This window comes from Amblyomma maculatum, unplaced genomic scaffold (assembly GCF_055883805.1).
Source record: "Amblyomma maculatum isolate TAMU_Amacu unplaced genomic scaffold, ASM5588380v1 scaffold_41, whole genome shotgun sequence".
In the NCBI taxonomy this organism is placed as follows: domain Eukaryota; kingdom Metazoa; phylum Arthropoda; class Arachnida; order Ixodida; family Ixodidae; genus Amblyomma; species Amblyomma maculatum.
The window spans coordinates 12410-84498 of record NW_028146766.1 but is presented as its reverse complement, the minus strand read 5'-3'; positions in this window follow the sequence as shown (position 1 = coordinate 84498).

The window sequence follows — 72089 nt, the reverse complement described above, 5'->3', positions numbered from 1 at the left end:
GCGGCACTGTTAGACGCACGATGCTGAACTTCGTACTTTTCTTTGCACAGGCGCTCTGGAATGCAGTGGATCGGGCTGTGGCGACTTCCATGTGTCCGCGGGCCATCTGTCTTTTGTGACGTTGGTGACGCGACATCGGTAACCAAGTTTGCCTACGGGTCTGTTTGTGTCGCTTATATCGGTGCCATCAGATGGAAACCGCATGGAAGGACTATCGCCGTTACCTCGTTTGGACACATCGTTTGGCGCAGCGGCAACATCCGAGACTTCGTGGGAACGGCCTAAAACGACTGGACGGACAGCAGATCTCTTCAGTGGGCTCGGCGGCACCGTTAGACGCATGATGCTGAACTTCGTACTTTTCTTTGCACAGGTTAGTGACAAATGGTCATTCACAAGTTGCCTTAGAAGCGATTGTGCCTGCCTTGTCGTGCTGCCGAGCCCCCAGTGTATTTGTTGTTGCTACCATGAGTAATCGCGAGTACTTTGCATGCTGTTGAAGCTAAGTGGCGATGTGGAGGAGAACCCTGTGCCTGATGAACAGAAACTGGATCAAATTCTGAGCACTGTCACGGAAATTAAGCCTACCCAAACTGCTTTGCGAGGTGGATTTGAGGGTGTTCAGTTCAGGCTCTCTGAAATAGAAGCCACATTAGCGTCGCTAAAGCTATGTAATGAAAAAGTGCAGAAATGTGAGGAATCTGTAGTGGTGATGCATAAGGAATTGTTCCAAATCACTAAAAGATTGGATGCCCTGGAAAATAGAAGCCGTAGAAATAATATTGTGACCTATGGATTGAAAGAGGAAAATAACGAGAGTGCCTCCGAGCTTCAAGAAAAAGTAGAAAACAATCTCTTGAGAAGCAAATTGGAAGTCCAGGTCAGATCCATAAAACGCATCCATGGTGTTGGCAGGAAAGATGCTGGCAAAGAACGCCCTGTTGTCTTGCGCTTTTATGATTTCACTGAAAAGGTTAAGGTTTTTCAAAGTTGCCATAAGCTAAAGAACAGTGGAATATCAATATCTGAGAATTTCTCGGTTCCTGTGCGCGAAATACGCAGAAAATTATGGCAGTCTTTAAATTGAATCGTTACAATGGGGATAAAGTAAGTTTAGTTTTTGACAAGCTCAAAATAAACAATAATATGTACGCATGAGATCCCACAGAGGATAAAAGGGTACCAGTGAAGCAAACGAAAAACAGATTTTCGAAATCTCATGGTGGTCCCGCTGAATGACGTTTTCGCAATAATCCATTAATCAATCTGAGTTTCAATGCTAGGAGCATTGTTAATAAGGATGATAAATTAAAAGAATTATTCCTGCTTTACAGTTCAGACGTAATAATAATTACAGAAACGTGGTTGCACTCTTCCATACATGACTCGGAAATCGTCCCTGAGTCTTACACACTTCTTAGATCTGATAGGAACAGCCGTGGTGGTGGGGTTGCTATTGCCATTAAGCAGGACCTCTACTTCAAGGAAGAGGAAGGCATGGACGGCCATTAAAGTGTTTGGTGCATGATAACAACGGGTAATGATAAGCAGTAATCGGTGGTATTTTTAGGTGCCCGAACGCCACAGATGACTATCTTTTGAAATGGCATGACTATTTGAATTCTAAAATGAAAGAACGGACTAAAATCATATTATCTGGAGATTTCAATTTACCCGGAATTGATTGGACCACCTTAACTCCTGGAAGAAAGGAAGTGACCAATTGCGAACTGCTTTTAAACATAATGTTCAGTTTTTTGTTTACAGCAGCTGGTTACTATTGCCGGCACGCATTCGGGGCTATACTACCTCAGTGCTCAATCTTGTTATTGTATCTAGCATGTGAACCCCGGAACTTGTCATTGCGGAAAGTATATCAGACCATAAGTTACTCGCATTAACTTTTCCACAGATGAGACAGCAGAACACCGCAGTCCACCTTGAGCAGACACGTATTGTAACGAAAGGTTATAGTCGGGCTTATGACGTGAGCATCATCGACTTTATAGATTTAAAGTAGGATATTTATATTTTGGAAAACCGGTCAATTGTTAAAGACTTTTGGCTAAAGCTCAAGGAAACGATAATATCCTGGGAAGAAAAATTCATTCCATCCAAGACGAAAAGAAGACAACGTAAAACGCCATATATTACCCGCAATAATATTCACCTAAAGCGAAAACTCGTGAGAATGCGTAGAAGTAAGAAATCACTTGCGGAAATATGTGAACTCCCCGCCCCCCCCCCCCCCCCCCTGTTCATGAAAGAAATTAAAAGAGGCGAGTAAGGTTTTTTTCAAGCACAATGTCGAACTTTATGTCTACACAACCACAGAAATGTTGGCGCTATTCATCGAAATCTGATGACGCGATCTCAAAAATAGAAGTTGACGGATGTATCGTAAAGATCAGTGAGCGATTGCAAACTATTTAAATTCATACTTCCAATCTGTCTTCACACGTGCAACACCGGTGAATGCAACCCCTGCCCAACACACTAGCCACATGCCCGAAGTGGTGATAACACAAACAGGCGTCCTTAACTTACTCTTGCAAATAGATACGAAAAAGTGTCCTGGTCCTGATGGCATCTCAAGCGTATTCATTAGACGCTATGCTGAGTAGATTGCTCCTTTTCTGTGCGCAAAATGTACCGAGTCACTTAAAACAGGTACTGTTCCACAAGATTGGCTCCATTCAAAGGTGAATCCTATTCACAAGGGCGGCAGCAAATTGCTGGTGAACACATACCGACCTATATCATTAATCAGTTCTTGTTGCAAGGTAATGGAGCATATAATCCATAATGCTATCATAACATACTTAGAAGAAAACAACCTTCTATTCCCCAGACTACATGGCTTTCGAAATACATTGTCAACAGTTACTCAACTGTTTGAAATCACACTGACCTGACTACAGGCTGATACAATCCTCATAAATTTCGCTGAAGCTTTCGATCGTGTTCACCATAAAAATTAATTTTAAAACTGATAACGATAGGTATTGATCTGAAAATAGTAGCATTGATAGAAAGCCTATCTTTCCAACCGTAAACAGTTCGTGTCAATGAATGGTTTCGACTCAGATTACCTTGAAGTCCTCTCGGGGGTCCCGCAGGGCTCCGTTCTTGGGCCCCTGCTGTTTCTCATATATGTAAATGATATCTATTTGTGTGCCGAACATGGAGTGACAATGAGACTTTCTGCAGATGACTGCGTGATTTATACAGCCGTGAACAGCTCTGGTGACCAAATGAAACTTCAGTCTTCTTTAAAAAACATTTCTGACTGGTGTGCAGCATGGGACATGCAAATTAACATATCGAAAACGGCGCATTTAAACATAACAAGAAAAAAAATTCCTTTGTTTTACAACTACACATTATCTGGCTCCCCGATACCACACGTAGCCAAAGCAAAATACCTGGGGATCACTCTAACCCAAGACCTTAAATGGCATGCACACATCGAGAACATATGTAGCAACGCATTCAAGCAGCTTGGTTTTCTTCGCAGCAGACTAGCAATGGCTCCACCGCACGTGAAGTTAACAGCCTATAAAATATTAGTACGACCTATCCTTGATTATGCAAACATAATCTGGGATCCCCATCAAGCGTACCTGATCGAAAAGTTAGAAACAATTCAGTCGAAAGCACTACGATTCATATATTCAAAATACTCACGTCATGAAAGCGTAACAGCCATGCGCATCACTGCACAAATACAGATCTTGTTTTGTCGCCGGAAAACGACTGTAATGAAGTTACCCACCTACTTCTGCTTTATTGATAATGCGAAAGCGTTTGACTGCGTAGATCACAGCAGATTGTGGCAAGTTCTCCAAGAGATGGGAGTTCCAATTCACCTCATCTGTCTCCTCAGGAACCTGTATGAAGGGCAAGAGGCCACAGTCAGAACTGGGCATGGTCTTACTGATTGGTTTCCGATTAAGAAAGGAGTGAGACAAGGCTGCATACTGTCGCCCTGCCAATTTAACCTATATGCTGAGTGCATCACGAGGAAGGCCGGTCTGTACGAGTCTTCAGCTGGAGCGAAGATGCTGGAAAACGTATCAACAACCTCAGATATGCGGACGATACCACTTTAATGGCAGAAAGTGAAGTGGAACTCAAGAGACTTCTGATGCGCGTAAAAGAAGCGAGTGAGAAGTTTGGGCTTAAACCGAACAATAAAAAGACAAAGATCATGGCGTCTTGCCCTATCAAGTCCTAGAGCATCAAGGGGCAAGAAGTGGAATCTGTGACAGATTTTCTCTTCTTGAGCTCCAAGATTACCCCGGAAGGAGACTGCAGCCATGAAATTAGGAAACGCCTGCTTCTGGGAAAGAAAGCCATGGCTAGCCTTGACCGCCTAGTGAAGAGCAGAGACATTACACTGCCAACAAAGATCCGTATAACTCGTTTCAACAGCATGTTAAAACACCTGAGTCACACACTTTTTTCCATTCTTCCTCCTTACTCCATCAAAATGCAGGCGCTGAAACAGAAACCAAATGTGAGTGCTTATGCTAAGCGTTTTTCTGTATTTATATCAACTACATCAACACCCGGTGACGTAACTGAAAGGGGCAGGGAGACCGATAAAATTGCATAAACCTGTGCGAGTTAGTAGTCAGAAATTACAGCAATAGAGTCTGAAACAAGGTTCTAAATTTCCATAGTTCTAGACAGGCAACGAAAAACAATCCTGTAAATACAGGGGCGAAAATATGACACACCAATTTTCAAACATTGACTATAGCACGATGACAGCACTCTGGCTAACTAAAAATACGACAATAAAAAATACAACTGGTCCTTCCGGAGAGAGTTAGAGTGATAGATTATGCTATATATTGTCAAGTGGAAGCATAATGCAAGGCAAAGCAAAATGAGGCAGCTCGAGATGATTTCTTGTAGATACGCTTGCACTGTATGTGTATTTCAACAGTCCAAAATGAGTGTCCAGATTGCACACTGATTCGAGATTGCTGGAAAGCTGTCTAAGCAGTTTCCTAAAATTAAGAGGGTGTTTAAGACTTACCAATGCTTTGTAGAGTCAGTTTCATAGGAACTGTTGCACAAGAAAGGAATATAGACAGTCTAGCATGCAATGGGTTTTTAACCAAAGTATTTATGTACACGCATATGAAAATACGGATGTATGATAGGGTAAAACATACAATAGCTGGCAAGCACTTATTATTAGGAAGATTGTTTATGTAGGAGCTCACAGTTAAAACCGCTAGGAACCAAAGCAAAATGCGAAGTATGAGTGAAAATCCGTATAACGTTTCAGCATTGCATGTTTTGATTGGTGACAAGTGTAACTCGCCTACTCAATACTCGATGCAACCTTTCTACAGACATAAATAGCCACTTGCCTATAGAGCTTATTCACGTGACGTCATTTCTGCTTTACTGGCAACCATGGCACGAACAACCTAACATCAAAGAGAGAGAAAGAAAGAGAGAGAGGGCCCACGGCGAATCAGGGTACAGCGGTGGTGAAATCCGAGCTCTGGTTGGACAGCGTTCCAAACGGCGTCTCATGTGTCCGACAAATGAACGGCGCGCAGCAGGGAGGTCGCAGGGAGGGAGCAGGGAGGAGGAGGAGTTTCGAAAAGCCCAATGCTATGGCGTATCCTCAATACAGGGTTGCCACAACGGCCGCCTGCTAAACCTGATAGTGAATAGGGTCTATACACGACGTCCACATCTATGAAAAAATGCTTCATACTGCTTCCAAGTTTATTTGGAGTCGACGTTTTGGCAGGAGCACTGCCTTTCTCAAGACTGAGGGTACATGATTCTTGTTCGTCTTCTTATAGTGTTGGCAAGAGGAGATACAAACATAATATGGGCACATATAGGTGAACCAGCTGGGCACGCACAACACACACATACACACACAGGTGCGGAGAGCAGGCTAGTCCCAAAGGCTCATCCACCCAAGGCAACGGCTGCCGGGAGTCATCTGTATAGAATACAGGCAGCCGCTGAACAACCTCGGGAAAAAAAATCACAGGTGGGGGAACGTGTTTGCTGCAGATGGTGAGAAATCTTTTTCCGTTCTCACTAAAAGATGGTAGCGCCAAGCGTGAAGGAGGTATTTGGGGGAAGTGGTCAACTATCAATGGTCAAGGCCTTGTTTTTGAAGATTTGTTCTTTTTCTCTGCTGCGTCTGTTACCCTCCCTACCCTTGCTCCGACCCGCGGCCCGACAGGATGAAAAAAAAACGCGACAACCAGGTGGACATTGCTGGTTAGAAGAACGTGACATCTACGAGTAGAGTTCGAGCCTGCTTAGAGCGGTAAGCAACTCGCGACGAGAGATGAACATCAAAGAAAGAAAAGAAAAAAAATATGTGGGACAGTAGAATGCTGAAATACTTTGAGGTTTTCGCTAAAAGGTGCGAGCGCCAAGCATGAAGAAGGTTTTTACGAGAAGTGGGATGTGGAGGGTATCAAAGAAGCGGGGTAAAAAAAGGGGCGGAAAGGGGGAAAAAACCCCGAGGAAAACTGTCCTCACATGTACCGTACATTAGTGCCGTCCAGAACGACGTAATCAGAGCTTATAAGGACTAGAGACCAGGGAAGTAAAACCTTTCCAAAAAGGAACGTGACGCATTGAAGGCGCTTAGCAGACGGAAAGATGTGGTCATCAAACCGGCAGATAAAAGAGGCGGCATATTGGTCATGGACAATGACAAATATATTGCCGCGAAACTTCAAAACTGTATTTGTTGTTGTTTAACAGCCGCCGGCATTCAGACTTATCACTCTGATTCTGGACCGCGTATCAGTTCCGTAATCTTTGTTTGTTTGCGATATTTATCATCGTTCACGTTAAGCAATGGCCTCCTAGTGAAGAACTTCGCAGCCAACAATACCGCGCAGCTTCTTGTTGTGCCTAAAAACCTCCGGCAGGAAATTCTGCAGGCGTTGCACGATGAGCCCACAGCAGGCCACCTCGGATTTGCGCGCACGTTGCATCGAATCCAGGAGAAGTACTACTGGCCGCGACTGCCTGCCGAAGTTGCCCACTACGTGAAGACGTGTCGTGAGTGCCAACGACGCAAGACGCCGCCGATCAGACCAGCAGGACTACTAAACCCGATTCCGCCCCCAGTTCTTGCTTTGGTTCCTAGCGGTTTTAACTGTGAGCTCCTACATAAACAATCTTCCTAATAATAAGTGCTTGCTAGCTATTGTATGTTTTACCCTATCATACATCCGTATTTTCATATGCGTGTACATAAATACTTTGGTTAAAAACCCATTGCATGCTAGACTGTCTATATTCCATTCTTGTGCAACAGTTCCTATGAAACTGACTCTACAAAGCATTGGTAAGTCTTAAACACCCTCTTAATTTTAGGAAACTGCTTAGACAGCTTTCCAGCAATCTCGAATCAGTGTGCAATCTGGCCACTCATTTTGGACTGTTGAAATACACATACAGTGCAAGCGTATCTACAAGAAATCATCTCGAGCTGCCTCATTTTGCTTTGCCTTGCATTATGCTTCCACTTGACAATATATAGCATAATCTATCACTCTAACTCTCTCCGGAAGGACCAGTTGTATTTTTTATTGTCGTATTTTTAGTTAGCCAGAGTGCTGTCATCGTGCTATAGTCAATGTTTGAAAATTGGTGTGTCATATTTTCGCCCCTGTATTTACAGGATTGTTTTTCGTTGCCTGTCTAGAACTATGGAAATTTAGAACCTTGTTTCAGACTCTATTCCTGTAATTTCTGACTACTAACTCGCACAGGTTTATGCAATTTTATCGGTCTCCCTGCCCCTTTCAGTTACGTCACCGGGTGTTGATGTAGTTGATATAAATACAGAAAAACGCTTAGCATAAGCACTCACATTTGGTTTCTGTTTCAGCGCCTGCATTTTGATGGAGTAAGGAGGAAGAATGGAAAAAAGTGTGTGACTCAGGTGTTTTAACATGCTGTTGAAACGAGTTATACGGATCTTTGTTGGCAGTGTAATGTCTCTGCTCTTCACTAGGCGGTCAAGGCTAGCCATGGCTTTCTTTCCCAGAAGCAGGCGTTTCCTAATTTCATGGCTGCAGTCTCCTTCCGGGGTAATCTTGGAGCTCAAGAAGAGAAAATCTGTCACAGATTCCACTTCTTGCCCCTTGATGCTCTAGGACTTGATAGGGCAAGACGCCATGATCTTTGTCTTTTTATTGTTCGGTTTAAGCCCAAACTTCTCACTCGCTTCTTTTACGCGCATCAGAAGTCTCTTGAGTTCCACTTCACTTTCTGCCTTTAAAGTGGTATCGTCCGCATATCTGAGGTTGTTGATACGTTTTCCAGCATCTTCACTCCAGCTGAAGACTCGTACAGACCGGCCTTCCTCGTGATGCACTCAGCATATAGGTTAAATTGGCAGGGCGACAGTATGCAGCCTTGTCTCACTCCTTTCTTAATCGGAAACCAATCAGTAAGACCATGCCCAGTTCTGACTGTGGCCTCTTGCCCTCCATACAGGTTCCTGAGGAGACAGATGAGGTGAATTGGAACTCCCATCTCTTGGAGAACTTGCCACAATCTGCTGTGATCTACGCAGTCAAACGCTTTCGCATAATCAATAAAGCAGAAGTAGGTGGGTTTCTGGAAATCTCTTGCTTTTTCCACTTTTCTGCGAAGGTTGGCAATCTGGTCTCTAGTTCCTCTGCCCTTGTGACACCCAGCTTGCACGTCCGGAAGCTCCCGATCCACATACTGCTGCAGCCTACCTTGCAGGATTTTCAACATCACCTTGCTAGCATGCGAAATAAGCGCGATCGTGCGGTAGTTGGAACAACCTTTGGCACTTCCTTTTTTTGGGATGGGAATGTAAACTGACCTCCTCCAATCTTGTGGCCACTGCAGGGTTGTCCAAATTTGCTGCCATCATGAATACTTTAACAGCGTCGTCATGGTTAAGGTTTCGAAGCAACTCAGCTGGAATGCCATCAATGCCGCTAGCTTTGTTCTTAGCAAGGCTGGCTAAGGCCCATTCTACTTCACTATTCAGGATGCCCGGCTCGACTGTGCGGACTGTTGCTTACGCTGTGATGCCGACGTTGAGCCATTTATCGGAGTCCGGTAGTGTATATAGATGGTATACCGTCAACCTGACGAGACTGAGGCCTAGTTGAACTTGGGTCCAGTCTTTCACGGCTTGGACTGACTGAGATTGCTTTTGCCGCTTGTATTCACAGATTTCCCGCTTCGCGCCTAAGTTCAGCTCCATTCGTTTGCGCTTAACTCCAACTATGCCAAAAGTCAGACTAAAGTCGAGAGTTACAGGCTCCTGCTTCTTTGCACTCACTTTCCCTAGTTAAACTTCTTGATTTTCCATTCTTCTGATTCTCTTTCTTGCTTTGTACTGTTTTTGTAAGGAAGCGAGGGAGTCTAGTTGGCAGGCTACTATACAGAGGGCTATCAAACAGCCCTTTCCTGTGCCGTTTGTATGTGTTCCTATGAAACAAACACTGTAAGCTGAAGTACAGTTTAAAACGACGGCTAGCCGACTACGAAGAGCTCAAACCTTGTCAAGGCCGCATCGTTGACTCAAGGCGAAGCCGACATGCGGATCGCTGTGGTGCAAAATGTGGTAGTTCGGCAGCGCAACAGTGACGAAAACCAGGAGCATGAGAAGGACAGGCGTCCAGGACGGGACGCCCGGTCCTGTTTGCGTGGTCGTCGCGTTTCTTTTGTCGCTCTACTTCCTTAGTGTCTTTACCCTGACCGAAACGGCTTCATAGAACATGCTTTGTGTTCTGGGCTAGAAAAACTTCAGTTCCCACCCCCAATTTCGGCGCTTGTCTATCTTCTTATTGTTTCTTTCTTACGTTTTTACCGGCTTCTCTTCTGTTCACGTTCAGCAGAATTTATTGCAACCACATGTTGCTGTTTTCCCGACTGCGGCCACTAGTTGCGGCGCTGCCGCTGCACCCATAAATCTCCCGGTTGCCTCATTTTGGGGTCTTTCTCAGTCAGCTGACCTTCGGTTTGCTGTGTACAATCCCTGTCAACCACACAACCTTTCTCCTCCTCTTCCCTTCCTTTCCGCTCTTGCCCCCCCCCCCCCCCCGTCCCCCTTCCCTCCTAAAACGACGACACGCCCGATTTGGTTCTTTCCAACTCCACAGGACTCGTTCAGGCATCCTACCGTATCGGCTGTCGCATTGGTTCCCGGCATGCGCACCCTTCATAAACTTGCGTTCAGACTCCCCTACTTTTTTCAAACAATGTCCATATTAACGAGACAAAAATACATGGGCCGAATAGGCTGTGTGCATTCATCCCATCTACATTGTTCAGAGAGCGAGTTTCTATATTAACGTGACATAAAAACTTTGAAAAATCTTCGGCCCTAGAAAAATTGTCCATTATTCGGGTCCTCCATATAAACGGATGTCATATTAACGGGGCACAAGTTTTCCATAACAGCCACTCATGAAATGACTTGTGAAGACTAAATCCCCAACAAAACAAAAAAAAAGAGGAAAAGACAGGAAAACACCAATTAATCATAAAACTAAGCCAACGCCGAATAAACCTTCAGAAAATTTCTAAGAGGAATGCTGTTTATGTTATGAGGTCCAAACCTGCCACTCCTGGGGGTTAGTTTATAATTCTGTGATCCCGTGGCGTATTGCAAGAATTGGCGAAATTGCTTCTTTGAACACCACGCTTACATTAAAAAATTACAACTGTCGGAACTGCTAGGAAAAAGGGTTTCATTTCATTTCATTTCATTTTATTACCCTCAAGCGCATACGCATTACAGAGGGGAGTGGTACATCATATATGATAGAAAGCATAGAACACTAAATGAACAAAACATAACAAAGGCTAAACGAACAAGGGAATACAGAACAACGAAAACAATCTTACAATAAAGAAAGTTATACAAGCGGAATAAATTGAAAACAATCATAAGCGGTGAGAGAACAGCATTATACAGCGAAAAGAACAACAGCACTGGGAGCAAACAAGCATGAAAAACTAAAAACGGAAATAAGATAATAGTCAGGGGGGAAAAAAGTGTCACGGATCAGCTTCAAGATATTGCATCAGTGATGAGTGAAATGAATCGTGATCTTGGATTAATGCGATATCGGGCGGAAGGCGATTCCACTCTACTGACGTACGAGGTAGAAAGGAATGAAAAAGGGCATTAGTATTGCAAGTTATGACATTTACTTTGTAAGCATGATCAACGCGGGAGGAGCGATACGATGGCTGCGAAATGAAAGTATGCCTCAATTCGTTATGATGATAAATTTTGTGAAAAAGGCTAAGACGTGAAATTTTCCTTCTAAGCTCGAGAGATGGCAAAGATAACGTTAGTTTCATTGAAGTTATGCTGCTAGTGCGACTGTAATTGGAAAGAATGAAACGCGCTGAATTATTTTGAACCATCTCAAGTGAGGATTTCAAGTTCGTGAAACCGGGATCCCAGATTGCAGAAGCATATTCAATCTTTGAATGTACCAATGCTTTGTACATAGTCATTTTAGTCGAAACAGGTGCCTTCGAAAAGTTACGGCGCAAATACCCAAGCATGCGGTTACTGTTGTTAATAATGTAATCAATATGTTGCTTCCAGCTGAGGTCATTAGTAATATGCACACCCAAATATTTGTACGAAGTTACAGTATCTAAAGGAGTGTTATTCAATACATAGCAAGCAGGGGGGAAATTACTGCGCGACACTCGCATAGCTTTACATTTTTTAACATTTAGGTCCATACACCATGTGCTGCACCATTTAGTTATATTATTGAGGTCAGATTGTATAGCAGAAACATCGGCGGGTTCAGCAATCTCGCGATAAATAACACAGTCATCGGCAAATAAGTGAATAGGGGAAGTCACACAGTTAGGAAGGTCATTAATATAAACTAAAAAAAAAAAAGAGGGCCCAAAACGGACCCTTGTGGTACACCTGACGTAACAGGTGTTGACAGTGAATTATTGTTGTTAGCAAAGACATGCTGTGATCGACCGATGAGGAAAACTTCGACCCAGGTAAGAAGATGTCTGTCAATATTAAGACACTCGAGTTTAAGTAGTAAAAGATGATGGTTTATTTTGTCAAAGGCCTTAGAAAAATCCAAGAAGATACAATCAGCCAAGGAACGGTTGTCAATAAGGGTTAGCATGGAGTTTGTGAAACAAAGTAGCTGTGTCTCGCATGAGTATGATTTCCTGAAGCCATGTTGCGCTGGATTGAAAAAAAGGTTCGAGTCAAGAAAACTAGCTAGGTGTGAGCAAATGACATGTTCAAGAATTTTACATGGTATGCTAGTAAGAGATATGGGGCGATAATTAAGGGGAGATTGCTTGTTACCGGATTTATGAAGTGGAATCACCTTCGCCTGCTTCCAATGTACAGGAATAGCGCCAGTATCTAAAGATTGTTGAAATATTTTTGCCAAAAGGACAGAGGAGTACATGTTTGTTTCTTTAAGGAATCTTGCATTTATATTGTCAACACCTGAGGAACATGAAGGTTTTAGTGTTTCAATTAGCTTTGCAATCCCGTCGGCATCTATTGATATTGGATGCGTAATCGTATAGCCCGAAAACGAATGTGTAGGCAATTGAAGATTAGTTGCAGATGAAAAGTTCAGTGTGAACATATTGTTTAAAATCGATGCGCACTCCTTGCTAGGCACAGGTAAGTCGTTCTGGTCAAGTAAAGAAATCTCTGAGTTGCTCTGGGAGTTAGTTACGATGTTCCAAAATTTGCTAGGGTTATTAGTGAGCAAGGATGGTAGAGTGTATTTCAAAAAAGTAGATTTTGCAGAAGCGACAGCTTGAGAGTAGGTGTGAGATGCATTAGTGTATGCTTGCCAGCGTGACGCAGTCTGCTGCAGTTTTGCTGCCCGAAATAAGCGTTTTTTTCTGTTCGACAGTCGATTTAAGTACGGATTTTACCATGGCGAATGTCTATGTACTGTTAGTATTTTCTTGGGAATGTAAGCCTCACTTAGATATGAAATTTTATTGACGAACAGGTCCCAGTTCTCTTGGACAGAACGATGTTCAAAACCACTAAGATAGTTGTCAAGGAAGAGCGAAAGTTCTCTATTTATCTCTTCAAAGTTTGCCTTTTTGTAATCAAATATAATCTTGCGTTTTTTCGTAGCTGAAGACGCGGTAAAGTTAAGGTCGAAATGAAGTAAAGAATGATCACTGAGTCCCGGCATGAAAATTATTGGGCCTATCATATCAAGGTTAGTGGTGAGGATCAGGTCAAGAATGTTAGCAGAACTGCCGATAACACGCGTTGGGCCATCAACAACCTGATCAAAATTGAAAAGGGAGCACATATCGAGAAAAGCTTGACAATTCGAAGAATATGGTGTGCAGGTAGGCGGTGTCGATGTCCAGTTTATTGATGGATAATTGAAATCGCCTAGAAGAAATACCGGGGATGCTGGATAACGAAGGACGACGGTGTTACCCGGTCATGCAATTCATTCACGAATGTGATGTCTGCATTAGGTGGACGATAACAGTCGCCAATGATGTGTACTCTGTTGTTTAAAATGACGCCGCACCAGACAGATTCTATGTTGCATGAAACATTAATTCTGAACGATGATAGGTTTTTAGAAACTGCGAGCAGGGTTCCACCCCCTTGTCTTCCATCTCTGTCACAACGATAGACATTGAAAGGCTTGGTGTGAGTAAAAATTTCGCTGTCGCTTACACGAGCACTTAACCAAGTTTCAGTGAGCGCCACCAGGTCGGCATCGCACGAATTGATAGCTGCGCTGATATCATCTCTTTTGCCTAAAATGCTCCGGATATTAGTATAAAGGACTGATATAGGGCGCCGATGACCACTACCCCTGGCTAAGTATTATGAAACATTACGCGTGGGACTTGAATTCGAAATGTCTCCCATCGCGCATGCGCGAGCAGCATTGGATGTAGAGGGTCGAGCGCGTGCAGATGAATCATCGGATGGGCTGCTACGAGAAGGAGAATGATAACGCAGCCGGGGCAGCTCAATGAAACTGTCTTTTCTGGGGTCATAAACATATTGCCTTTTATTTACAGTTAGTTTGTCGTAGCGAAGCCTAAAGGATGGTGAACCAGGCAAAGATTTTGCGAAAGCAGTTAACCTTTTGCGAGCGAGCCTAGTTGCTGCGCAGTAGTCTTCAGAAACTGAAATGTCATTTGTTTTCAGCTCATCACGATGTGACATCATTTCTTCTTTCGCTTTAAAGTGCGAAAATTTTATCATCACCGGTCGGCATTTTTCTTGAACAAAAGGGCCACCAAGGCGGTGGGCTCGTTCTATTTTGTCTGGTTTAAATTCTGACCCAAAACTGGATGAAAGCAAACTAATAACGTTTTTTTCTGTGTCATTCCACGTTTCATTGCTATCGGGGACGCCATAAAATATTAAATTATTTCTGCGAGATCTGTCTTCCAGATGATTGATGTGGGAAAGAAGCTCATTATTCTGTTGCGTCAAGTCATTAATGGTGTCGTTTGTTAACAGAAGTTCTCCTTCGAGACTACTAACCATGCTGACTTTTGTTTCAACAGAAGCGAGTCGAGTATCAATACTAGACAGCCGCTTTGCTAAACATTCCTGATTGGCTTTTACGTCATTAACAGCCTGCGTCAACATGGCTTGGGCCTCCGCTGACGCCTCACAGGCGGTTTTAATAAAGGACAACGCAGCCATGACTTCATTATGACGATGGGCGCACGACGTGCCGTCTTCATCAGCTACTTGGGTCTGCCGCTCTGTAGTTTGCTTGCGATTAGGCCCGGGGTTTAGCTCAACGTCACCCGAACATAGCAACAACATAAGCAACACCTCCTTGCAGTCACAACACACGTCATAGAGCACTTGTGGGCACGGAAGCAGCAGTAAAAACGATTTGATGTTTTCCTAGCATGTAGAGAACACGATTGACCAACCTGGATAACGTGAAGACGACGATCGTTAGCCATGTGCTCTATCGTGCTGCTTCCATGCCCACTGACGTGTCGCGGCTGGCTGTTGGCTTTTAAGGCAGGCGTGGATGATGTTCCTGTTGATGCGGCTGAACCGATGAACAAGGATTCCGATCCAACGAAGGCAGCGCCTGGGTTCGAAGAAAGGTCGCACACCTGAACACGGCATGGCTGCAGGCAGGTAGCGACGTACGGGTCCGGTGCACTTCTGGCCAGGCATGGTAGAAGCCAAGCCAAAACCTGGATAACGTGAAGACGACGATCGTTAGCCATGTGCTCTATCGTGCTGCTTCCATGCCAAACGTGAACCGCTTTGCTTCCGCGAACATCGGCTCGTCCGTCAAATTTCGCCGGAGCAAAATGTCCAACTCGCAACCACCTAAAAAAAAGAACACGTACACACGATATAAATACGTGTACGTCCGAACCGAATACTGGATGCCATTTCGTCAACAATTCTGAGACGAGCTTCTTTCTGGTATTCACTTGTTTTCCTTCGACGACTGAACTAATCAGTTGAACAGTGGTGTCTCCGATGCAGCTTCCCCGCATGCACCGTAGGTGAATCTAGAGAAACCGTTTCCCCGTTAGTGTCGTATAGTTACAGCACATAAACGTAAAATAAAGACAAGAACAACAGAAAGGAGACGAGCAAGCAGCCCGGAGGGACCGCGCCCCCCGCTGTGCACGCGCTCCTCCCTTCACCCTCCGTCTGTAGGCATCTGGTTTTGCTCATGCGGTGAATGCCGAACTGTCACCAATACACACCAAAAGGTAGTGGCGTATGTGTGCCAGCTCCGCATTCAGAGAGTAGATCGCGCTTTCCAATACTTGCAAAAGAAAAAGAAAAAACTAAATGACCGCACGGGTAAGTGGAAAGGAGGGTTGTGCTATGCGCCTCTGAAAAGATGCCAAAGAAAGAGCCTAATGTGAGGGAAGAAGCCTGTTCTATTTTCGGCAGTGTACGAACTTAATTGACATACAAGAAAATATATATATATATATAAATAAATACCATGTTGCCGAAAGTAATAACCAATATCGCACAATAAAAACAGAAGAGAACTGCTCTTCCCAGAGCGTATGAAAAGTTTGAGACATCGACTTAATACTGCATTCCTCAGTGCTAGCATGTAATTGGCTTCATATCACGTACATCTAAATTGGTTTTTAAAGAAAAAAACAAATATCTGAAAGAATTATTCCGACATCTGGCCACAACAATTTTCACCCTATTGATTTGTGCGTCTCGAGCAGACTGGAGCACAAAACAGGCATGTTCACTTCGCCACACCAATTCGTCCGTCTAGACACCAAAATGTCGAGCCGGAAACCATCTCAATACTTTTTAGCTCATAAAAACATGTAGGAGTACGCTTTTCAAATTTCGTTTTCTGCGCCTGAATAAGTTAAGAATCCCTTAGTCTCCTCCTTCCTCCTGCATTGCTTGATTTCACTAGAATTTGAGAGAGAAATAAAGGGCCCTAGCGGAGCGAAATCATTTTTTTTTTCATTGCGCTGTACTGCATACAGGCCCCATATATTTTTTGTCTCTTCTATCTGAGCATATGGTTAACATGCGCAGGCTTTTTCCTGTTTACCAGTTGCGTCTTATAAGCTGTGCCATCCATTTCATCCTGTTGCATGTTTTACCGCTACACTAGCACCATCACCTTTAAATCTGTTAGAAGAAACAAGCAGCACAAGACCAAAGAGAGGTTGTTCGTGAGAATACAAGAATATAAATTTACAGGACAGGAATATAAAACGATAACGTACAATTCGAAAGGGAGGACTTCGATAAAATGCACAGATGGTAGTGTGCCGGTTTTTCTGATTTGTTCATGTTTTTTTTTTATCTGTCAGTATCACGTCATCTAACAATTTCGCTGCACCATTTCCTGTTAAGTTTCCGTGCAATGTACAGCGGGGTCCTTTATCGAATTTAAGGCAGCAGCCGTGACGTTATCGCCTGGAAACGGGAATGCACAAGACACAGTTCTGGTCCGCGCCGTCTGCGCAAAGATAATTTGCTTCACTTTTTAGTTTGCTGGTTTCCTTGCGGCATCGGACAAAAGCACCGCTGGTCAACGTGAGTTATGTCTTTCCGCTCTCCTGGGTGTTTGAGCCTGCGGCGAGCATCGGCAGAAACAAGTCAGAGGAAACGGGGGTGGCAGGCGGGGGGCATGAGGAGTTCGTGAAGTAAAAAAAAAATCTCCTTCCTAGTAGACCAGAGGGAAGTGTACTCGGGCTTCGGACATTACGGTGGAATGCCGAAAGCTGGGCAGGGGCTGCGGCATTCGGTCGTCCGATTGGGGGGTAACCAAACACCGAGAGTCGGCGGGCACACCGCGGCAGTATGCTCGAGCTCCGCGTCAAAAGGGGCGCTCTTCGAAGACAGCCGCGGCAACAGCCAAAAGCCTGGACCTCACTATTTCGACGTCACACAATGACGACCTCACTCAACCTCAAACTCACGCGTGAGTTTGAGGTTCAATTTGGTGACCTCACACAAAAAATTTCTAGCTGTCACCGACCTCACCTCGACCTCACCTCAACCTCACCTCACTCCGTGAGGTTGAGGTCATTTTGAGGTTCAGGTCCATCTCATGAGGCCGAAACCTCAAGAGGTTGTCCACCTCTGCTTAGGAGACACCCTCAAAGATCCGGAAGACGGCGATGCGCATGTGACGCCTTTGTTGCCACTGCGCAGAAACTTTGCTCTCCAGTAGAATGCGACAGCGTAGTAGGTACATTAAGCTTAGGACTAAGTTTTTTTTTTTTCATAGTTTCTAGCGACCCTATTATTCTACGACGCGCATCACCAAATGTGGCGGTAGAGACAGAAAAGAAGGGTGTACGACTGAAAACCGGCCGAGAAACTGGGGTAATCAACTTCAAAACAACTCCCTTCTCTTTCCTTCGCAGCATTCCCCGTCCTCGAGCCAAGTGGTTGCAGTCGGAGTGGTTGCCCGCGCCGACCATTAACGCGCGTTATAGGTGTTCACTCAACGACGGAATGGACAGGAGCGAGGACGGTTGTTGGTCACTTTGCTTACTGGCGCCAACCGATTTCCTTTCGGCTTCTGCGGTGGCTTATTCGCCGTTGCGGACTGCATGATTTCGATGGCCTTTTCTAGATTTAGGTGTATGCTGCAAGTGCCCCCCCTCCCCATTTCTCTCCTCAAATATGTGTGCACAACACTAACCTTGGTTTAAGATACGTTGTTCCTAAGCTATGCTCAGAAGGTTAAATAAAGATCAGGCTTCCGAGATAGCACAGCTTTTGCCACTTTGGTCGTGAAGGCGAGCTTTGGGTTTAAAAGAAAACAGTCCACGGCTCTCCTCCTCCTAAGCAGCAATATGTACTTAGCAAAACCCGGCACGTGAATTATGAAACAAAAATAAAAACGAAAAAAGCAGATGACTCAAATGCCTCGAACAGTGGCCAAATAATCCCGATCTTGGTAAATAGAAGCAGATATACGGAAAGTGGCGCACTCTGTATTTTTACGTCAGTTATATCGACCTATCATTGCGGATTTAGGGTTTGTTGGTATTTTTCAGGAAGTCCAATTTCCCAAGTGGAAGCGAGATTTTACAAGTACCAATAATAACAATCACTTCAGTGCGAGCTCATTCCAAGGAGACCGTAAAAACACAGGGAGCATTATTGTTGTAGCATTTTTATGACTTCGAATGAGTTCTAAGCAGGTGCTTTACATTTTCATGCTTAAAACAAAGAAGCAGAACTCTCCTGCTATTTTCACCTGACTTCAGTTCCGTTTATTACCTTAATTAATACATAGAGGCATTACATAAGGCGTAGGTTCTTATACAAACACTAGTGATCATGGTAATTAGTTACTGTGAACAATGGTCAGACAAAAGTTGCGAAGACGAAGATGGTCATTTTCGTGGATTTCGTGTAGCAATTTTGTGGAGGAGGCCGTTCCAGTCTATGGTGGTTCGAATGAAAAACGAAGCAGTAAATGCGGTCGTCCGGCGTGTGGGTTCGCAATGTGAAGTGGATGACTGGTTCGTTAAGATACGCCTGCTGCTGCTGTGATTAATGGGGCTTGATTAAGTGATGAAAAAAAAACGTGACACAATAAAATGCTGGAAATGCGATGTCGACATAAAAGTGTCGATACACCGGATTCTCTTTTTAGGGATCAAAACCTGATTTTCTATGAGTATGATGCATGAATCAATGTAACAGCGCAATCTTTAACCAATTATTTTTGACGAGATATGCTTGATTGGGCTCCAGATGGGTCGCATGCATTTTAAATTTTTGGCCTAACAAATGAATTATAAGCCAGTAGTTTTGAACACGGCGGTGCATTCCACAAATTCTCTGAGTTTTTGTTAGATGTTGATATAATGTTACTGACGTATGTCCTGACGTTACTGACGTATGATATAATGTTACTGACGTATGGCAGTGGCACGGCTGCTCCTTGCCACTGCCAGCAAGTCGACCAGCGGCTCGTCGCCCCTCAAAGCGTCCCTCCCGCTCCACTGGCGCTGTCGAAGACACAACCGGGGCCATAATTCTCACCAAACTCGGCGGGCCTGCACCACGTGTCGGCAGAAGAGGTTCCTGGAAGTCCAAAGGGAACAGCGATGGGCTGAACCGCGTCCATGCCACGGATAGAAGGTTTCAGGCCTGGGCATGTGTACGCGCTGGCGGCCTAACCAGACGCGGACGCCCGCCTGCCCTGAATTTCCAGCCTACGAGGCGGCTGCGGGCCAGCACCGGAGACGCAAGGAGGATTCCTCTGTTACCGACACCGCCGAACGTGCGCCGCCACTGCCAGGTTCTAAGGGCCCACGCAAGCGGGGGACCCCCTAAAGAAAAAGGAAAGAAAGGAAGGCCTGTAGAGAGGAACACGGCCAACCGTCATGAAAGGAGTAGCTTAAAAGACGCCGAACGAAACGGTCGTCAGTTGGAATTTCTGTAATGTTTCTTCCATGTAGCCATTAAATCAGTTTATGAAGTTTCACCGGAGTTTTATTCTGTGACCAAATTATGCCAACGCAGACACGACGACAACAACGATTACGACAACATGTGCGTCCCAAGACAAATCATGAATAGGGTTACACGTAAGCATTTACAAGAATGTACCTGTTCAAGCGGGGGGTTAACAGTTGCGTAAGGAAAGAAATAGGGAGCGCGATGGTGCGAGAAGGACAGGCAAGTGAATTTGCTGGTGATTACGGTCATTAGTGTAATATTGCACCATTCTGAATCGTTCTTAAACAAGTTCTAGAGAGCAGAATGGTGCGATGCGTTATAGATAGTGCGGTGACACAGTCGTCCGCAAATATGCGTATATTAGAGGAGACATATTAAAGTGAATCATTAAAATATATGAAAATAACAGGAAGCCAAGAGCAGATACTTGCAGCATACCGGAAGTTACTGGGAGAGGGCTACACAAATTATTGTTGACCGAAACCATTTGCGTACGACTATACAAAAATTCCCGTATCCACATCAGAACATTAGGATCCAGGTTTATTCGTTGAACTTTTAGTTGTAAGCGGTAGTTAGGCACTTTATCAAATGCTTTCTCTAAATCCAAAATAGATAGCACCGATTCGCACATCGATGACCAGGTTAAGACGCAAGTCATGAAGAAAATAGTTAATTGGGTTTCACAGGAGAAAGCTATGCGAAACCTATGCTGCGACGGGTTAAAATAGTTGTTACCATCTAAGAAAAAAATAATTTGACAGTAGACGACGTGTATTATGATTCTGCATGACACGCTTGTTAGCGAGATAGTTCGCTAATTTAATGTAGAGCTTCTGTTGTCTTTCCTGTAGATTTGAATGACCTATGCCACTTACCAATCATCCGGAAAGGTAGTGAAGAAAGTGACTGAGAACAGTAATGACAGGCAATAAGCAGACGTGTGTCTTGTGTTTCTTGGAATTTTATAGTTCATACCTTCATGCCACACGATGATGATAGTGCAGTCTTCAGAGTTATGGATGAAATTCCGTCTTCATAAACTGCGATGCTTAGTATGACACCTTTCATAATGCAAAAAGAAAAAAGAAAAAGAAAGGGCCTTTTGATTTCATTCGAGAATACTGAGGAAAATGCGGAATTAAATGTGCCAGCACATTCAACGCTTGTGTCATTGTTGAGGGTAAGTGCGTATTTTGGGTTAGAGTGTATTACTTGCCAAAACAGTTTTGGGTTAGTACGCAACAAATTTGGAAGTGTAGTATTATAAAAAGGACGTTTTACGCTGCGAATGACAGTCAAATATTCATCTTGAACTACCTAATATATAGTTTTGCTATCAAATTGTGTTGCCGCTATCTTCCCAATAGAGGCGCTTATTTTTCGAATTTTTTTTAAAGAATCAGTAAAGCATGGTTTTTGGTTACTTGTACGAATGTTGACGGTTGGTATATGTTTATCAGGTGAATCATTTATTTATTTTTAAAGACTGCCCAGTTATCATGTGTCGATTGAATGTCATATGTAGCTTGTTATGCAGGAAATTAGGTCTTAAGTTCTTGATTTATCGCCCCTTAATGACTATTTTCTTAAAGTGTTACAGTCTTCTTCAAGGTCATATTTGGTATTACAAGAAAAAAGAAGGCGGCTGGAATGACAATTTGGTCTATAATTCTCTGAAGGTAAGTAATGAATGAGACGGCATCGGGTTTACTAGCCAAAATAAAGTCAAGAATGATTTTAGATTGCGATAAGGTGCGCGTTGGTTCTGAAAGCATATGTGATAAATTACCGTTGAAATGTATTACAATAAAGTTGCCTTTTGCGGAACCTACTATTGATGCAGGTGGAAGATTACGAAATTCTATGTTTGGGAAGTTAAAATCCCCGAAAAGGAGGATAGAGGCACTTGGGGTAGCTTGCTGTGGGTTAGATTAGGTTGTTATTTTGCTCGTTAGAAAAGTCATGGGTGGAATGGGGACGCCTGTAGCAGACTCCCAGTAACAGTGCTATTGGTTATGAATGACACAGTAACTTAATTATTCCGGTCTTAGATTAGCCGTTGTGGGGCTCCGCAGCCTCTTTAGGTGTTTTAAACCGCGCGCGCGTTTTCCTATTTGTGTTGTGTTTGCGCGAGCAGCGCGAGTGCGCATGAGTGAGCAGATAATCTTGGGGGCGGGATGTTAGCGGCGAAAGACGCGGGCAGATACGCGCGTCGAAGCAAGGCGCGAGGCCTTTTTTCGCCCCGGCGGGGCAAGCAGCGAGCGTCATGGGCCAGCGGGGTGTGCAGGGACTACTTAAAGCAGACCGGCGTCACGAAGGTGGAAGGAGTGCCTGCAGAAACAGCCTGGGCGTATTCGCGTGAGTTGCTGTAACGCGAGGAGCAATGCTTCTTGTTCCGCCGTGAGCGCTTTGGCCTTATTGCTCGCCCTATTCGCTCCGCAGTGTGTTTTGTCTCGCCGCGGTAAAGCCCTGACATATTTCCCGCTTTTCTTCGCTGTTCTATTGTCGCGCGCATGAACAGCATGTTCTCAGCGCAGTAGCGCCTGATGTTGTTTCCTTTCTTTTTAATGCATTTTCGTTTATCCGGAATAAAGCGGGGTTATTAAGAGACTGGATTTGTCACTCTTCAGTCGAGACCATGGCTCGCGGACCGGCTTTTTGAAGGCGAGGCCTTCATCTGGCGCCCAATGTGGGGCCTGAACCCATGACCCTGAGGTTAAGTCTCATGCTCTACGGACAGAGCTAGCCGGACCCTCTGTCGCTCACTGTTAAGTCAAAGTCCCTTCACGTCTAAATGACGAGTGACGCCATAAAACGTCATTATTTCAGCTGTGAGAATCGGAGCGGTGACCTTGAAAAACGATTTCTAGGGAAAGTCTGCTCTGAACAGCTGCCAACTAGCATATCCGTTATGCTGTCGGAGTGTAGCTCGCCCTGACAGAAGCGTCCATTCAGTTCGTGGTGAGATCCCCGATCATATTGATAAAGCCATACAACTGATTGAACGGATAAAGAAGGCCTTCTCGTTCACAGTATTTTGTTAGCCTCTACTCTTTGTTATCCTCATTACTTCATTTTTTTCTTGTACGATGTGCACCTAAACATCGAGCACATAAGGTGGATGGCATGAAATGGAACTCGCATACTGGGCTCGTGCCGTTCAGGCGCTCGTCAGCTCTGTGATCTGTGGTCCGTTGAGATTCTCCTACTCATTCCGCCTGATTTTATCCTTGGAAACGCCAAAGACATTGATGCTGGTGATTACGACGAAGCTGCTCATTTCGTGGTGCCGGTTTTATGTAAACCACGATTTACAGGGAGGCTTAGAGCGAGAGAGACAAGGATAAGAGAGTGACACAGGACGGTCGCTCGTCTGCTCGCGCTAAACCTCCCTGTAAATCATGGCCTGCCAACTGTACCAAAACTCAGCTTTGCTTAAACTATGTGAACCGTACTTGCGCGGGCAGAGGAGACTTATCGGGAGATATAGGACAGTGGTCGTACAACCAGAAAGTTCGGTAAAAAATCAGGAGTCTCCCGGGGACGTCAGCAGAGTTGGCAGGCATGCGGAAGAGCCTTGCAACTCGGCCAAGTTGATGCCTGCGGTGGGCTTGTGATCCACGAGCTCATGGCTTTCCTCTGCATCGGCGATTCTGCAGAACGTGGCAATTCTCTGCCCCAGGCACTCTGCGGCCTCCGCAGAACAAGCTCTCGAGACCGTAGGCAGTCGGTAGCATAACGTGACTCAATCATTCTTCCCTGGTCCAGCACCTGTTCGGCCTTCGTCCTCGCTCAACATTTTTAACGCACGACGCGCCAACGCCAGGTCGTTGCGAAGAATAGCCCTATATTCATTGTAATCGGCCATTACAGGAGTTCAATGCAAATGCTAACACTTGAATTGGTTATGAGCGATACAGTAACTAAATTATTCCGATCTTAAATTAGACGTTTACAACAAAACATAAAATTTGCTGACGATCTGCTATGAGAACACCACCGCTCTTTGATAATTCACGGTCACTTGGGTGAACTTTGATGTCAGACAAGTTGCGCCAGAACTTTGATATCACTAACGTCATATTGTAGCCAGTTTTCTGTTAGAATAAGCAAGTTGCCTTGTGTTGATGCGATGATGTTAGAAACGAGCCTAATCTCCTCTGAAGATAACTGCGTACGTAAGTGAAGATTGCGGGAAACGAAAGATCCCTTCTGGGAGTTAGTGTACTCTGTCTCTATTTATGGGATGCGGTGACTGCTACTCGATTTCTGTTAGTTATACACATCGTCGAAAGCTTACCATTTAGGGCCAATGCGATCTGAATTTGAGTCCGGACTTAATCAAGACTCAGATCATGATCTGAGCGTGAATGAGCCCGAGAGAGTCGATACATGTGTGCGTCCGCCGACCTGTGGGTGATTATAAAATGGTCTGAGCCTTGCGCCTGGAACCGCAGTGAGTCTAGTGAAACTAATGCAGGGGGCGCCACTCGCGAATAAAAAAGATAAAAATGCCGAATAAAAAAAAAAAAACACGAACAGGATGGCAGCAACGCGAGCACGAAAACGCAGAATTATTCCCTCCTGAACAAAAATCCAAACGGGTTGTTTGTTACTTAGAAATATTTTATCGCGCCTTTCAAATAAGAAAACTCAACTGCACTATATCTCAGATTTCACCACTTATGATCTAGTCATCCGAAACGGGTGTCGTGCTGTGCGCAGTTCATTTTGGTCATTTTGCATTTGACGCTGACTCTAGTCACTGTAAGCTAAAACGCGATCAATTTATAGCTCTTGCTCATGTATTAAAATCGAAATGCCTGCAAATTGTACTCAACCCCATCCCGTCTTTGTGCATATGCGTGTTGAATTGTATTGTTGATCGCAGCGTCAGTACAGCTCCTTAGTCGGCGGTCATTTTGAGTAGATTCCTTGAGCAGTCAGAGTACTTTTCGTGTTCCTGCATACGATATCGTGTGCTAAACAATGGCACAATTTATCTAAGTATCTGTAAGATGCTTGGATATCGCGTCTTCAATTTCTTAAATTTCAGTACACAGGGAAGCGTGCGACCCCCGAGTACGGATCGTTTGTTCGTGCTGCCCAGAAGCTTGTCACCTGTTTCGGGATCTTTTCAGCACATGGCCGCTGTTCGCCGCCTTATTGTTTGATTGGTTCTCAGAATGGTCATGTGTTTCAATCTTGTGGCGCAAAATTTTGAGCTGTCGAAATGGCTTCTTGCAGTGCCGTCAAAATAACGTTAAGTGCCAGACACATCTTTAGCAGAGCTATTCACGCCGATTGAATAGTAGATATCAGTAACTGCGGACGGAAAAAAAAAAATAAAACTGGTATAGATGATTGGGAGGAAAACACTATGCTTGTATTACGGATGAGATAAAAGGTACTATTCCTGTAATCTGACTGGTTCACGTTGTGCAGCGAGAAATACGTCATGCATACACATCAGACTGTTATGACAAAATGAAGTTTCATGACATAAACAATGTGCTGTCATTGACGAAAATGGCAGAAGTTGGGCGCCACGTTAGGCGAGTGCATAACGCGGCGAATTTGATGTGGAGTACAGGAGGCTGTCAACTCACCGCAGTTTCGTACAAAATTACTCTGGGTGGTGATGTAAGCTTAGACATCTTGCTGTAATTACAGAAAGTACTGAAACGACGCCATAAGAGTAGTTTTCAGCCGCGCAACCTTTTGAAGGATGAAAATGGAAGCGCAAATTTACAGCCGCACGAGGGCACTATCTGTCTTCCCGTCGCAAACGCTTTGCTCTCGCAGAGAAACCATTGATCCGTGAGGTTGCCAAGCGAAGCAATGGCGGTCTGCTAACTCAAGCGGCTTATCTGCGCGAGATGAGGCATTTCAGAGAGCACTGCGACGCTTTCGAATTATCTGTCTGGACAGTTCGTAAGTGCGACCACCCGAGGAGTCATATGGTGCTGTGACTGGCTCGGCGGCACCGTTAGACGCACGATGCTGAACTTCGTACAGTCGAGCGCGATTTGAAGGTTATCGCGCGAGCGTCGACCAGCCTTGCACTCCTGGCACCTGGCGGCCGGGTTTGGAACAGGAAAAATCATGATTTCGCACTCTTCTCTCCCTCGTTCGCTGTTCCATGCAACAACCATCACCCCCGCGACATACTCACCGCCCTTTCGCTTGGTTCTAAGCTTTCCATTTGTTGCGATAAAGTGTCCAATTTCAGATAATACCGAAGAATACGTCGCGCTCATAACTATAACTGCCTGTTCGTAGAACCAAACGAAAAAAATGAAAGTGATGTCCCAGCAGGGAGTGACGGCTAACAAAGGAACAGCAAAAAGAGTGAGGGAAGCTGGCTTGATACCTCCCTCGCCTCGGCAGAGAATTCTGGGCCATGGCGCTGTTCATGTACCCGGTCGGCGCTCGCGCGATAACCTTCAAATCGCGCTCGACTGTACTTTTCTTTGCACAGGCGCTACTGGAATGCAGTGGATCGGGCTCTGGCGACTTCCATGTGTCCCCGGGCCATCTGTCTTTTGTGACGTCGGTGACGCGACATCGGCAACCAAGTTTGCATACGGGAGTGTTTGGGTCGCTTATATCGGTGCACTCAGATGGAAACCGCATGGAAGGACTATCGCCGTTACCTCGTTTGGACACATCGTTTGGCGCAGCGGCAACATCCGAGACTTCGTGGGAACGGCCTAAAAAGACTGGACGGACAGCAGATCTCTTCAGTGGGCTCGGCGGCACCGTTAGACGCATGATGCTGAACTTCGTACTTTTCTTTGCACAGGTTAGTGACAAATGGTCATTCACAAGTTGCCTTAGAAGCGATTGTGCCTGCCTTGTCGTGCTGCCGAGCCCCCAGTGTATTTTTTGTTGCTGCCATGAGTAATCGCGAGTGCTTTGCATGCTGTTGAAGCTAAGTGGTGATGTGGAGGAGAACCCTGTGCCTGATGAACAGAAACTGGATCAAATTCTGAGCACTGTCACGGAAATTAAGGCTACCCAAACTGCTTTGCAAGGTGGATTTGAGGGTGTTCAGTTCAGGCTCTCTGAAATAGAAGACACATTAGCGTCGCTAAAGCTATGTAATGAAAAAGTGCAGAAATGTGAGGAATCTGTAGTGGTTATGCATAAGGAATTGTTCCAAATCACTAAAAGATTGGATGCCCTGGAAAATAGAAGCCGTAGCAATAATATTGTGACCTTTGGATTGAAAGAGGAAAATAACGAGAGTGCCTCCGAGCTTCAAAAAAAGTAGAAAACAATTTCTTGAGAAGCAAATTGGAAGTCCAGGTCAGATCCATAAAACGCATCCATCGTGTAGGCAGGAAAGATGCTGGCAATAAACGCCCTGTCATCTTGCGCTTTTATGATTTCACTGAAAAGGTTAAGGTTTTTCAAAGTTGCCATAAGCTAAAGAACAGTGGAATATCAATATCTGAGAATTTCTCGGTTCCTGTGTGCGAAATACGCAAAAAATTATGGCAGTCTTTAAATTGAATCGCGACAATGGGGATAAAGTAAGTTTAGTTTTTGACAAGCTCAAAATAAACAATAATATGTACGCATGGGATCCCACAGAGGATAAAAGGGTACCAGTGAGGCAAACGAAAAACACATTTTCGAAATCTCATGGTGGTCCCGCTGAATGACGTTTTCACAATAATCCATTAATCATTCTGGGTTTCAATGCTGGGACCATTGTTAATAAGGATGATAAATTAAAAGAATTATTCCTGCTTTACAGTTCAGACGTAATAATAATTACAGAAACGTGGTTGCACTCTTCCATACATGACTCGGAAATCGTCCCTGATTCTTACACACTTCTTAGATCTGATAGGAACAGCCGTGGTGGAGGGGTTGCTATTGCCATTAAGCAGGACCTCTACTTCAAGGAAGAGGAAGGCATGGACGGCCATTAAAGTGTTTGGTGCATGATAACAACGGGTAATGATAAGCAGTAATCGGTGGTATTTTTAGGTGCCCGAACGCCACAGATGACTATCATTTGAAATGGCACGACTATTTGAATTCTAAAATGAAAGAACGGACTAAAATCATATTATCTGGAGATTTCAATTTACCCGGAATTGATTGGACCACCTTAACTCCTGGAAGAAAGGAAGTGATCAATTGCGAACTGCTTTTAAACATAATGTTCAGTTTTTTGTTTACAACAGCTGGTTACTATTGCCGACACGCATTCAGGGCTAGACTAGCTCAGTGCTCAATCTTGTTATTGTATCTAGCATGTGAACCCCGGAACTTGTCATTGCGGAAAGTATATCAGACGATAAGTTACTCGCATTAACATTTCCACAGATGGGACAGCAGAGCACCGCAGTGCACCTTGAGCAGACACGTATTGTAACGAAAGGTTATAGTCGGGCTTATGACGTGAGCATCATCGACTTTATATATTTAATTCGGATATTTATATTTTGGAAAACCGGTCAAGTGTTTAAGACTTACGGCTAAAGCTCAAGGAAACGATAATATACTGGGAAGAAAAATTCATTCCATCCAAGACGAAAAGAAGACAACGTAAAACGCCATATATTACCCGCAATATTATTCACCTAAAGCGAAAACTCGTGAGAATTCGTAGAAGTAAAAAATCACTTGCGGAAATATGTGAAATCCCCCCTCCCCCCTGTTCATGAAATAAATTAAAGAGGCGAGAGTAAGGTTTTTTTCAAGCACAATGTCGAACTTTGTCTACACAACCACAGAAATGTTGGCGCTATTCATCAAAATCTGATGACGCGATCTCAAAAATATAAGTTGACGGATGTATCGTAAATATCAGTGAGCGATTGCAAACTATTTAAATTCATACTTCCAATCTGTCTTCACACGTGCAACACCGGTGAATCCAACCCCTGCGCAGCACACTAGCCACATGCCCGAAGTGGTGATAACACAAACAGGCGTCCTTAACTTACTCTTGCAAATAGATACGAAAAAGTGTCCTGGTCCTGATGGCATCTCAAACGTATTCATTAGACGCTATGCTGAGTAGATTGCTCCTTTTCTGTGCGCAAAATGTACCGAGTCACTTAAAACAGGTACTGTTTTACAAGATTGGCTCCATTCAAAGGTGAACCCTATTCACAAGGGCGGCAGCAAATTGCTGGTGAACGCAAACCAACTTATATCATTAATCAGTTCGTGTTGCAAGGTAAGGGAGCATATAATTCATAATGCTATCGTAACATTTTTAGAAGAAAACAACCTTCTATTCCCCAGACTACATGGCTTTCGAAATAAATTGTCAACAGCTACTCAAGTGTTTGAAATCACACTGACCTGGCATCAATAATTATTTCTCGACTACAGGCTGATACAATCCTCATAAATTTCGCTAAAGCTTTCGATCGTGTTCACCATAAAAAATTGATTTTAAAACTAGAAACGATAGGTATTGATCTGAAAATAGTAGCATGGATAGAAGCCTATCTTTCCAACCTTAAACAGTTCGTCTCAATAAATGGTTTCCACTCAGATTACCTTGAAGTCCTATCGGGGGTCCCGCAGGGCTCCGTTCTTGGGCCCCTGCTGTTTCTCACATATGTAAATGATATCTATTTGTGTGCCGAACATGGAGTGACAATGCGACTTTCTGCAGAGGACTGCGTGATTTATACAGCCGTGAACAGCTCTGGTGACCAAATGAAACTTCAGTCTTCTTTAAAAAACATTTCTGACTGGTGTGCAGCCTGGGACATGCAAATTAACATATCGAAAACGGTGCATTTAAACACAACAAGAAAAAAATTCCTTTGTCTTACAACTACACATTATCTGGCTCCCCGATACCACACGTAGCCAAAGCAAAATACCTGGGGATCACACTAACCCAAGACCTTAAATGGCATGCACACATCGAGAACATATGTAGCAACGCATTCAAGCAGCTTGGTTTTCGTCGCAGCAGACTAGCAATGGCTCCATCGCACGTGAAGTTAACAGCCTATAAAACATTAGTACGACCTATCCTTGAGTATGCAAACATAATCTGGGATCCCCATCAAGCGTACCTGATCGAAAAGTTAGAAACAATTCAGTCGAAAGCACTACGATTCATATATTCGAAATACTCACGTCATGAAAGCGTAACAGCCATGCGCATCACTGCACAAATACAGATCTTGTTTTGTCGCCGGAAAACGACTGTAATGAAGTTCCTTTACAACATTTATCATCATAGATTAAACATACATAAGGAAGACTACCTGTTAACACCTCAGCGTCGATCCACCCGAGTTAGCCATAACTATTGCATAGACCATTCTTGGCGCGTTGCAACACGATTAAATACTCGTTTCTTCCTAAGGCTATCGAAATGTGGAAAGCGTTACCAAGTGAAATTGTTAACATTACTAACCCTGACAGGCATCGATAGATCGCCAAGTACTGCCTTAAACTTCAGCTCAAACACTGCCATATTTGTCTAGCACTATGCATACACTTCAATGTCAACGAAATGGAGTCTTCCCACTATGGAAGAAGCAAGCAAATTTACTGGCAGCTTCTTTTTTAATAAAGTAATGTACGCGCCATGTATATGGAACATGTCTGCTTGCCACTTATGATGTATTTCACGTAAGGTTTTGCAGATGTGTGCATACAGGCTCACCCTTTGCTTATTATTCGGAAAACAAATATAATTACTCAAGAGCACGTTATGACACTACGCTGTATTCATGTGATGTTGTTAACTGACTTTTTATCTTGACTGCTTTTTAATCCAGCCAAAAAAGAATCTTTCTTTATTGCTTTGCATTTTAGCGTTTCGACACTAATGAACACGTGCACGCGGCGTCACCATAGCTTCATACCACGATTTCCAGTCATCTTTCGCTTTCATTCCCTTTTCTCATTTGATCCCCGTCTGTATGTGCAAATTGGCCCCCCTGGGCATTGACAAGTTAACCTTCCAGCTGTACTCCGTTCTTCTGTTTCTGTCTCTCTTTCTCAGAAATCTTTCGCGTTTCGCAGGAGCCCTTTCGCGCGCTAGCGCATGAAAATTTAACAGACTATGTATGCCTTCCACTAAATTGGTTGTGTGCGTGTGTGTAACTGGGTTACACTTGGTTATATTTTCATGCGCTGGTGCGCAAAAGGCTCTTGCGAACGCGAAAAATGTCTCTCTCACTGCGCTGCTTTCCGCGCTCCACACAACTCAAGTTAATACTTTAAGAACTTAGCGGGCTTGCTGACCTGATGGTAGCGGGTTTTAACACCGCTGTTCAAAAAGGTGGACAGAAAAGACAGTAGCTAAGACTAATTTTTGATATTCTGAGACTGGACATGGATCATGACGGGTGCGCGGGCGCCGCTTGGCCAGTGCTGGAGCCACATCGCAAATCTGTCGATTCCATTGTTTACGACGACGTTCTTAAACGTTTTAGTTTTTGCATTCAAATGCCGCTAATACGTGGATGTGAGAGGTCATCGGCGGTTACGAGGGGCAATGCCATTTTTCGCTCCTATTCTGTGCCAATCAACTGCGAATATTTCGTTGCCATTCTTTCTCTTCAGCTGTAACGTTCCTCGAGTCTCATAAACCCGTTCAGCCTTTCCGTGCGTAGCTGCTGTTGAATGTGCACTCGCCAGCAGGCTCCCGCAAACGCAATGCCACCTCACGACCGCGCTCTTGCTCGCGCCGGCCGTTCGCGCATGTATTGTTACTTTTGATAAAGAGGGTATGGCATATGTCATCATTTTGATTTCAATCACAAACTAGGCTTGCGACGGCGTTCTGAAGGGTAAAAGAAATAGGATGGCACCACCCGGAATACTGCAAATGGAACACATGTTTGATATAGAAGTTGTGAAATCTTCCACTACATGGAGGTTCATTAGTGATGCCGTACGCCATCGTTATGAACCCCGTCGCCTGTTGACAATCCCAACTGCATCTAGTACAACTACAGCAATGGCAGACGGATTTCGCATTATGGGGCTAGTAAGGCATTTGCGTTATTATGCCCATAGATTTCGTGTACACTATTTCAATAGACACGAGTATCGAGCTCAGTGACCGGAGGAACAAAGCGGATGCCGAAAAATCGTATCGTTTGGTTTACAAATACTTTTCTGTGGTTTGGTAAGCCCCAGGCCACAGAGAAAAGAGATATTAACTAGAGTTGCACTCAACACCTTCTAAATATCGGTGCTTCGTCGATAAACATGCATTCGAACATTCTTGGTGACGGACGTAGCCGAAGCTATCCACGGCCGGCGTTCAGATTCAGATGCAGTATATCGCTTTTGCTTCATTATCATGCAGTTAAACCATGCCGGTAATATTGCGTGAAAAGATAAGTGCGTATGATCCCACGAGACAGGTAGATGATCATACACCGATGCACATAACCCTGTCCATTTTTGCGCATTAGTTTATGGCAACATGCACAGTCTAGGGTAATGGTCATTTCCGGGGTAAAAAAAATAAAACGCTGAATAGGAAAGCGTACAGTGTCAATCACACTTAGCGGGAAAATGCTTTCGCGTGATCATGCACCTGTGGAACGCCATTGCATATAACTAGTCCGCGAATCAATGCTAAGCGACACGCGAGAAGATTTACAACGATGCGGTGCTTCATGTTGACGGCCACTCTGCATCAGTTTTCTACCCGTTTGGGTACAATAGCGCTTCTCACGCGTGCAGCCCGCCGGGCCGGGTTCCTGTTTAGTATGATTGACTCTCCCCATGCGCGAAAAGAGAAATCTCACTGCGCGGACACACTGACAAGATGCGTCGTTCCAAAGGCAGGGCTGGATTTTTCCCAATTACTGCCCTTGCGTCACCAGGGCACTCTATAGACTTTGTATAGATTCGATTGGCTGAAAGTGAACGCGCGTCACCTGCTGATCGGACGCGGCGCGCCAAAGAAAGCGAAACGTGCACACAATATTAAAGCATAACAATGGTTAGTCAGCCATAAATCCAGTCAAAATAAAACGAAGGGTAAATGCTCCAAATGTCAAACAGCCACAGCAAAAAAAGAGGCCTTAGCGCACCATAAAGACATCCAGACGAATTACCATGAAGCAATGCCTGAATGTAACGCCATCAAACAAAAACAACATAAAATGCAAAAGCTTTCTCCCGAAAGCTCACCCTGCTTATGATTGTTCATCGCATCGGCCCATCTAGCCGTCTATTATTTATTAAATGAGGTTTTCAGCGTTTATTTGTAACGCTACTCCCACCTCTCAAAAAGGTAGTCATTGGGGATATGTTTACCCGGAAAGCGAAAATGTCAACGTTGAAAAAGATTAAAGAACGCTGGATATGTCGAGGAAACGCCCTCCGCATGTAGATGAAATTTCAGAGACTCGCCGTTTCTTAATTTTGTTCCATTCACTTCATTCCAGTGTGGCTTTCGTTTCAGTTTTAATTCGCTTTGTTCTTTATCTGTTAATCGTTAGTTTCTCCGCGCTTTCACTTATAATTTCGTTTCCTCTTGTATATTCACCTTTCCCTCCAGTTTCTTTTTTTCCGTCTTTCTTTGATTTTTTTTTTGTCGGTACTATTTTTTTGCTTTCATATACAATTTGTGCCCTCCTCCTATGAGCGTCTTTTGTAATTTCTCCGTTTCTTCCTTCGACTTTCCTTCTTTTTTTTCTCTTCGTGCGAACCAGTTTTCGCTTGTGCGCTGGTTGTAGAATGTTCAGCTATGTGCGAGCTTAAATGATAATGCATTCTAAACATTTCGGTGTCGGTGACTTCCAGAGGACTTGCCAATTAACAACACCGTTCTTTTTTCCTAACTGGAGTCTCTGGGAACCTTTGGCCGAACTTTAACATATTATTACTCAGTTGCCTTACTGATCATTTCGAAATAATAAGCTTGGCCGACATTTTATTGCACCCAGCATCCATTAACCAATGTATGCCCCAGGGTTCAATTTTAGGACGACTGTATTTTTTAGCATGCATCAAGAATTTTTCTGGTTATTTCACCAAATCTAACTGCATTTTATACGCTGATGACACTACATTATATACTAGTGACAGAAATATAAATGATCTAATCAAAACATTGAAGCTGAACTATAACTTACAGCTGACTGGTTTCAGGTAACCAGATTGAAATCAATCCTTTAAAGAAAAGGAAATTTTACGATGTTTAATTCGCAATCATAAACAAGCGATTAATATTGCTCTACTTTATTTGGATAACCAAATTATACCACTTTCTGAATGCACTACATTTCTTAGTGTCCCACGAGACGAACATCTGAGATTTAGTATGCACTCGGAATCATTGTCAGAATGGGCTTTTTGTATTGGGGTGCTTCTTAGAACTCATCATTACTTTCAGCAACATATCCCCCGGGCACTTTTTTTAACATATTCACAATCAATTAACATACTGCATATCAACTTGGGGAACTGCATATCTCATTGATATATCAAGCTTTCATCATTTACAAAATAGTGCAGTTCGAATATTTAGCTTTCCTCAGTCCACTTCCCCCCCTCCCCCTATACCGGAATCTTATTATCCTTTCTTTGTTGAGTCTGCCTCACCACAACAGTTCTGCTAATGGTGATATTGTAATTACTGCTCTTTTTTCATCTTTGTTCATAAACAGTAATCTGACCAAATTTTGCGGCAATTTGCTACTGCCCATAATTAACACTATCTATGACAAGCAAAACCTTCTGTTTTCAGCTATAACTATATGAAACTCACGGCCCTCATGCGTTAAAACAGATCAGTGTCCAGGTTTTTCAATAATAACGTCAAAGCAATAGCGGCTGTGACTCAGTGCTAAAGTACTGGATGATTCTGTTCTGAGCCCGGAAGTTTTCCCAACTGGTTATAACGTGTATCGTCGTGACCGACACTTGCATGGTGGAGGGGTATTTCTGCTAGTTGAGGAATGCTTTAGCTCTTCAGCAATAACAGCGCCCCTAGTTGGCTGCGAATCAGTGTGGTGTAACCTACGCCTAAGCAATGGAAGGGACCTGACTATTGGTTCCGTCTACCGTCCCCCTTCCACTACCAACCCTGACATTTTCAGGTCACTGTCTGATTTCTTGTTTGGCTTAAAAAATGACTTTCTGTTTGGCGGGGATTTCAATATGCCTGATTTCAAATGGGTTGACTACAAACCTCTTCGTACGAATCAATCTTCATTGTCTTTGGCTTTTTGTGAATTAATTACTACTAATGATCTATATCAGTACGTCACTGAGCCTACTCGGGAAACTCAGCACTCATCTTCACTGTTAGATTTACTGTTCTGTAACCGACCATCGGTAGTGCGCGGCACTGTTATCCTACCAGGAATAAGTGATCACAGTTGTGTTGTTGCTAATGTTAGGCATTTTCCTTATTTGATTCCAAAAGGTCTCCCTAGGAAAGTCTTTGTTTTTACCAGGGGCGATTATACATCAATGAATAACGAACTTGCTTCCTTCCTTCCCAATTTTATTACTCTAAGTCAGAGTTTAGACTGCATTTCACTCTGGGAGGTATTCAAAAATAAATTGGGCAGCCTAATTGATCAATACATCCCAACAAAACTTCTTTCTGGTAAGCGGCGCCGCGACAAACCATGGATCACGAGACAAATCAGACGGCTTGTCAGGAAAAAACATCGCCTTCTTCAATCGTATAAAAAGAATCGTTTCCCTGCTGTATTGCAGTCAATTCAGGCCCTTGGCAGTACACTAAAGACTGAAATTAAAGCTCATAAGGATAACTTCTTTAATAATCTGGGTTCTAAACTGCGTAGTAATCCCAAGGAATTGTGGACGTTTCTGAAACACAACGGACGCGAACCAGTCGGAATCCCAAACTTAGACGTTGATGGTGACCTTGTTAGTACTAATGGTGATAAAGCCTGCCGTTTTAATGCATATTTTCAGTCTGCCTTTGCGCCAGCGTACATCGGTGAACTTCCGAACACTCGTGAATCTATTACAGAAACCATGCCTGAAATTGTTTTTACTTATCAGGGTGTTTTAAAACTGCTTAATAACATCAGGACCGCTTCCGCCAGCGGCCCTGATGGTGTACCTACCTTTGTTTTAAAATCATGTGCGAACGAAATTGCTCATTATTTAGTCACCTTGTTCCAAACATCGCTTAACTCGGCATGTTTGCCAAATGACTGGAAAAATGCTAATGTTGTCCCAGTGCATAAAAGCGGTTCGAAAATGTCTGTTGTTAATTACCGACCCATTTCTCTGACTAGCGTGTGTTGTCAAACATTGGAACATATAATTTACAGTGCAGTCATGAAACACCTTGACTCTCATGACTTCTTTACGCCAGTTCAGCATGGCTTTAGAATGGGTTTTTCCTGTACCACCCAGTTACTTGAGTTCAGTAATGATCTGTTTTCCTCTTTTGACCACGGATATCAAATTGATTGTGTATTTCTGGATTTTAAAAAAGCCTTTGATTCTGTACCTCATGTGCTATTATTACATAAGTTACGTTGCCTTGGTCTGCATCCCAATATCCTCGACTGGCTTCATTCATATCTCCAGGACCGCATGCAGCGTGTTGTAATTAACGGTTGTAACTCCGATTCCGTAAACGTCTCCTCAGGTGTGCCCCAGGGGTCTGTCCTTGGACCCCTTCTTTTTCTCATCTTTATTAATGATATTGTTCTTGACCTCACCTGCCAAGTTCGGCTATATGCTGACGACTGTGTGCTTTATCATGTTGTGGAAAGTTCTTCTGACGCATTAAAACTTCAGCGAGACTTAAATCTTATCCAGCACTGGTGCTCAAAATGGCAAATGTCTTTGAACATTTCAAAATGCAAGCTTATCTCGTTCACTCGTAAGCGTTCCCCTCTACCGTCCTGCTACTCAATAAATAATGTTCCCCTGCAAAAAGTTTCTGAATATAAGTATCTCGGCGTATATTTCACCTCTAACCTTACGTGGACGAGACAAGTTGAGCATATTACATCGAAAGCCTGCAGAATGTTTAATTTTTTAAAGCGTAATTTCAGCAAAGCGCAGTCAAATGTCAAGCAGCTCCTGTATTTCACTTACATAAGGCCAATTCTTGAATATGCATGCCCTGTATGGGATCCCCAGTTTATTTACTTATCAGACATGCTCGAACGCGTCCAAAATAATGCTGCCAGATTTGTGTCTAATAATTATAATTTTTCATCTAGTGTCACGTCTATTAAACATCATCTTGGTTGGGAATCTTTAGCTCACCGCAGAAAACATTTCAGACTGCAGATCATGTATCGCATTTATTTTGGAAAGTTCAGCATTGACAAAGACCGGTACCTGCTTCAACCTCACTTTTTTTCTAGACGACTTGACCATCAGTGGAAGATCCGCGAAATAAAATGCCGGACAGATGTGTACAAAACCTCGTTTTTTCCACTGACGATCAATGAGTGGAACCGGCTGCCAGCTGGCATCACTGAGTGTTGCACTGAAAATTTATTTCGGGCTTTTTTATCGGATGTGTGACGTGGCGCCCAGTTCTCTTGCGTGTGTTTCCTTCATTACTTTGTTTTTTGAGTGTTTTCATCACTTTGTTCGTCGCGCAGTTGCCCCCTTTAGATGCATGTTTTTCTTTCCGCATTATCACTTGTGTCCTGTTATTTTCTTATTTTCTTCATTTTTATGTATTTTATCACTGGCGTTCCCAGCAAGATTACGTGTCATCTCTCCCCCTGCAATAATGCCTTCGGGCGCTGCAGGAACTTGTAATAAATAAATAAATAAATAAAAGTATCTTCCTGTGCAGATCCTTGGATGCATCGTCAAGCTGGCTTCATGGAACAATACTCCAAGTGGCGTCATCTGCGCATGCTTCGCAGACGGGTCATCGACTTACGAGCAGCATGCTGAAACCTTCGCCAGTGCATCGCCCCTGTGTGCGATAGCTACGGCTTGTCGGGTGGATCAACGCCTTGGCTCCTGAGTGTTCCATGGAACTTTGGTGCTTGTGAGCGCACCGTCGACTTCGGGAGCAGCGCGACGTCACCAGCCAAGAGCTTAAAAGCGCCATACGAGATCTCGTTCTTCAGTGGACAAAGCAACAGCGGCTGTGACACAATGCTAAAGCACTGTCTCTTCATTGTGCAGGTATGTTATCTTGAGAATACTCGGTGCCTAAGATCAGACAATCGATCATTGCTGCTGTTTCTTTGCCCACAAGACGCAGTTGGTTTGTGTTCGAACGCCATGTATTATATCAGCCACCTATTGTTGAGTGGAGACGTGGAGCTCAATCCAGGACCTCCTTAATCTGACCCCCCAACGAAGCCCGGAAACTCATCAAAATGTAATGAGCCTATTACAGCACTTCTGTACTGTCCACGTGCTCTGCAAAGACCGCTCAACAATCGGCTGCTGTAACATGTCCAACTGAAACTGATAACATTGTGACCATGCATGCCGAAGTTGTTGAACGACGCAAGCATATGGCTGAGGACCGTGGCAATATTAAGCCATTCCAAGCATTCGTGAACTCACGTTTTGATACGCTTGAAACCCGCGTGGCTGCACTTGAAGCGTCACCATCTAGCTTAACAGTTAGCGCGTTCCGAAATTAAAACACTAACTAGAACTGTGGCTCGGTTGGTTGAAAAGAATGAGGACCATGATAACCGATCCAGTCGCAACAATATTGTTACGTTAGGCGATCCATGCGCTCATATGCGCATAAGAAGGAAAAAGAAGAATCTCGGTAGTTTTTGGTGAAGACGACGACGACGTTCAAGCAGTGTCGGCTGCTGGTGCCTGCAGGAAAGGCCTGTTGTGTGAAAGCCTTGTCTCCTTGCCCTAGCCGTTCGCCATCGCCTCGAGCCTACCCTTCCCGATCACCTACTCCTCGCCGCAGCTTGTCCCGAAAGTACCAAGGCCCCTAATCGGGAAACTAGGGAACGCAGCACCCGCACGTGGCGCTGTGTTACCAACCCGGACAGCCAATTGTGTTTCGACCATCGCACCACGCAGCAATTTGATCAATGCCCTCGTAGATAGAGTCCCTGTTCCCGCTCTCATTGACACTGGAGCCCATATTTCAGTCCTTAGCACTTCGTTCCGCCAACGCCTCAAAAAAGTTCTTACGTCCGCTAACACCTCTGCAGTTCGTGTTGCTGATGGCAACACTGCTACCATCATCGGAATGGGCACCTCGCGCGCTAGCATCGCCGGCCACCACGTCCCTGTGCTCTTCGCCGTCCTTACTACTTGTCCTCAAGCCTTCATTTTAGGCCTATACTTTTTATCAGCCCATTCCGCATTTATTGACTGTTCCTCCGGACGTCTGCGCCTAGCCCCTGGTCCATTGTGTTCACGACCCTAGTGCTGACCATTCCCAGCCTCGCCTCCGCTCTAGTACATTTACTCGCCTACCTCCCGAGGCGGCAGTATACGTGCCCATGTAACCTTTTCCTTCCCTTCCTGACGGCGACTTCATTGTCAACCCCATCACCGACGTCGCTCTACAGCGCAACATCGTCCTACCTTATAACATTGTACACGTCGCGAATAACCACACCTACATTCCCGTACTCAACTTCAGCATGTCTTCGCAAGTTCTCCCGGAGAGAAGTTTTCTTGCCGAGCTCTCACCTTTGTCCAGCTTTACTATATCAGCAGTACTGTCTGACCATGACGCCGAGGTGCCTGCCCAACCAGTCCCGTCACAAAGCCCGGAGAACCGCATCTCAGCTATGGTTGCCTCTGGCCTGCGTCCCGAATAGGGCAGAGCCTGTGCCGGCCTTTTGCGGTCATACAGCGACATTTTTGATTTCGGTCACGGATCCCTGGGCCAAACGTCTGTCGTTACACATCGCATCGATACTGAGATGCCCGCCCTATTCATCTACGGCCTTACAGAGTTGCTCTTTGCGAACGCTGGATCATTCAAGAATAAGTGGAGAAAATGTTGGCCAGCAACATTATTGAGGCGGCGAGCAGCCCCTGGGCGTCTCCGGTAGTACTCATCAAAAAAAAAGACAACAGCTGGAAGTTATGCGCAGATTATCGACACCTAAATAAGATAACAAAGAAAGACATGTACCCTCCTGCAAGGATCAAAGACGCCCTCGACTGCCTGCATGGTACCAAATACTTCTCCGTTAACCTCCGTTCTGTATATTGGCAGATCTCTGTTGACGACAGAGATCGCGAAAAGTGCTTTTGTCACCCCGGATTGCCTCTATCAATTCAAGGTGATGCCTTTCGGCTTATGTAATTCCCCTGCGACCTTCGAGCGCTTGATGAACTCGTTACTACGCGGGTTCAAATGGAACACATGTCTGTGCTACCTCGATGAGGTCATCGTATTTTCATCAACATTTGAGGGCCACCTCCATCGTATTTCGGCTATTCTTGGCGTCTTCCGAAGAGCTCGCCTTCAGTTGAACTCCAAGGAGTGTAGCTTAGGAGGCAGGGAACCAAGGTCCTAGGATATTTAGTCAACACCCATGGCATCCAGCCGGACCCCGACAAAATTCGCGAAATTCGCGCTGTAAGTGGTTTTCCTATCCCGAAATCTCTCAGCGACGTGCATAGCTTCCTCGGACTTTGCTCATATTTCCTGCGATTTGCACCAAACTTCGCGGAAATTGCCCGCCCACTTACGCAGCTTCCGAAAAAAGAGGTCTCCTTTTCCTGGGGCCACTAACTATCGGCCGCCTTCGCAGCTATTATTGGCCGCCTAACCGGTCCGCCGGTATTGGCTCACTTCAATCCGTCAGCGCCCACAGAAGTACGCACTGACGCAAGTGGGGATAGAATTGGTGCCGTTCTCGCAACACATCAGCTCGTTTCCTCTCGCGTCATCGCCTATGTCAGCCGACTCGACTCCTCTCTACGGCCGAACAGAATTATTCCTTGACTGAACGTGAGTGCTTAGCCCCAGTTTGGGCCGTTACGAAGTTCCGCTCTTACTTGTATGGGTGGCCATTCACAGTAGTCACTGACCACCGCGCATTGTGTTGGCTTTCTACACTCAAAGACCCTACTGGTCCCCTTGGGCGTTGGCCTTGCGCCTTCAGGAGTACAATATTTCAGTGGTCCCTTTCCCATCATCCATTCGACCCACCAAGCCAACTTGATTGTGACAATGATGCTTGCGTGCTCTCTATTTCTGACTTCTCCAATATTCGCCGTGAGCAACGCCAAGACCCTCAGCTTCGCAAAATTGTCAATCGCCTTAGCGCCGATCGCCATGACCATTCCCTTCGTTTGTTTGTGCCCCATGACGGCAGCTTATACCGGCACAGTATGCGATCTGATGGCCCGGCCTTCTACTAGTAGTCCCTCAGCACCTACGCACAGCCGTCCTTGAACAGCTTCACGACGTTCCCGCAGCGGATCATCTAGGCGTCTCTCGCACATACGACAGTGTGCGCCGTCGGTTCTTTAGGCCAGGCCTATACTGCGCAATCCGCTGTTACGTGGCTTCTTGTGACCGCTGTCAACGCCGGAAAACGATCAGTTTTACCAGCTGGACTTCTGCAAAGGTCGACATCCATATAGACCCATTTTCTCGAGTGGGTCTGGATCTTTCAAGGCCTTTTCCACTGTCCGCACCGGGGAGGAAATGAATTGCGGTGGCCACTGATTACACCACACGCTACGCGGTCACACGAGCAATACCAACCTGTTGAGCAACTGATGTCGCTCTTTCCCTCCTCAACGATGTTATACTCGTCCATGGAGCTCCCCGCCAACTGCTCACCCATCGTGGCCGTTGCTTTCTTGCGCGTATAGTCGACGAGATCCTAAGGTTGTGCAACATTCGTCATTCTTTGACAACTGCCTACCATCCACTGACGAACGGGCTTACCGAGAGCCTTAACCGGACATTGAATGACTTGCTGTCAATGTATGTTTCTGATGATCACTGCGACTGGGACATAATGCTGCCGTTTGTGACATTTGCATACAATCCGTCGCGTCACGGCACTACTGGCAACTGCCCCTTCTATCTTCTATACGGCCATGAACCTCTGCTTCAATTTGACAGCCTGTTTCCTTCTGTCACCACTGCCAGCTCATGCTCGTGACGCCATAGCCCGAGCTGATGCGGCCCGCGTTGTTTCTCGCAACCGACTCGCAGCCTCCCAGCACTCCCAGAAACTTCGCTGTGATTTCTGTCATCGCAACACCCATTATACTTGCGGGTTTCTCGTGCTGCTTTGAAACCCAGCTCGCCGCGTTGGCTTCTGGGAAAAAAATGTGCCCCGTTATACAGGACCCTACCGTATTTAACAAGTCACTGCAGTGACATACGAAATTGTGCCCTTGCATTCCGCACGCCATACCTCTACATCACGCACCAAAACGGTTCACGTGGCACGCCTAAAGCCCTACTACACGAACCCTGGTTTGGACGCTAGTACGCACCGGGACGGTTCTTTTCAGCCGGCGGGTAGTGTTACGTTAGGCGATCCATGCGCTGATATGCACATAAGGAAAAAGAAGAATCTCGGTAGTTTTTGACGAAGACGACGTTCGAGCAGTGTCAGCCCCCTCAAACCCCCTAACGTAGAGCGTTGCCACAGACTCGGTCGAAAGCGGAAAGAGCATCCACACCTAGCTATTCTCAAGCTACTGGACCGGGAAAAGTCTTTGGTCATGAAAAATGTCTCAAAACCTAGAGGGTCTGATTATTACATAACTGAAGATTTTTCACCCAATGTTCGTGCTATTAGGAAAAGAATTTGGGATGCTTCTTCACATCTTCGATGACAGGGTTATGAGGTCAAACTGAGCTATGATCATGCTTTTATCGACGATGTTCGCTACATTTGCGACAGTGTCTAAAGCTCTTATCAGAGACCCGAAATTTTTGAATTTTAGCACTTTCCAGTCGCAATCTCGAGATTCCTGGCCTGCAGATAAAAAAAAAATCTTCCACTGGTCAGGCTACGACGCCAGAAGGTAGCGCCACATAGGACTGTGTGCGGGGCAGTGGATTGGCATCTGTGACTGCGCATCCCATTTCAGTTCTTTACACCAACATACGAAGTGTTCTACTGAAGTGCGATGAACTTATCTGTGTTGCTGATTCAGCTGACGCTGATATTGTGTTCATAACCGAAAAGTGGCTTTCGTCAAAGGTTGATGACTGAATATGTGATTTGCAAAAAAAGATTTAATATATACCGATTTGACAGATGGCAGCCATGTGGCGGAGGTGTTATGATTGCAGTTGCTGACCACCTTGTTTCGTCATGCGTGAATATTGTGACCGATTTGGAAATGATATGGGTCGAACTTCGTGTGTCTCTTAAGAAACTGATTTTGGGAATTTGCTACCAGCCACCATCGTATGGCCGTACTTTTGTAGATGAACTACATTATGCTATCAATATGATTGTTGTACGCTTTCTTGATGTTCCTGTCATTTTATTCAGCGATTTCAACTACCTATTCATTGTGTGGTCAAACTCATCTGCTTATCCTAGCCCTTTCTCGACCAAATGCAGTTACGATCTTCACATGTGTGCAGATTTTAATCTATCATAACTTATCACTGAACCACCCCGCACTGTCTCATCATCATCCAGTGTGTTATATCTAGTGTTAACCAACACACGCTGGCGTGCTGAAATTTTACTCAAGACGATTCACTAACACAAATCAAGACTGGAACGTGCGCGAACTTTCAACTGTTTCTTACAAGTACTTCTATCCTTATACAAACACATACAAAGAAAACATGTACAAACACGTGTCAGAAACAAGTTTATAAGTGCAATTCATCAAATCCTAACCCTTGAAGCACCGCTTTCCATCACGCTGCCTGTTAACAGCTGGATCTCTCTTCACGTCAGCGCTATCGACGGATCGCTTACTCATTCCATGGAAGCGGCCCGTGACATTTCATATGCTTCAAAGATTATTCTTTATCGCCGGTCTGTAAAATGTCCGATTACAGCTGTTTCCTCGAATATTGGGATGCATGTTTTACAGCTATAACGTGCTTGGTGAGGTTGCTTGGGTAGTTATTTTTGCCGCAGTACCTGCTATGTTCATCCAATCTTATTTTTATGCAACTTTCCGTCTTGCCGATGTATCTCCTGCCGCATGACAGAGGGATGCTGTACACAACACACTTATCACAGTTTATGATCTTCTTCTGGTGGTCGATTCCGCATGTTGTGCTAACTCTCTTTTTCCTATTCCGGGAGTTAACTTTTCTGCACATTCAGGTTAGCGTCGGGGGGGGGGGGGTGAAAATACAAGGGGGGTTCCATGTTTTGCTGCAAATTTCTTAAGTCGGTCCGATACCTTGTCTGCGTACGTTACGACTGGCCTCGCCCTTTCTTTTTCCTTCGTTTTCCCAGTTTCTGGTCCCATTACCTCTTTCATCAACTTCTCTACTGTTGCACCAATCAAATGTTCGGGGAAGCCACTTGCGGCAAGCCTGTCAACTTGCAGATGTACACTTCTTCCCATTTCGAGATCACATGATTTCTTAACGCACTGCCGGAGGGAAGAGTGTGCTACACTCCTTTTTACAAGCTTAGATTGACATGTGTCATATCTCATTATTGGCTTTTCACAGTGAGTTCTTTACATCCAGCATGTATCATCCGGGCACAAGTGTATTTCAATGTCATGGAACCTGATAGTGGAGTTTTCCGGCATTTCATGCGTTAATTCTAAACCTGCGAACACCGTTATAAATATCCGTTATACAGGACCAATATCAAGCGACTTGAATATACGGTAGGGCAAACAAAGTAGAAAGTCATCCCCATACCGGATACATTCTACAAACCCAAGTGCCTCTAGCTCATTTATCAGCGTACTGTCGCCTTTTGCCATGTACAGATTAGAAATCAAAGGCGTTTTTCAGGAACCTATGCAGATCCCGTCTCGTTGGCCGTACACTATGCCATCATGCTCGACAAACAACGAAGTCATGTACACGCGCAGTAATTAAAAAAAACCACGTGCACTAGTTCCACATTGCTTCCCAAATTTTATAACCCCCTACTCGTCTATGCACTCCTCCACTGCTGTGAGTGCGGCTTTCTGCAGAATCTTATAAAACACGTCTTTAACATCGATAGATAGGCATCCTACAGGTTCATTTTTCTTGAAAAATGCAATAATTTTCTCTGATCTTGGCCCCATGAACGGGTCATTGATGTGGGAGCGTGGATAAGTTGGTCTGAAGATACTTGGCTACATGCCTTTGCTATGTGCTCTGGTTCTCGACGATCATTCGGAACGCGACCCTTCCTTGTGAATCTTCACGGCAGAGAACGGTCTCAGTGAAAGCTCAATACTTCTTTCACCTCATCACTAATCTTATCAAGACCCATACGTCCACAAGTCATCGCCACTCCCAAGCGTACCTGGTTAGTGTTCCTCACAGAGGTCCCTTGGCTCGAAGTTACTGTTGATGGCTTCCAGAGCTTTCCGGTCATAGTCACCCTTGTTCATGACCACGAATCTTGCTGTCTTGTGGGATAGCAATAGTCTAAGGTTCCTCTGCTTCAAGAACGACTGTTTTTCCCTCGACGCACCCTCTATTCTTTGGTCTTGACTATCTCGGGATGCACTGCAGTCTTTCAGGCACACAAGAGTCCTTCTGGTTAGCAGGCGCCCGGTCCGCGACTGCGTGACATTGCTGATCAGCTGCAGAGACTTCATGTGCGGCTGCAGTGCGAAATCTAGGCCTTTATCCAGAGTCGTGGTATGTATGACTGGTAGCTAGAAATATGAAAGGTTGACCCAAACGCATCATTGCCGTTTCCCTTTCTCTCTGCGTGGTAGCTTTCCGATAGGGCTACATTCCATTGCTGCTCTCAGCTATGCTCGGCCAAGTCCAGGAAGTACCTTGTCATGAGATGGGAGGGGATGATCAAGTCGGAGAGTAATAATGGAATATAGCCATGGGAAAGCTACCACGCAAGTGAAAAGGAAACGGCAATGATGCGTTTGGGTCAAGCTTTCAGACTGCTAGCTACCAGGCATAGCGACCGCGACTCTGGATAAAGGCCCCAAGTTCGCACCACAGCCGCACTTGAAGCCTCTGCAGCTGATTAACACGGTTCACGCAGTCGAAGAGCGGGCGCCAGCTAACCAGAAGGACTCTCGTGTGTGTGAAGCACTGCATCGCATCCTGAAATACTCATCACCCAAGAATAGAGGGTGCGCCGAGGGAAAAACAGAGTCTTCCTTGAAGCAGAGGAACCTTAGACTGTTGTTATCCGACAAGAAAGCAATATTCGTGGTCATGAACCAGGCTGACTATGACCCGAAAGCTCTGGAAGCCATCAACAGTCAATTCAAGGCAACGGACGTTTGTGAGGAGCTCCTCAACCAGGTACGCTTGGGGGTGGCGAAGAGTTGTGGACGTATGGGTCTTGATAAGCTAGGGATTGAGGTGAAAGGAAGTAGTGAGCTTTCACTGAGACCATTCTTTACCGTGAAGGCTCACAAGAAAGAGTCGCCGTTCCGAATGATCGTCGAGAACCGGGGCACATGGCAAAGACATGTAGCCAAGTATCTCAAGGCACACTTATCCGCTATCCCCATCAATGACCCTTTCATGGGGCCAGGATCGGAGGAAAGCTTTGCATTTTTCAAGCAAAATGAACCTGTAGAATGCCTATCCATTGATGTTAGACATGCTTCATAACATTTCGCAAAAAGCCGCACTCATAGCAGTGGAGGAGTGCATAGACCAATATGGGGTTATAAAATTTGAGAAGCAGTGTCGAACTAGTGCATGCGGTTTTTTGGAATTACTGCGTGTGTACTTCACTTCGTTGTTTGTCGACCATGATGGCATAGTTTACGGCCAACGAGACGTTAACTGCGTAGGCTCATGCTTAGCGGCTTTGATTTCTAATCTGTACATGGCGAAAGGAGACTGTACACTGAGAAATGAGCTAGAGGCCCTTAAGTTTGAAGCATGTTTCCGGTATGTGAATGACCTTCTACATTCTTTGCCCTACCGTATGATCAAGTCGCTTGATATTTGTCCTCTAATACGGTAGGGCAAAGTAGAAAGTCATCCACATACCGGAAACGTTCTACAATCCCAAGGGCCTCTAGATCGTTTCTCAGCGTACGGTCGCCTGTCGCAATGTACAGATTAGAAATCAAAGGCGCTATGCATCAGCCTATGGGATCTCGTCTCCTTGGCCGTACACTATGCCATCATTCTCGACAACCAACGAAGTCATGTACACACGCAGTAATTCCCAAAACCACATGCACTTCTTAAACACTGCTTTTAAAATTTTAAAACCCCATATTTGTCTACGCACTCCTCTTGTGCTGTGAGTGCGGCTTTCTGCGGAATGTTATAAAACATGTCTAACATCGATGTATAGGCATCCTACAGGATCATTTCGCTTTAAAAATGCAATAATTTCCTTCGAACCTGGCACCATGAACGGGTCATTGATGGGGATCGCGGTTAGGTGTGCCTGAAGATACTTGGCTACATGTATTTGCCATGTGCCCCGGTTCTCGACGATCATTCGGAATGGAGACACTTCCTTGTGAGTCTTCACGGCAAAGAATGGTCTCAGTGAAAGCTCACGACCTCCTTTCACCTCAGCCCTTAGCCTATCAAGACCCATACGTCCACAATTCTTTGCCACCCCCAAGCATACCTGGTTGAAGCGCTCCTCACAAAGGTCCGTTGCTTTGAAATGACTATTGATGGCTTCCAGAGCTTTCCGGTCATAGTCACACTTATTCATGACCACGAATCTTGCTTTCTTGTCTGATAACAAGAGTCTAAGGTTCTTCTGCTTCAAGACGACACTGTTTTGCCCTTGGCGCATCCTCTATTCTTTGGTCTTGAGTATTTCAGGATGCACTGCAGTCCTTCAGACACATGACAGTCCTTCTGGTTAGCTGGCACCCGATCAGCTTCTGTGTGCACCATGCTGATCAGCTGCGGAGGCTTCATGTGTGGCTGCGGTGCGAACTTCGGGCCTTTATCCAGAGTCTTGGTCTCTATGCCTTGTAGCTGGCAGTCTGAAAGTTTGACCCAAACGCATCATTGCCGTTTGCTTTTCTCTTGTGTGGTAGTATTTCCTAGAGCTACATTCCATTATTGCTCTCCGATTTGATCATCCCATCCCATCTCATGAGAAGGTACTTCCTGAACTTGGCCGAGCAAAGCGGGGAGCAACCATGGGATATAGCCCTCGGAAAGCTACCACGCAGAGATAAAACAAAACAGCAATAATTCGTTTGGGTCAACCTTTAAGACTGCCAGCTACCAGGCATAGTGACTATTACATTGGAAAAAGGCCCCAAGTTAGCATCGCAGCAGCACATGAAGCCTCTGCAGCTGATCATCTTGGTGCACGCAGTCGTCGTGGACCGGGTGCCAGCTAACTAGAAGGACTCGCATGTGTCTGAAGGACTGGAGTGCATCCTGAAACACTAAACTGCAAGGACTAGAGGGTGCGCCTAGGGAAAAACAGTGTCTTCCTTGAATCAGAGGAATCTTACTCGGTTGCTATCAGACAAGACACCAAGATTCGTGGTTATGAAGAAGGATGACTAGGACTGGAAAGCTCTGGAAGCCATCAACAGTAATTTCGAGGCAACGGACCTCTGTGAGGAGCACCTCAACCAGGTATGCTTGGGGGTTGGCGAAGAGTTGTGGACGTATGGGTCTTGATAAGCGAAAGATTGAGATGAAAGGAAGTACTGAGCTTTCACTGAGACCATTATTTGCCTTGAAGACTCACAAGGAAGAGTCGCCGTTCCGAATGATCGTCGAGGACCGGAGCACATGGCAAAGGCATGTAGCCAAGTATCTTCAGGCACACCTGTCCGCGTTCCCCATCAATGACCCGTTCATGGTGCCAGGATTGGAGGATATTATTGCATTTTTTCAAGCAAAATGAACCTGCAGGATGCCTATGCATCGATGGTAAAGAAGTGTATTATAACATTCCGCAGAAAGCCGCACTCACAGCAGTGTAGTAGTGCACAGACTAATATGGGGTTATAAAATTTAAGAAGCAGTGTAGAATTTTGGAATTACTGTGTTTGTACATGACTTCTTTGTTTGTCGAGCATGATGGCATAGTGTAGGGCCAACGAGACGGGATCTGCATAGGGTTTCTAATCTGTACATGGCGAAATGCGACCATGAGCTGAGAAATGAGCTAGAGCCTTTGGGTTTGTAGAATGTTTCCGGTATGTGGATGCCTTTCTACTGTGTTTGCCCTACCGTAGGATCAAGTCGGTTGATATTGGTCCGGTATTACTGCAATTTAGAACGGTGTTCGCAGGTTTAGAATTTACGCATGAAATGCGGAACTCCACTATCAGGTTCCTCGACATTGAAATACACTTGTATCCGGATCATACATGCTGGATGTACAGAAATAAATGTGAAAATACAACATACAAAAGGACCACATAAATTCGAAATTTTTGTTAAATACAAAGGCGTACTCATCCAATGTCCTGTCTAAACCTTTTGAGCAGTCGCTTGTTACAGGCTGCCTACCCGATGACTGGAAGGTTGGAAAAGTAATTCCTCTGCATAAGTCTGGCGATAAACACTGTCCTAAAAACCATCGTCCCGTATCGCTCACCTGCATACCATGCAAGATCATGGAATAGGTCATCTTCTCTCATCATGCTACATTTTTTTAACTAATTCTTTTTTCAGTAATTTTCAGGATGGTTTTCGAAAAACCTTCTCCTGTGAGACCCAGCTTCTATGTTTCACTCATGACCTCCATTGCATTGTTGACGGTGGTTCGTTGGCAGACTGCATATGCCGGGACTTTTGTAAAGCTTTTGATAAAGTCTCACATGAATTACTTCTCTTTAAACTAAGCAGATTGAACTTAGATGCTTTCATGGCTTCACTCTTTTCTTGCTAATCAATCTCAGTTCGTTGCAGCAAATAATACCGACTCTAAGTTTCCCCAGTTGATTCCGGTTTGCCGCAAGGTTCAGGCTTGGGACCCCTGCTTTTCCTCATACATAAATGACTTTCCGGTAAACCTTACTTCATCAATTTGTCTCTTTGCGGATGATTGTGTTATCTATCGTAAAATTAACAATGGTCATGACGTCTTTATATTACAATCCGATATTAGCAGAATTTCTGAATGTTGTCAGCGCTGGAATATGAAGCTTAACACAAAAATGTGTAAACATACGCGTGCCACTCGCGTTAGCACATCAGCCCCTTCGTACTACCTCAACACTGGTCCTCTTTAATCTGTCTCTTCATAGAAATATTTAAGTGTTCACATAACTAATAACTTATCATGAAATGGCATGTTCATCACGTAGTTAATAATGCTAACCAAACTCTTGGCTAGTTCAGAAGAAACTTTTCATTTTGTCCTAGCGCGCTAAAACTTCTCCTTTGCAAAAATTTGTTGGTCCGAAACTAGAGTTTGCAGCTTCTGTCTGGGACCCAAGCGTCGTTTCACTCATTACTGAACTAGAAAGTGTGCAGAATCGCGCATATTCCTTTTTATTGTCTAACTATTATCGCACTTCTAGCGTGACTCTCATGAAATCTTCACTTTCATTGCCTCTTCTAACAGAACGCAGAAGAGTACTTCGGCTAAGTTTGTTTCATAAGATTTTTTCCTATAATACATATCTCAGACAGAAACTTCTAACGCAACCGTCATACACTTCTTCACGCATTGATCACCGTCACAAAGTAGGAAATCCATTATGTCGCACCAAATACTGCCATGACTCCTTCATTCCAGACACTTCTAACAGTTGGAATCGCCTTCCTTGTGCTATTGCCGAAATTACAGATGCCGTTTATTTACGTACAGCTGTTACTAACCTTTTTTGCTCCAGTGTTTAACATACTCTTGCTGCCGTTTTTCGGTGCTTTTTCTTGTTAAACATCTATGCTTGGCTGCGTTGCTGTTGATTTTGTATTTTTATATCTTGTTGCGCAGTCGTTATCATTTACTGTATAATGACAAATTATTTTTGTGTTATTTTTTACTGTATTGGGTTTTTTATTTTTTGTGTTCACCCCAACTCTCCTCTGTAATGCTCTTGGGCCCTGGGGGTAAATAAATAAATGTAAAAAGCGTTTTTATAAGCCAAGTTATAACCAGACTGTTGAGCTTTTCTTTTTTATTTTATTGATGTATCGTTGCTCTTGTTGTTCATGGATTTACCATACCGATACTTTCAGCGTTATCACAGCATTAAATCTTAGAAATGCTACAGAACCTTTAATCGGAAACATCATTCATAATATAATCGCCGCCGAAACACAGGGGCATACAATTAAACTCTGTTGGGTACTAAGCAACGTTGGAATCAGCGGCAATAGGAGCTGATGCATGTGCTGCAGCAGCCCGTCATACTAAAATACAGCCAGTCTACATACCACATAAAGATGTTCTAAGAGTTGTAAAGAGAAAACTGAGAGCAAAATGGCAGAGCTCATGGAACAACAAAATAAATAAATTGCACCTTGTCAAGTAGATCGTTGAAGAATGGAAATCGCGCAGTCACCAAAAACGCTTCATCGAAGTCATTTTATGTCGCCTTGGCATCGGACACACCCTTCTGACACACAGCTTCATTCTAATGAAAGACGAAAGACCTCTCTGTGAAAGATGCGGAGGTGAACTAACAATAAACCACGTCCTACTTTCGTGCGCTGAACTAAAGAAGTGAAGGGAAAAAAAATTTTGCACGTTTTTATACAGAACAGATCCCTGTCTATCCCAGCCTGTTGTTGCGAGATCCAATTATCGAAGGTGAAAATGTTATTCATTTTCTAAAGGATGCAAAGCTCCTGAACGAACTTTAAGAAAATTATATATATATATATAAGTGCAAAATTGTTTTATACAGCTGCGAGTAAAGTTAGAGCCTGCTTACAGCGGTAAGCGACTCTCGACGAGAGATGAACCTCAAAGAAAGAAAAGAAAAAAAAATATATGTGGGACAGTACAATGGTGAGATACTTTCAGGTTTTCGCTTAAAGGTGTGAGCGCCAAGCATGAAGGTTTTTACGAGAAGTTTAAAGTGGAGGGTATCAAACAAGCGGGGGGAAAAAAAAGAGGGGGGAAAATAAAAAAAACGCGAGGAAAACTGTCAAGTGATAATGATTGATATATGTGCTTAGCATTAAACTTGCAGGGCTCGTAATGACGACATTGCCCCATTGTTTTCATTTATCCCAGTATTAAGTGTCCTAAACTTATACATAAAGTATGACTCACGCTGCTCCCGTTCCATGTATTATTGAATCCCCGCTGAAGAACTGTTAGTTTGACTGAGTCGAATGAGTGCTGTTTCTGGTTGATATGTTTTGAAAAAGGAAGGTTGGGCAGAGAGCGGACATCGGCACGGTGATAATTAAACCGCATTCGTATAGGGGTAGCTGTCTGGCCAATATACTGCAATGTGAACACATACGTGATGCGATGTTCAGTGGACTAGGATGTTGCGAATGTTTTTCGGTCGTCTGTAGAGAACCTGGGGAGGAGTCGTGAAAGTATTGGAGAGACGATCGCTCTGTTCTAGAACGTTGAAATGTTTCTTTAGGATTCTGTTCACAGCTGTCGATCCCTGCAAACTCTGTACATAGCGGAGGGCTTCCTCAAACGCTATTTGCTCTACGCCATATGCACCAGTTGCTCCTTCTACATTGCATACATTGCATTCTAGGAGATATATTACGTTTGAGGCATCGCAATCAAAGTTACCATCTATTCTCCACATAAAATTTGACGTTGTGCTTGTTGCGCAGCTTGATGTCTGCATGTGCCTGCACACCCGGAATCTACTCTTTCCTCAAGGCCGGCACCCCAACCGCGGGTTATTACCTATTTTTCAGTGGACTAGGATGTTGCGAATGTTTTTCGGTCGTCTGTAGAGAACCTGGGGAGGAGTCGTGAAAGTATTGGAGAGACGATCGCTCTGTTCTAGAACGTTGAAATGTTTCTTTAGGATTCTGTTCACGTTGGGGGGGTTACTCGTGTAGGGAGTACCAGACTTGTTCGACGGTCTATGTTTTCCTCTCGTGGACGTCCCTCCAGTATTTCCTCTCGGTTGAGTTCATATGCCTTTTTTATGGCGTCGTCAACAATATCTGGCGGGTATCGTTGTTTAGTCAGGACTTTCCGCATACGTTTTGCGTTTGGTGCGAAATCCTGATCTTGGGAACAAATTCTTTTGAATCGATGAGCCTGAGAATACGGAATGCTTGTTTTTGAGTGATGAGGACGACAGCTTTGTGCGTATTGTTGTCGGACCGGGGGTTTTCTGTATACGCTAGTGGTGAGCGAACCTTCATAAACCGCAATTTCAACGTCTTCAGATTTAATTTCGTTTTGGGAATATGTGTGCGTGAAGGATATGCTAGGATGGAGGAGATTGAAGTTTTCAATGAAATGTAGGAGTGATTGTTCTGTGTCAGTCCAAACTAAGAAAATATCATCCAAGCAGCATTTGTATAGGATGGGCTTAATAGGGGAAGCAAGTAAAAATTCAAATTCAATGCTATGCATGAAGATGTTAGCATAACTAGGGGTCATTTTTGTACCCATGGCGGTGTCGTTAATCTGTAAGTAGTGTTCATTGTCGAAATCAAATTTGTTGTATTCTAGAACTAGTTTCGTCAATACCTCTAGGACTTCTGGAGTTGGGGTCCTTCCTCACTATTCTTATTATAGGCCTCAATTAGAGCTTTGATTCTGTCGGAATGCGGGATATTTGTATATAGAGAGACTACATATAAGGTTGCAAGGAAGGTCCCCTGAGGAAGATTTACCCCTGCTATTTCGCGAAGGAAGTGGTTGGTGTCACGTATGTGGGATAGGTGTGTTTCAGGTATGTGTCCAATTAATGTGTCAATGTAACTGGAGATTGGTTTTGTGATTGTGCCGATGCCGGATACTATAGGGCGGCCAGGGTTAACCCTTCTATGAATTTTCGGAAGCATGTAGAATCGGCCCGGCGACGGGTGTGAGGCGGTCAGGGCTTTGCATAATCGCAGAAGATGTCCCCACTTTTTGCGAGCTCATCTAGAGTCCCTGTAAGAAGTTTTGATGCTTTAGAGTGGGGTCCGCTTTTAGGTGTTTATAAAATTTAGTGTTACAGAGTTGTCTAATTCCTTCCTCAATATTGTCACGTGGTGGTGACCAGGGTCGCTGACACAAATGAAGGCACAGGCTTGATGGTACTTAAATTACCTCTTTATTGGGCTGACTTGCAACCGCAAAAGAACTAAGCAACTCGGCGGCGGCGATAGCAACAAACGTGCTGGTCGATCGTCGAACAAAGAATGTCCGTCACACTCATCAACGCTCAATTTAAAGGCTGCCCAGAACAATCTAGATAACGTCGCAAACAGCTACCAGCACGGGCTGGAACATTGCGGAAAGACACCCGAGTGGCCGGAACCTTCGAGACAGATCTCGGTGCATCTTGTGCTACAACGAAACTGATAAAGGTGTGACTCGCGACATCGAGCAATAACAAGCAAAGTTTACGGAACTGATACGCGGTCCAGAATCAGAGTGATAAGCCTGAATGCCGGCGGCTGTTACAAAAACAACAAATACAGTTTTGAAGGTTTCGCCATAGAGAAATTGATTGGTAAAGAGCGGTCACTCGGCGAAAACTGGCCCCAGAAAATGACGCGCGACTTTTTGCGCTGCCGTCGATTGATGAATGGCGGCACCAATGCGCGGACGCGCGCGCGACGGCACTCGCTGCAGCGGTAGCCCGACGGAGCGCTAGGAGACAAGAAGTTGTCGAGGGGAGCGGTTGTGTGCTCGTGCCTCGCCGCGCTTGTGCGGCACAGACCTCTTGTGGGCTGCGGCGCGGAACGACAGCGGTTTGGAACGATGGCAAGGTGAGCAACGTTTTTTGCTTAACTACGCTGCATTTCAAGCAGTTTACACTGGCCATGCCGGCCGGGACTTTGTTGTCAAACTGTGCAGTATTTCAGGCAGTTTAGCTCAGTATGGCGGCGACTGCGCTTCACAAAGTCGCAAGTGAAGGGCAAGCTAACAGGCATGACAAGGCGTGCTGACCGCCGCGGTGACGTGACATGGCGATTTTGCGAACGGCTAGTTTTGCCTGGCATCGCGTTTAACAGGGCAACCGCAAGGTGTGAAATGTTTCATTCTTGTCAAACTGCGAGACATTTCGGGCAGTTTAGCTCAGCACGGTGTTCTGCGCTTCACAAAGTCGCGTATGAAGAAAAGCCAACATGGCGTGCCCTCCGGCCGCGGTTTTGCGAACAACTAGTTTTGCGTGGTGTCGCGTTGCATGTAACGTGACAACGTTAAAGTGAGAAATGTTTTATAATGCAGGAAGCTTCATTGCTCTAGCTGTTCAGTGCTCTTGAGGAATGTTGTTAATTTAGTGGCTGTTATTTCACTCACTGTAGAAATGCATTTTCAGATAGGTTCGGTTAGCCTGCATTTCCTGACCTCTACGTTGCAACAGTAGCTTTTGTATCAATTTTACGAATCACAGCTTTTCTGTTCTGGACCATAACTGCTGCTCACCAAGTCTTCAGTACGCACCCACATGCAATTTTGTGCATGGTGCAGTGGCCTTATATTTCATTGCAACCTTCTGCATCATGTTCATTCCTTTTCCAACAGCACTGAATGGACCCACGGACTGCAGCCGAAGCGCGGCAGATGCGACGAGTGAACGGAGTGGCATTTCCCCCAAGTGTCAGTAGTTCTCTCTGCCCTGAACAATACAAGTTACCCTTTCTAAGGTAGCCGGGACTGAGACTGTGTAGTTTATGTATAATGCCTGTTTTGTTACATATCATTTGCCATATTTTGGAAATAAACGTTATGCTATTTTTTGTCGCTACCGAAGTGCTGTTTCTCGCCTTGTGTATTTTTATTTTTCTGTATTTTGCACATCGCCTTATGTGTGCAAAGTTTTGTCAATGCATCCGCCTTTGTTCAGCGTTGTTCAGGTTGTTCAGCGGCTGCCTGTATTGTATACAGATGACTCCCGGCAGCCGTTGCCTTGGGTGGATGAGCCTTTGGGACTAGCCTGCTCTCCGCACCTGTGTGTGTATGTGTGTGTTGTGCGTGCCCAGCTGGTTCACCTATATGTGCCCATATTATGTTTGTATCTCCTCTTGCCAACACTATAAGAAGACGAACAAGAATCATGTACCCTCAGTCTTGAGAAAGGCAGTGCTCCTGCCGAAACGTCGACTCCAAATAAACTTGGAAGCAGTATGAAGCATTTTTTCATAGATGTGGACGTCGTGTATAGACCCTATTCACTATCAGGTTTAGCAGGCGGCCGTTGTGGCAACCCTATATTGAGGATACGCCATAGCATTGGGCTTTTCGAAACTCCTCCTCCTCCCTGCTCCCTCCCTGCGACCTCCCTGCTGCGCGCCGTTCATTTGTCGGACACATGAGACGCCGTTTGGAACGCTGTCCAACCAGAGCTCGGATTTCACCACCGCTGTACCCTGATTCGCCGTGGGCCCTCTCTCTCTTTCTTTCTCTCTCTTTGATCTTAGGTTGCCATGGTTGCCAGTAAAGCAGAAATGACGTCACGTATATAAGCTCTATAGGCAAGTGGCTATTTATGTCTGTAGAAAGGTTGCATCGAGTATTGAGTAGGCGAGTTACACTTTTCACCAATCAAAACATGCAATGCTGAAACGTTATCCGGATTTTCACTCATACTTCGCATTTTGCTTTGGTTCCTAGCGGTTTTAACTGTGAGCTCCTACATAAACAATCTTCCTAATAATAAGTGCTTGCTAGCTATTGTATGTTTTACCCTATCATACATCTGTATTTTCATATGCGTGTACATAAATACTTTGGTTAAAAACCCATTGCATGCTAGACTGTCTATATTCCTTTCTAGTGCAACAGTTCCTATGAAACTGACTCTACAAAGCATTGGTAAGTCTTAAACACCCTCTTAATTTTAGGAAACTGCTTAGACAGCTTTCCAGCAATCTCGAATCAGAGTGCAATCTGGCCACTCATTTTGGACTGTTGAAATACACATACAGTGCAAGCGTATCTACAAGAAATCATCTCGAGCTGCCTCATTTTGCATTGCCTTGCATTATGCTTCCACTTGACAATATATAGCATAATCTATCACTCTAACTCTCTCCGGAAGGACCAGTTGTATTTTTTATTGTCGTATTTTTAGTTGGCCAGAGTGCTGTCATCGTGCTATAGTCAATGTTTGAAAATTGGTGTGTCATATTTTCGCCCCTGTATTTACAGGATTGTTTTTCGTTGCCTGTCTAGAACTATGGAAATTTAGAACCTTGTTTCAGACTCTATTGCTGTAATTTCTGACTACTAACTCGCACAGGTTTATGCAATTTTATCGGTCTCCCTGCCCCTTTCAGTTACGTCACCGGGTGTTGATGTAGTTGATATAAATACAGAAAAACGCTTAGCATAAGCACTCACATTTGGTTTCTGTTTCAGCGCCTGTATTTTGATGGAGTAAGGAGGAAGAATGGAAAAAAGTGTGTGACTCAGGTGTTTTAACATGCTGTTGAAACGAGTTATACGGATCTTTGTTGGCAGTGTAATGTCTCTGCTCTTCGCTAGGCGGTCAAGGCTAGCCATGGCTTTCTTTCCCAGAAGCAGGCGTTTCCTAATTTCATGGCTGCAGTAACCTTCCGGGGTAATCTTGGAGCTCAAGAAGAGAAAATCTGTCACAGATTCCACTTCTTGCCCCTTGATGCTCTAGGACTTGATAGGGCAAGACGCCATGATCTTTGTCTTTTTATTGTTCGGTTTAAGCCCAAACTTCTCACTCTCTTCTTTTACGCGCATCAGAAGTCTCTTGAGTTCCACTTCACTTTCTGCCATTAAAGTGGTATCGTCCGCATATCTGAGGTTGTTGATACGTTTTCCAGCATCTTCACTCCAGCTGAAGACTCGTACAGACCGGCCTTCCTCGTGATGCACTCAGCATATAGGTTAAATTGGCAGGGCGACAGTATGCAGCCTTGTCTCACTCCTTTCTTAATCGGAAACCAATCAGTAAGACCATGCCCAGTTCTGACTGTGGCCTCTTGCCCTTCATACAGGTTCCTGAGGAGACAGATGAGGTGAATTGGAACTCCCATCTCTTGGAGAACTTGCCACAATCTGCTGTGATCTACGCAGTCAAACGCTTTCGCATAATCAATAAAGCAGAAGTAGGTGGGTTTCTGGAAATCTCTTGCATTTTCCACTTTTCTGCGAAGGTTCCCAGTTCCTCTGCCCATGTGACACCCAGCTTGCACGTCCGGGAGCTCCCGATCCACATACTGCTGCAGCCTACCTTGCAGGATTTTCAACATCACCTTGCTAGCATGCGAAATAAGCGCGATCGTGCGGTAGTTGGAACAATCTTTGGCACTTCCTTTTTTTGGGATGGGAATGTAAACTGACCTCCTCCAATCTTGTGGCCACTGCAGGGTTGTCCAAATTTGCTGCCATCATGAATACTTTAACAGCGTCGTCATGGTTAAGGTTTCGAAGCAACTCAGCTGGAATGCCATCAATGCCGCTAGCTTTGTTCTTAGCAAGGCTGGCTAAGGCCCATTCTACTTCACTATTCAGGATGCCCGGCTCGACTGTGCGGACTGTTGCTTACGCTGTGATGCCGACGTTGAGCCATTTATCGGAGTCCGGTAGTGTATATAGATGGTATACCATCAACCTGACGAGACTTAGGCCTAGTTGAACTTGGGTCCAGTCTTTCACGGCTTGGACTGACTGAGATTGCTTTTGCCGCTTGTATTCACAGATTTCCCGCTTCGCGCCTAAGTTCAGCTCCATTCGTTTGCGCTTAACTCCAACTATGCCAAAAGTCAGACTAAAGTCGAGAGTTACAGGCTCCTGCTTCTTTGCACTCATTTTCCCTAGTTAAACTTCTTGATTTTCCATTCTTCTGATTCTCTTTCTTGCTTTGTACTGTTTTTGTAAGGAAGCGAGGGAGTCTAGTTGGCAGGCTACTATACAGAGGGCTATCAAACAGCCCTTTCCTGTGCCGTTTGTATGTGTTCCTATGAAACAAACAGTGTAAGCTGAAGTACAGTTTAAAACGACGGCTAGCCGACTACGAAGAGCTCAAACCTTGTCAAGGCCGCATCGTTGACTCAAGGCGAAGCCGACATGCGGATCGCTGTGGTGCAAAATGTGGTAGTTCGGCAGCGCAACAGTGACGAAAACCAGGAGCATGAGAAGGACAGGCGTCCAGGACGGGACGCCCGGTCCTGTTTGCGTGGTCGTCGCGTTTCTTTTGTCGCTCTACTTGCTTAGTGTGTCTTTACCCTGACCGAAACGGCTTCATAGAACATGCTTTGTGTTCTGGGCTAGAAAAACTTCAGTTCCCACCCCCAATTTCGGCGCTTGTCTATCTTCTTATTGTTTCTTTCTTACGTTTTTACCGGCTTCTCTTCTGTTCACGTTCAGCAGAATTTATTGCAACCACATGTTGCTGTTTTCCCGACTGCGGCCACTGGTTGCGGCGCTGCCGCTGCACCCATAAATCTCCCGGTTGCCTCATTTTGGGGTCTTTCTCAGTCAGCTGACCTTCGGTTTGCTGTGTACAATCCCTGTCAACCACAAAACCTTTCTCCTCCTCTTCCCTTCCTTTCCGCTCTTGCCCCCCCCCCCGTCCCCCTTCCCTCCTAAAACGACGACACGCCCGATTTGGTTCTTTCCAACTCCACAGGACTCGTTCAGGCATCCTACCGTATCGGCTGTCGCATTGGTTCCCGACATGCGCACCCTTCATAAACTTGCGTTCAGACTCCCCTGCTTTTTTCAAACAATGTCCATATTAACGAGACAAAAATACATGGGCCGAATAGGCTGTGTGCATTCATCCCATCTACATTGTTCAGAGAGCGAGTTTCTATATTAACGTGACATAAAAACTTTGAAAAATCTTCGGCCCCAGAAAAATTGTCCATTATTCGGGTCCTCCATATAAACGGATGTCATATTAACGGGGCACAAGTTTTCCATAACAGCCACTTATGAAATGACTTGTGAAGACTAAATCCCCAACAAAACAAAAAAAAGAGGAAAAGACAGGAAAACACCAATTAATCATAAAACTAAGCCAACGCCGAATAAACCTTCAGAAAATTTCTAAGAGGAATGCTGTTTATGTTATGAGGTCCAAACCTGCCACTCCGGGGGGTTTGTTTATAATTCTGTGATCCCGTGGCGTACTGCAAGAATTGGCGAAATTGCTTCTTTGAACACCACGCTTACATTAAAAAATTACAACTGTCGGAACTGCTAGGAAAAAGGGTTTCATTTCATTTCATTTCATTTTATTACCCTCAAGCGCATACGCATTACAGATGGGAGTGGTACATCATATATGATAGAAAGCATAGAACACTAAATGAACAAAACATAACAAAGGCTAAACGAACAAGGGAATACAGAACAACGAAAACAATCTTACAATAAAGAAAGTTATACAAGCGGAATAAATTGAAAACAATCATAAGCGGTGAGAGAACAGCATTATACAGCGAAAAGAACAGCAGCACTGGGAGCAAACAAGCATGAAAAACTAAAAACGGAAATAAGATAATAGTCAGGGGGGAAAAAGTGTCACGGATCAGCTTCAAGATATTGCATCAGTGATGAGTGAAATGAATCGTGATTTGGATTAATGCGATATCGGGCGGAAGGCGATTCCACTCTACTGACGTACGAGGTAGAAAGGAATGAAAAAGGGCATTAGTATTGCAAGTTATGACATTTACTTTGTAAGCATGATCAACGCGGGAGGAGCGATACGATGGCTGCGAAATGAAAGTATGCCTCAATTCGTTATGATGATAAATTTTGTGAAAAAGGCTAAGACGTGAAATTTTCCTTCTAAGCTCGAGAGATGGCAAAGATAACGTTAGTTTCATTGAAGTTATGCTGCTAGTGCGACTGTAATTGGAAAGAATGAAACGCGCTGAATTATTTTGAACCATCTCAAGTGAGGATTTCAAGTTCGTGAAACCGGGATCCCAGATTGCAGAAGCATATTCAATCTTTGAACGTACCAATGCTTTGTACATAGTCATTTTAGTCGAAACAGGTGCCTTCGAAAAGTTACGGCGCAAATACCCAAGCATGCGGTTACTGTTGTTAATAATGTAATCAATATGTTGCTTCCAGCTGTGGTCATTAGTAATATGCACACCCAAATATTTGTACGAAGTTACAGTATCTAAAGGAGTGTTATTCAATACATAGCAAGCAGGGGGGAAATTACTGCGCGACACTCGCATAGCTTTACATTTTTTAACATTTAGGTCCATACACCATGTGCTGCACCATTTAGTTATATTATTGAGGTCAGATTGTATAGCAGAAACATCGGCGGGTTCAGCAATCTCGCGATAAATAACACAGTCATCGGCAAATAAGTGAATAGGGGAAGTCACACAGTTAGGAAGGTCATTAATATAAACTAAAAAAAGAAGAGGGCCCAAAACTGACCCTTGTGGTACACCTGACGTAACAGGTGTTGACGGTGAATTATTATTGTTAGCAAAGACATGCTGTGATCGACCGATGAGGAAAACTTCGACCCAGGTGAGAAGATGTCTGTCAATATTAAGACACTTGAGTTTAAGTAGTAAAAGATGATGGTTTATTTTGTCAAAGGCCTTAGAAAAATCCAAGAAGATACAATCAGCCAAGGAACGGTTGTCAATAAGGGTTAGCATGGAGTTTGTGAAACAAAGTAGCTGTGTCTCGCATGAGTGATTTCCTGAAGCCATGTTGCGCTGGATTGAAAAAAAGGTTCGAGTCAAGAAAACTAGCTAGGTGTGAGCAAATGACATGTTCAAGAATTTTACATGGTATGCTAGTAAGAGATATGGGGCGATAATTAAGGGGAGATTGCTTGTTACCGGATTTATGAAGTGGAATCACCTTCGCCTGCTTCCAATGTACAGGAATAGCGCCAGTATCTAAAGATTGTTGAAATATTTTTGCCAAAAGGACAGAGGAGTACATGTTTGTTTCTTTAAGGAATCTTGCATTTATATTGTCAACACCTGAGGAACATGAAGGTTTTAGTGTTTCAATTAGCTTTGCAATCCCGTCGGCATCTATTGATATTGGATGCATAATCGTATAGCCCGAAAACGAATGTGTAGGCAATTGAAGATTAGTTGCAGATGAAAAGTTCAGTGTGAACATATTGTTTAAAATCGATGCGCACTCCTTGCTAGGCACAGGTAAGTCGTTCTGGTCAAGTAAAGAAATCTCTGAGTTGCTCTGGGAGTTAGTTACGATGTTCCAAAATTTGCTAGGGTTATTAGTGAGCAAGGATGGTAGAGTGTATTTCAAAAAAGTAGATTTTGCAGAAGCGACAGCTTGAGAGTAGGTGTGAGATGCATTAGTGTATGCTTGCCAGCGTGACGCAGTCTGCTGCAGTTTTGCTGCCCGAAATAAGCGTTTTTTTCTGTTCGAAAGTCGATTTAAGTACGGATTATACCATGGCGAATGTCTATGTACTGTTAGTATTTTCTTGGGAATGTAAGCCTCAGTTAGATATGAAATTTTATTGACGAACAGGTCCCAGTTCTCTTGGACAGAACGATGTTCAAAACCACTAAGATAGTTGTCAAGGAAGAGCGAAAGTTCTCTATTTATCTCTTCAAAGTTTGCCTTTTTGTAATCAAATATAATCTTGCGTTTTTTCGTAGCTGAAGACGCGGTAAAGTTTAGGTCGAAATGAAGTAAAGAATGATCACTGAGTCCCGGCATGAAAATTATTGGGCCTATCATATCAAGGTTAGTGGTGAGGATCAGGTCAAGAATGTTAGCAGAACTGCCGATAACACGCGTTGGGCCATCAACAACCTGATCAAAATTGAAAAGGGAGCACATATCGAGAAAAGCTTGACAATTCGAAGAATATGGTGTGCAGGTAGGCGGTGTCGATGTCCAGTTTACTGATGGATAATTGAAATCGCCTAGAAGAAATACCGGGGATGCTGGATAACGAAGGACGACGGTGTTAACCGCGTCATGCAATTCATTCACGAATGTGATGTCTGCATTAGGTGGACGATAACAGACGCCAATGATGTGTACTCTGTTGTTTAAAATGACGCCGCACCAGACAGATTCTATGTTGCATGAAACATTAATTCTGAACGATGATAGGTTTTTAGAAACTGCGAGCAGGGTTCCACCCCCTTGTCTTCCATCACTGTCACAACGATAGACATTGAAAGGCTTGGTGTGAGTAAAAATTTCGCTGTCGCTTACACGAGCACTTAACCAAGTTTCAGTGAGCGCCACCAGGTCGGCTTGGCACGAATTGATAGCTGCGATGATATCATCTCTTTTGCCTAAAATCCTCCGGATATTACTATAAAGGACTGATATAGGGCGCCGATGACCACTACCCCTGGCTAAGTGTTATGAAACATTACGCGTGGGACTTGAATTCGAAATGTCTCCCATCTCGCATGCGCGAGCAGCATTGGATGTAGAGGGTCGAGCGCGTGCAGATGAATCATCGGATGGGCTGCTACGAGAAGGAGAATGATAACGCAGCCGGGGCAGCTCAATGAAACTGTCTGTTCTAGGGTCATAAACATATTGCCTTTTATTTACAGTTAGTTTGTCGTAGCGAAGCCTAAAGGATGGTGAACCAGGCAAAGATTTTGCGAAAGCAGTTAAACTTTTGCGAGCGAGCCTAGTTGCTGCGCAGTAGTCTTCAGAAACTGAAATGTCATTTAATTGTTTTCAGCTCATCACGATGTGACATCACTTCTTCTTTCGCTTTAAAGTGCGAAAATTTTATTATCACTGGTCGGCATTTTTCTTGAACAAAAGGGCCACCAAGGCGGTGGGCTCGTTCTATTTTGTCTGGTTTAAATTCTGACCCAAAACTGGATGAAAAGCAAACTAATAACGTTTTTTTCTGTGTCATTCCACGTTTCATTGCTATCGGGTACGCCATAAAATATTAAATTATTTCTGCGAGATCTGTCTTCCAGATCATAGATGCGGGAAAGAAGCTCATTATTCTGTTGCGCCAAGTCATTAATGGTGTCGTTTGTTAACAGAAGTTCTCCTTCGAGACTACTAACCATGCTGACTTCTGTTTCAACAGAAGCGAGTCGAGTATCAATATTAGACAGCCGCTTTGCTAAACATTCCTGATTGGCTTTTACGTCATTCACAGCCTGCGTGAACATGGCTTGGGCCTCCGCTGACGCCTCACAGGCGGTTTTAATAAAGGACAACGCAGCCATGACTTCATTATGACGATGGGCGCACGACGTGTCGTCTTCATCAGCTACTTGGGTCTGCCGCTCTGTAGTTTGCTTGCGATTAGGCCCGGGGTTTAGCTCAACGTCACCCGAACATAGCAACAACATAAGCAACACCTCCTTGCAGTCACAACACACGTCATAGAGCACTTGTGGGCACGGAAGCAGCAGTAAAAACGATTTGATGTTTTCCTAGCATGTAGAGAACACGATTGACCAACCTGGATAACGTGAAGACGACGATCGTTAGCCATGTGCTCTATCGTGCTGCTTCCATGCCCACTGACGTGTCGCGGCTGGCTGTTGGCTTTTAAGGCAGGCGTGGATGATGTTCCTGTTGATGCGGCTGAACCGATGAACAAGGATTCCGATCCAACGAAGGCAGCGCCTGGGTTCGAAGAAAGGTCGCACACCTGAACACGGCATGGCTGCAGGCAGGTAGCGACGTACGGGTCCGGTGCACTTCTGGCCAGGCATGGTAGAAGCCAAGCCAAAACCTGGATAACGTGAAGACGACGATCGTTAGCCATGTGCTCTATCGTGCTGCTTCCATGCCAAACGTGAACCGCTTTGCTTCCGCGAACATCGGCTCGTCCGTCAAATTTCGCCGGAGCAAAATGTCCAACTCGCAACCACCTAAAAAAAAGAACACGTACACACGATATAAATACGTGTACGTCCGAACCGAATACTGGATGCCATTTCGTCAACAATTCTGAGACGAGCTTCTTTCTGGTATTCACTTGTTTTCCTTCGACGACTGAACTAATCAGTTGAACAGTGGTGTCTCCGAAGCAGCTTCCCCGCATGCACCGTAGGTGAATCTAGAGAAACCGTTTCCCCGTTAGTGTCGTATAGTTACAGCACATAAACGTAAAATAAAGACAAGAACAACAGAAAGGAGACGAGCAAGCAGCCCGGAGGGACCGCGCCCCCCGCTGTGCACGCGCTCCTCCCTTCACCCTCCGTCTGTAGGCATCTGGTTTTGCTCATGCGGTGAATGCCGAACTGTCACCAATACACACCAAAAGGTAGTGGCGTATGTGTGCCAGCTCCGCATTCAGAGAGTAGATCGCGCTTTCCAATACTTGCAAAAGAAAAAGAGAAAACTAAATGACCGCACGGGTAAGTGGAAAGGAGGGTTGTGCTATGCGCCTCTGAAAAGATGCCAAAGAAAGAGCCTAATGTGAGGGAAGAAGCCTGTTCTCTTTTCGGCAGTGTACGAACTTAATTGACATACAAGAAAAAATATATATATATATATAAATAAATACCATGTTGCCGAAAGTAATAACCAATATCGCACAATAAAAACAGAAGAGAACTGCTCTTCCCAGAGCGTATGAAAAGTTTGAGACATCGACTTAATACTGCATTCCTCACTGCTAGCATGTAATTGGCTTCATATCACGTACATCTAAATTGGTTTTTAAAGAAAAAAACAAATATCTGAAAGAATTATTCCGACATCTGGCCACAACAATTTTCATCCTATTGATTAGTGCGTCTAGAGCAGACTGGAGCACAAAAAAGGCATGTTCACTTCGCCACACCAATTCGTCCGTCTAGACACCAAAATGTCGAGCCGGAAACCATCTCAATACTTTTTAGCTCATAAAAACATGTAGGAGAACGCTTTTCAAATTTCGTTTTCTGCTCCTGAATAAGTTAAGAATCCCTTAGTCTCCTCCTTCCTCCTGCATTGCTTGATTTCACTAGAATTTGAGAGAGAAATAAAGGGCCCTAGCGGAGCGAAATCATTTTTTTTTTCATTGCGCTGTACTGCATACAGGCCCCATATATTTTTTGTCCCTTCTATCTCAGCATATGGTTAACATGCGCAGGCTTTTTCCTGTTTACCAGTTGCGTCTTATAAGCTGTGCCGTCCATTTCATCCTGTTGCATGTTTTACCGCTACACTAGCACCATCACCTTTAAATCTGTTAGAAGAAACAAGCAGCACAAGACCAAAGAGAGGTTGTTCTGGAAAATACAAGAATATAAATTTACAGGACAGGAATATAAAACGATAACGTACAATTCGAAAGGGAGGACTTCGATAAAATGCACAGATGGTATTGTGCCGGTTTTTCTGGTTTGTTCATGTTTTTTTTTATCTGTCAGTATCACGTCCTCTAACAATTTCGCTGCACCATTTCCTGTTAAGTTTCCGTGCAATGTACAGCGGGGTCCTTTATCGAATTTAAGGCAGCAGCCGTGACGTTATCGCCTGGAAACGGGAATGCACAAGACACAGTTCTGTTCCGCGCCGTCTGCGCAAAGATAATTTGCTTCACTTTTTAGTTTGCTGGTTTCCTTGCGGCATCGGACAAAAGCACCGCCGGTCAACGTGAGTTATGTGCTTTCCGCGCTCCTGGGTGTTTGAGCCTGCGGCAAGCATCGGCACAAACAAGTCAGAGGAAACGGGGGTGGCAGGCGGGGGGCATGAGGAGTTCGTGAAGTAAAAAAAAAATCTCCTTCCTAGTAGACCAGAGGGAAGCGTACTCGGGCTTCGGACATTACGGTGGAATGCCGAAAGCTGGGCAGGGGCTGCGGCATTCGGTCGTCCGATTGGGGGGTAACCAAACACCGAGAGTCGGCGGGCACACCGCGGCAGTATGCTCGAGCTCCGCGTCAAAAGGGGCGCTCTTCGAAGACAGCCGCGGCAACAGCGAAAAGCCTGGACCTCACTATTTCGACGTCACACAATGACGACCTCACTCAACCTCAAACTCACGCGTGAGTTTGAGGTTCAATTTGGTGACCTCACACAAAAAATTTCTAGCTGTCACCGACCTCACCTCGACCTCACCTCAACCTCACCTCACTCCGTGAGGTTGAGGTCATTTTGAGGTTCAGGTCAATCTCATGAGGCCGAAACCTCAAGAGGTTGTCCACCTCTGCTTAGGAGACACCCTCAAAGATCCGGAAGACGGCGATGCGCATGTGACGCCTTTGTTGCCACTGCGCAGAAACTTTGTTCTCCAGTAGAATGCGGCAGCGTAGTAGGTACATTAAGCTCAGGACTAAGTTTTTTTTTTTTTTTCATAGTTTGTAGCGACCCCATTATTCTACGACGCGCATCACCAAATGTGGCGGTAGAGACAGAAAAGAAGGGTGTACGACTGAAAACCGGCCGAGAAACTCGGGTAATCAACTTCAAAACAACTCCCTTCTCTTTCCTTCGCAGCATTCTCCGTCCTCGAGCAAAGAGGTTGCAGTCGGAGTGGTTGCCCGCGCCGACCATTAACGCGCGTTATAGGTGTTCACTCAACGACGGAATGGACAGGAGCGAGGACGGTTGTTGGTCACTTTGCTTACTGGCGCCAACCGATTTCCTTTCGGCTTCTGCGGTGGCTTATTCGCCCTCTCGGACTGCATGATTTCGATGGCCTTTTCTAGATTTAGGTGTATGCTGCACGTGCCCCCCCCATTTCTCTCCTCAAATATGTGTGCACAACACTAACCTTGGTTTAAGATACGTTGTTCCTATGCTATGCTCAGAAGGTTAAATAAAGATCAGGCTTCCGAGATAGCACAGCTTTTGCCACTTTGGTCGTGAAGGAGAGCTTTGGCTTTAAAAGAAAGCAGTCCACGGCTCTCCTCCTCCTAAGCAGCAATATGTACTTAGCAAAACCCGGCACGTGAATTATGAAACAAAAATAAAAACGAAAAAAGCAGATGACTCAAATGCCTCGAACAGTGGCCAAATAATCCCGATCTTGGTAAATAGAAGCAGATATACGGAAAGTGGCGCACTCTGTATTTTTACGTCAGTTATATCGACCTATCATTGCGGATTTAGGGTTTGTTGGTATTTTTCAGGAAGTCCAATTTCCCAAGTGGAAGCGAGATTTTACAAGTACCAATAATAACAATCACTTCAGTGCGAGCTCATTCCAAGGAGACCGTAAAAACACAGGGAGCATTATTGTTGTAGCATTTTTATGACTTCGAATAAGTTCTAAGCAGGTGCTTTACATTTTCATGCTTAAAACAAAGAAGCAGAACTCTCCTGCTATTTTCACCTGACTTCAGTTCCGTTTATTACCTTAATTAATACATAGAGGCATTACATAAGGCGTAGGTTCTTATACAAACACTAGTGATCATGGTAATTAGTTACTGGGAACAATGGTCAGATAAAAGTTGCGAAAACGAAGATGGTCATTTTCGTGGATTTCTTGTAGCAATTTCGTGGAGGAGGCCGTTCCAGTCTATGGTGGTTCGAATGAAAAACGAAGCAGTAAAGGCGGTCGTCCGGCGTGTGGGTTCGCAATGTGAAGTGGATGACTGGTTCGTTAAGATATGCGTGCTGCTGCAGTGATTAATGGGGCTTGATTAAGTGATGAAAAAAAAAAAAACGTGACACAATAAAATGCTGGAAATGCGATGTCGACATAAAAGTGTCGATACACCGGATTCTGTTTTTAGGGATCAAAACCTGATTTTCTATGAGTATGATGCATGAATCAATGTAACAGCGCAATCTTTAACCAATTCATTTTGACGAGATATGCTTGATTGGCCTCCAGATGTGTCGCATGCATTTTAAATTTTTGGCCTAACAAATGAATTATAAGCCAGTAGTTTTGAACACGGCGGTGCATTCCACAAATTCTCTGAGTTTTTGTCAGATGTTGATATAATGTTACTGACGTATGTCCTGACGTTACTGACGTATGATATAATGTTACTGACGTATGGCAGTGGCACGCCTGCTCCTTGCCACTGCCAGCAAGTCGACCAGCGGCTCGTCGTTCCTCAAAGCGTCCCTCCCGCTCCACTGGCGCTGTCGAAGACACAACCGGGGCCATAATTCTCACCAAACTCGGCGGGCCTGCACCACGTGTCGGCAGAAGAGGTTCCTGGAAGTCCAAAGGGAACAGCGATGGGCTGAACCGCGTCCATGCCACGGATAGAAGGTTTCAGGCCTGGGCATGTGTACGCGCTGGCGGCCTAACCAGACGCGGACGCCCGCCTGCCCTGAATTTCTAGCCTACGAGGCGGCTGCGGGCCAGCACCGGAGACGCAAGGAGGATTCCTCTGTTACCGACACCGCCGAACGAGCGCCGCCACTGCCAGGTTCTAAGAGCCCACGCAAGCGGGGGCCCCCCTAAAGAAAAAGGAAAGAAAGGAAGGCCTGTAGAGAGGAACACGGCCAACCGTCATGAAAGGAGTAGCTTAAAAGACGCCGAACGAAACGTTTGTCAGTTGGAATTTCTATAATGTTTCTTCCATGTAGCCATTAAATCAGTTTGTGAAGTTTCACCGGAGTTTTATTCTGTGACCAAATTATGCCAACGCAGACACGACGACAACAACGATTACGACAACATGTGCGTCCCAAGACAAATCATGAATAGGGTTACACGTAAGCATTTACAAGAATCTACCTGTTCAAGCGGGGGGTTAACAGTTGCGTAAGGAAAGAAATAGGGAGCGCGATGGTGCGAGAAGGACAGGCAAGTGAATTTGCTGGTGATTACGGTCATTAGTGTAATATTGCACCATTCTGAATCGTTCTTAAACAAGTTCTAGAGAGCAGATTGGTGCGATGCGTTATAGATAGTGCGGTGACACAGTCGTCCGCAAATATGCGTATATTAGAGGAGACACATTAAAGTGAATCATTAAAATATATGAAAATAACAGGAAGCCAAGAGCAGATACTTGCAGCATACCGGAAATTACTGGGAGGGGGCTAGACAAATTATTGTTGACCGAAACCATTTGCGTACGAATATACAAAAATTCCCGTATCCACATCAGAACATTAGGATCCAGGTTTAGTAGTAGAACTTTTATTTGTAGGCGGTAGTTAGGCACTTTATCAAATGCTTTCTCTAAATCCAAAATAGATTGTACCGATTCGCACATCGATGACCAGGTTAAGACGCAAGTCATGAAGAAAATAGTTAATTGGGTTTCACAGGAGAAAGCTATGCGAAACCTATGCTGTGACGGGTGAAAATAGTTGTTACCATCTAAGAAAAAATAATTTGACAGTAGACGTGTATTTTGATTTTGCATGACACGCTTGTTAGCGAGATAGTTCGATAATTTAATGAAGAGCTTCTGTTGTCTTTCTTGTAGATTTGAGTGACCTATGCCACTTACCAATCATCCGGAAAGGTAGTGAAGAAAGTGACTGAGAACAGTAATGACAGGCAATAAGCAGCCGGGTGTCTTGTGTTTCTTGGAATTTTATAGTTCATACCTTCATGCCACACGATGATGATAGTGCAGTCTTCAGAGTTATGGATGAAATTCCGTCTTCATAAACTGCGATGCTTAGTATGACACCTTTCATATTGCAAAAAGAAAAAAAGAAAAAGAAAGGGCCTTTTGATTTCATTCGAGAATACTGAGGAAAATGCGGAATTAAATGTGCCAGCACATTCAACGCGTGTGTCATTGGTGAGGGTAAGTGCGTATTTTGGGTTAGAGTGTATTACTTGCCAAAACAGTTTTGGGTTAGTACGCAACAAATTTGGAAGTGTAGTATTATAAAAAGGACGTTTTATGCTGCGAATGACAGTCAAATATTCATCTTGAGCTACCTAACATATAGTTTTGCTATCAAATTGTGTTGCCGCTATCTTCCCAATAGAGGCGCTTATTTTTCGATTTGTTTTTAAAGAATCAGTAAAGCATGGTTTTTGGCTACTTGTACGAATGTTGACGGTTGGTATATGTTTATCAGGTGAATCATTTATTTATTTTTAAAGATTGCCCAGTTATCATGTGTCGATTGAATGTCATATGTAGCTTGTTATGCAGGAAAGTAGGTCTTAAGTTCTTGATTTATCGCCCCTTAATGACTATTTTCTTAAAGTGTTACAGTCTTCTTCAAGGTCATATTTGGCATTACAAGAAAAAAGAAGGCGGCTGGAATGACATTTTGGTCTATAATTCTCTGAAGGTAAGTAATGAATGAGACGGCATCGGGTTTACTAGCCAAAATAAAGTCAAGAATGATTTTAGATTGCGATAAGGTGCGCGTTGGTTCTGAAAGCAATTGTTATAAATTACCGTTGAAATGTATTGCAATAAAGTTGCCTTTTGCGGAACCTACTATTGAGGCAGGTGGAAGATTACGCAATTCTATGTTTGGGAAGGTAAAATCCCCGAAAAGGAGGATAGAGGCACTTGGGGTAGCTTGCTGTGAGTTAGATTAGGTTGTTATTTTGCTCGTTAGAAAAGTCATGGGTCGAATGGGGTCGCCTGTAGCAGACTCCCAGTAACAGTGCTATTGGTTATGAATGACACAGTTACTTAATTATTCCGGTCTTAGATTAGCCGTTTTGGGGCTCCGCAGCCTCTTTAGGTGTTTTAAACCGCGCGCGCGTTTTCCTATTTGTGTTGTGTTTGCGCGAACAGCGCGAGTGCGCATGAGTGAGCAGATAATCTTGGGGGCGGGATGTTAGCGGTGAAAGACGCGGGCAGATACGCGCGTCGAAGCAAGGCGCGAGGCCTTTTTTCGCCCCGGCGGGGCAAGCAGCGAGCGACATGGGCCAGCGGGGTGTGCAGGGACTACGGAAAGCAGACCGGCGTCACGAAGGTGGAAGGAGTGCCCGCAGAAACAGCCTGGGCGTATTCGCGTGAGTTGCTGTAACGCGAGGAGCAATGCTTCTTGTTCCGCCGTGAGCGCTTTGGCCTTATTGCTCGCCCTATTCGCTTCGCAGTGTGTTTTGTCTCGCCGCGGTAAAGCCCTGACATGTTTCCCGCTTCTCTTCGCTGTTCTATTGTCGCGCGCGTGAACAGCATGTTCTCAGCGCAGTAGCGCCTGATGTTGTTTCCTTTCTTTTTAATGCA